General features: G+C 40.1%; 2 protein-coding genes across 2 annotated transcripts in view; both read right to left on the bottom strand.

Moving 5' to 3' along the window:
• Positions 1 to 40,820: 40,820 nt before the first annotated feature.
• YEATS4 (YEATS domain containing 4) lies at positions 40,821 to 62,209 on the bottom strand. Its single transcript, XM_068560709.1, has 7 exons — positions 61,953 to 62,209; positions 58,610 to 58,729; positions 55,152 to 55,218; positions 54,951 to 55,045; positions 50,736 to 50,828; positions 50,560 to 50,647; positions 40,821 to 41,480 (listed from the first exon to the last, which is right to left on the bottom strand). Exons 1-7 carry the CDS (start codon positions 62,001 to 62,003, stop codon positions 41,311 to 41,313), a joined length of 684 nt encoding a protein of 227 aa, XP_068416810.1. The 5' UTR covers positions 62,004 to 62,209; the 3' UTR covers positions 40,821 to 41,310.
• Positions 62,210 to 71,048: 8,839 nt separating this feature from the next.
• Positions 71,049 to 72,089, bottom strand: part of LYZ (lysozyme) — a 5,540-nt gene continuing 4,499 nt past the window's right edge. Inside the window, exon 4 of the mRNA XM_068560264.1 lies at positions 71,049 to 71,330. Coding sequence (XP_068416365.1) covers positions 71,264 to 71,330 — 67 coding nt within the window. The 3' untranslated portion in view covers positions 71,049 to 71,263. The remainder of the gene's footprint in view (positions 71,331 to 72,089) is intronic.

Raw genomic sequence — 72,089 nt, 5'->3', positions numbered from 1 at the left:
CTAAGGTTCCTGTGGGCACACATGGGGAAAAGCTCATGAATAATAATAACTCATGATGGTAGAGAACATAAGGGAGGTTCAGAAAAGGGCATCCAACAGGGGTGGATTGAAAGACAGCACAAATGTAGGGAAGAATAGGGAGAGAAGGGTAAAAAGGAAGGTTGAAACTGTATATCGAAGAATTTGAAAGGGATGCTAAGGAGTTTTAACTTCAATTAACAGGTTTTGACATGGGAATAATTTGGTCAAAAATGTTATGGAGAAATAAACTGGCAGTAATAATGCAGATTAGCTTGGAAAAGGGTGTCTGAAAGCAAATATGTTTATCAAGAAAAAGAGATTATGTTAACTACTTCATGGGAATTCCCTGGTGGTCCATTGGTTAAGAATCCTCCTGCCAATGAAGGGGATACTGGTTCGACCCCTGGTCCAGGAAGATCCCACATGCTGCAGAGCAACTAAGCCTGTGCGCCACAACTACTGAGCCAGTGATCTAGAGCCCACGAACTGCAACAACTGAGCCCACGTGCCACAACTACTGAAGCCCATGCGCCTAGAGCCCCTGCTCCGCAACAAGAGAAGCCACTGCAGTGAGAAGCCTGAGCACCTCAACGAAGAGTAGTCCCCACTCACAGCAACTAGAGAAAGCCCGCGTGCAGCAACGAAGACCCAACGCAGCCAAAAAAAAATAAATAATTTTAAAAAAACAAGGTAATTTTTATTATAGTTATTATTATATAAAAGTAAGTGTGATTAAAATACACTGTGTCTCAGCAGTGAACAATATTTACATGAACATAACAATGTAAACATGAACATTGAAATAATCAAAACTCCTATATTGGGAGGATGGAAGTACAGAGAAAGATGACTTCTCTTTTATGCTGGTTGAGTTTAAGTTATACCTGATGGGACTCCAGGTGGAAATGTCAAAAACCTATAGGATGTCAAGCTAGAGGTACACATTTTTTTAGCAATCTGCTTGAGCTGTGAACGTGGGTAAGATTACTAACGTGGACAGTGGAGAGACCAAGTTGAAGACAAAGAGCAGAACTATGACCCTCTTTACAGTCCAATGAAAGCATTCAATAAAGATGTAAATAAGCAGTTAGAGGGAGAGGTACTTGAAATAGGAAACTTTATGGAAGAAAGGGGAAAAGACATTCTTAAAAAAGGTGTAATAATATAAAATATTTCAGAAAGCTCAAGGAAGATGAACAGAGTCTCTTGGTTTTGTTTTTTATTCTTTAGCTTTTAAATATGGGTGAAAAGATATATTTAGAATTAGCCATCTGGACTCAGTTTAGATGATCCCAATTTTGTTGGCACTATTCAAGGCACCACAGTCAGGAGCCAGTGGAACATATGCCTTCTTCTTTCCTTTAGGCCTGATGAGAGTGTTGACCTTGGCCACATCAGTGTCAAAGAGCTTCTTCACAGCCTGTTTGATCTGGTGCTTGTTGACCTTGACATCCACAATGAACACAAGTGTGTGTTATCTTCTATCTTCTTTATGGCTGACTCAGTGGTCAGGGTGACCTTGATGATGGCGTAATGGTCAAGCTTGTTTCTCCTGGGCGTGCTCATCTGAGGATATTTGGGCTGCTTTCTGAGCTGCAGTGTCTTAGGCTGTTGGAAGTTGGATGGCATTCCTTTCTTCTCTTTTATTGTGGCTGTGGATGCCTTTCATCACTGCCTTCCTCGCCTTCAAAGCCTTTGGCTTTAGGAGGGTAAAGAGCAGGGACTTGCTTCTTTGCTTTCGGCACCACCTTCATGAAAAGCCAAAGGCTCTTGGTTTTCGTGGTAAGGAAGTCACTAGTGACCTCCTACAGAAGAGTTTCGTTCGGTGGCGGGGGGAAGAAGAATTAGGGAATAGGGTAAAAGGCAGCAATATGAGAGTCTTAAAAACTTCTTGGCATTACATGGGGCCAAAGTATCACTCCAAGCATTGGTTATTTACTGATTGCAATGGAAAAAAAGTGTATCATAACTTAACAGTGGGAAGATCTGGCTGTTGCCTCCTTAACTCAGTAATTAACGTTAGCATCACTAAAAGTGAGACAGTTAGAAGTGATGTGCATAAAATGTGATGCAATAGAAAGCACACAGCACCAACTACGAATATTCCCAACAAAAATATTTAACTTGAAATCAGCCTTTATATCTCACCTGCATTTTACAGAAAATACGGGGTAGATGAACCTCTAATGACACCAAAAAATAAACAGTCAGACAAATCCAGAAAGTGGGACATTAAATAGGGACAATGGGCCCAGTCTCTTCAACAACTCAATGACATAAGAGGGTGGGGGGGTCTTCCCTGGTGGCACAGTGGTTGAGAATCTGCCTGCCAATGCAGGGGACACGGGTTCGAGCCCTGGTCTGGGAGGATCCCACATGCCGCGGAGCAACTGGGCCCGTGAGCCACAGCTACTGAGCCTGCGCATCTGGAGCCTGTGCTCCGCAACAAGAGAGGCCGCGATAGTGAGAGGCCTGCGCCCGGCGATGGAGAGTGGCCCCTGCTTGCCACAACTAGAGAAAGCCCTCGCACAGAAACGAAGACCCAACACAGCCAAAAATTAAATAAATAAATAAATAAATAATAAAATTTAAAAAAAAAAAGAGGGTGGGAAGCACTGTTGAAATCAAAAGAGAATTAAGCCATCCTAAGCAATGCATGGTCTTTAATTGAATTTTACTTGAAAAAGAGAACTGTAAAACACATTTTTTGAGATCACTGGGAAAATTTAAATATGATGTGTTATATAAAATGAAGGCTTTATTATTAGTTTTGCTAATTGTGATGATGATATTTTTAAGAGATGCATTCTAAAGTTTTTAGGGGTAAAATGTCAAGATGTCTATCATTTGATTTAATATTTCAGGAGAAGAAAGATGAAGCAAATATGGTCAATTGTTAAATCTGGGTGCAAGAATATAGGTATCTATTATGGTATTCTACTTTTCTGTATGTTTGAAAATTAAAATAAACTTAGTGGTAAGAAGAAAGTGATGAAGTAGTAGCTTGAGGAAATAATTGAATCCAGGTTGCTTTTACTGTGGACATGTTTGCAAGCTAAAGGGGAGGAGGCAATACAGAGAGAGAGAGAGGAACAGATGGAGCAAAGCCAAAGAAGAAGTGGGATAGGATGGAATATAAGGACATGTGAAGAGTTTAGACCCAGAAAGGAAGATCAACACCTATTCCTCGGAGACAAGAGGGAGAAAAAAATAATGAGTGAAGAGATGAAAACATTCTCAAGTGGAGATAGCCAAAGTGGGGAATGGCCTTCCATTGGAGGAAAGCTAAAGGTAGACTAAGAATAGTGAAGGTAGATTTGGGAACTTGAGGAGAATGAGAAAGTTCTGGAAATGCTGCTGGGTAAATTCTGTAGGGATGCACTTCTGAGGAGAGGTGTTACCCAGATGAAGTTAGATAGCATCTATTTATAGTGCACCCAATCAGCATGATTTTATAATTTCCTTCAGGCATGCTCATCAACCTGCAAATGGAAGAAAAACCAGAGAATGCTAGATCTTTCCTAAAGTGGAGGAAGGGAAGGTGACAATCCCACAATCAAATAGGTGAGTGTAGGTGTTCCTAGGTTTTTAATAAGCCTGTACATAACTAGCCGCTCATAGGAAACACCCTGTGTGGGGCTTTGAGTAAGACAGGAAGGATATTAATAGACTAGCACAAGAAGGGATGAAAAGGCTAGGAAGTCATGTCTGCTGTGAGTGGAGTTGTGGGACAAGTAGAGGGAATGACAAGTCATAGTCATGACAGAAAGCAGAGAGGGTGAACGTTTGAAGAACAAAATTCCAAGTGGTGTTGAGGTCCCAGGTATGGCCATACCAATTCATGACTGAAGTAGAAACAAGTCAGCCAAGGGACTTCCCTGGTGGTCCAGTGGTTAAGAATCCGTCTTGCAGTGCAGAGGACGCTGGTTTGATCCCTGGTCAGGGAACTAAGATCCCACGTGCCGCGGGGCAACTGCACACCACAACTACTGAGCTCGCTTGCTCTGGAGCCCATGTGCCACAACTAGAGAGAAGACTGCGCACTGCAACAAAGAGCCCGTGCGCCGCAACAGAAAGATCCCACATGCTGCAACTAACACCCAACGCAGCCAAAATAAATAAATAAATAAATAAATATTAAAAAAAAAACAAAACTGGTCAGCCAAGTTATTAGAGGAAAATGCACTTGGATGTAGTAGGCAGCCTCTAAGATCGCCCCCAAAGATCCTCCTGCTACTTGCACCCTTGTGTAATCCCTCCCCTTGAGCGTAGATAGGATTTAGTGACTTACGTCTAACAAATAAAATAAGGCAAAAATAATGGACTGTCACTCCTGAGATGACAGAAAGACTCTGGCTTCCATCTTGCCTCCCCTTTCTTACTTTTTCACTTGTTCGCTCTATGAAGCCATATTGTGAGCTGCCCAATGGAGAGACCAACCAGGCAAGTAACAGCCCGTGAAGACACGAGGCCCACCGTAAGTCACACGAGTGAGCTTGGAGCGGCTCCTCCCCAGCCCAGCCTTAGATGACTACAGCGCCAGCTGACACCTCAATTGCAGCCTTATGAGAGACCCTGAGCTACAAGATCCAGATAAGTCTTACCCAGATTCCTGATGCACAGAAACTGTGAGATAGTAAATGTCTGTTATTTTAAGCCAGTAAGTTGGGATGATTTTATATGCAGTCATAGATAACTAATACAACGGGTACTGATATCTTAAGGGTAACAGCAGACCAGATAGAAAGGAAAACCGTGAGCCACGAGCAGCGGTCATCATAAAGATGTAAAGCATAGCTTCTCCAACTCTAATGTGTACACAGATCACTTGTGAGTCTTGTTAGTCTATAGTTCTAACAGGTTCACAGGTGATGTTAATGCTGTTAGTCCTTTGAGAAGTAGGGATCTAAAGGATCAGCACAGGAGAGCAGTATGGGTAAAAGGTGAGTCAGGAGAGTCCAAATCAATATGCTTGTGGAGAGGGTCAAATTGTTCAATAAAACAAGGAAGCAGGCTAAAGCATACATAAGCCAGGGCCTAAGATGAGGCCAGAGAATAACAGAAGGATCAAATGAGTAGATCAGTCTGTGAGAAAACGTAAAGCATTAAGTATTGCATAAGACTGGCCTGTTATGGGTTCCCCATGGTATAATGTTTGGATAGGTCTCTCCCCATTAGGGAATAGGATTCATTCTTCTCTCTCTCTCTCTCTCTCACACACACACACACACACACACACACACACACACGCACACACACACACACACAGAGATATACAATTGCTCTTAATGTCTATCTACATCCATTTAATAAAACCTGATATAGAAGGTCATTAGGGTAGATGGAGAAAGAACTTGATTCATTCACTCATTCCTTCATTCATTTAGCAACTCTGCACTGAGTACTTATGTGCTAGGCATTGAGGAAACAAAAGTGGACAGGGACCCTCTCCCTGTCCCAACTATCTAAACAGCAGGGGAGACAGGTACCTCAAGAACTACTAGAATACGAGTGATTGGTGCTATAATAGGTATAAAAGTTATGCTAAGCTGGCTGGGTGAGTGATTAATTTTTCCCGAGGGCCCAGGGGTAGAAGAAGTTTCACAGAATAGGTAAGGTTGTGAACTGGACCTTTAGAGGAATAGACACTGTTAAAGGGAATCAGGGAATTCTAGGCAGATCAATTTATAAATAAATCTCTCTGAGACCCCCTTCCTCCTACCAATAATTTACACAGCAACAGACTTCTAGTCTTTGGTTTCCTTGGTGAGAAGAGAACTCACAAACTGGTCAACATAAATATCACCCCACTTGGCCTCTACATTTCTCATTGTAAATGATTAAACTGATTTTCTGATACAAATCAGATTCACATGAATTTGGGATGCATGAGCCAGTTTTTCTTAGGTCCTGACCAATCCAGGGTAAGCCAAGATTGAGGATCCAGATTTACAAAGACAGAAAACCCAGAGAATCTAGAAGGGCAACATCTTTGACCATCAACCCACTCCTCATCTGTACACAGTGAAACGATAAACCTAAAGAAGATTCAATTAGTGATAACATTGTTTAATGAAAGATACAAACGGCACATACTGTAAGATTTAGAGTCAGGGGAAGAGTCCTGAAAGAGAACTAGGAGGAGACCTAATGAACACATTTTAATAGATACTAAAGTTTGGGTACTTCAGCCATTTGGGTGCATTAATAGTGGGCCTTCAGCACCATGCTTTTATGCCTTTGACGGTGACAAATACCAATAAAGAGAAGAGAACTCGGTGAACTGTTCCTGGACGATCTTTGAAACAGTACATAAGGTCAGTTTGACATCACACACTAATGTTCTGCTTGATCAAGTCTGAGCAGTTTCTCTCAGTTAATAGGGCAGTTCTTTTCCTGCTCTGTGACTTCTCAGTGGTTTTGAGCTGCTGCTCAGCAGTCCCTGATGTGACCACAGGCCAAGCGTGCATGTGCATCTACGAGCACACTAAGTACAGTCACAGGCCGTGGGCCGCCTGCCCCATCCCCATCCTGATTTGAATTGATGCAAACACTGACATCCCAACATAAAAAAAATCTGTCACCGTGTCCTTAGCCCCAACCTGTTGTACTGGGGCCTTAAGTTTTTAAGTTCCGCTTCTAGTTTTCTCTTCATTATATAAAATCCCATGTGAGTGCCCCCAGAAGAAAATTCCAAGGGCATTATTTTCCCTGTTTAAATTTTTATGTCACACTTAAACAGAAAATCTGATTCACATACAATACCAAACATTTTATTACTTTTTATTACTATCTAGTCTTTGTCAGTATGTACATGTGTATTTTTACAGAGGTGAAAGCAGGGTGTTCATTATCCTGTTTGTTAAGTTTATTTCACATTTCCCACCTTTAGACACATGCTCATGCCTCAACACAGACCAGATTCTTATCGTCTAAAGTAGGTACAGAGTATTCCAGTGTATCGATAGAGCAGGTCTTGCTTAGCCCTGCCCTTTATTGTTGGGTTTTGGTTTGTTTCCAGTTTTTTCATATTGTGGATAAAGCTACTACATACATCCTTGTACAAGTTGCCCTTTTCTTCCTTTTAGGTTATTAGCTTGTAACACATTTCCCCAAGGAAGGATTAATGAGCCAGTGGGTGGACAGTGAGGAAGCACTGAAGGATTATAAGCAGGGAAAGCGTACGATCAGGTTTTCATCTTTAAAATATCTGTCCAGTGAGGGTGATACCTACCACAGGGTTACTGTGAGCATTAAGATAAGGACAAGAAGGTGAAAGACCAGTAAAGAAACTCTGCAGATACACATTATTATACTCAGAATTTGGGCAGCAAGTCTATCTACCAAAGTCTAATCATAGTTAATTGAAAATTTTTGATTAAATTAATCCCACACTCAAAGTGTTTTTCTTGGGTTCTTATTTTATCTTTGCATGCTAAGGATAATGCCGTGCCATGAGAAGCAGTGAATCCCAACAAATAAATACTCAAAATAGACCTATTCTTTATCCTGTGGGCAAATACCTGCTTTAGGAACCCAGGCCTGCCTCAAAAGCATCGAGGTGGCCCACTCTGAAGCATGACAACTTCTGTGACCTGACAAAGAGAAAGGAGACATTATCTAGTCTAGACACCGGCTTAAGGGACAGCGCCTCACATTTCTCTTCTCTCTTTTCATTTTATCCATTGTAATCCTCTTATTATATTTAAGTCCTGTTATTGTGTCTCTCTCTTTTCTTAAATGCTCAAAATTTCCTGGCTTCACCATCTCTGGGCTCTATTTTCTCATCTGGAAAATAAGGAGGTGAACTTGAAGGATGTCGTCTGGCATTTGGAGCTCTGACCTCAGGGGCTCTACGGTTCTGTCCACTCTCTCTAGATGGCAAGGCCCAGTGTCTTGTTGCTGCAATTTCCCCACACCATGAACCACTGGCTCTTTAAGAAAATCTTTGTCAGACTGTGGCATCCAAATCACCTTAAAGCAGGCTAAAAATGCAGATTCCTGGGCTCCAGGCCTGCAGAATCAGAATCTTAGGGGTAAAGCCTGGGGAAGCTGCTTTTATTTTATAAAAGACAAACATGTATTCAATACAAATGGTCGCTGCCTTAGAGGAACACCTCCGCTGCAACTCCCTTCACCCTCTAGTCACTACCTCTTATTTTTCAAGGTTCTGCCCTCTAGAACAGGTCAAAACAGTCACATCAGAATCATGTCAAAGACAACAGGTTCAAACGATGGGATTGGCAGGCATTAGATGCATAAAGAAGGCCTTTTCAATCCCACTGATTCTCAGTCCTACCTCATCTGCAATTGCCTACCCTACTACCATTAAGGTTGACACTAAATGTGACATTTCAAGACTGTCATGGATTGAATTGTGTCCCCCTCAACCCTAAATTTATATGTTGAAGCCCTAACCCCCCAGTACCTCAAAATATTTATATGAACTTATTTAAAAACAAGGTCTTTACAGATGTGATTGGTTAAGAGGAGGTCATACTGGAGTAGGGTGGGCCTCCAACACTGTATGACTGGTGTCTTTATAAAAAGGGGAAATTTAGACCCAAACAGACAAAGCACACAGAGAAAACACTATGTGAACATGAAGGCAGAGATCAGGGTGATGCATCTACAAGTCAGGGAAAGCCAAAGATTGCCACCAGATGCTAGGAGAGAAGCATGGAACAGATTCTGTCTCCCTGCCAACATCTTAATCTCACTCTTCTAGCTTCCAGAACTGTAAGACAATAGATTGTTGTTAAGCCACTCAGTTTGTGGTACTTTATCATGGCAGCTCTAGCAAATGAATACCCAGACCTTGGTTATGTTCCTGGCTTAGTCACAGCAACTAGGCTATCACTTCAGCTACTCTGGGCTGGGCTGTGCCATCTCATCAGAAAGACAGAAAACAGGCTGTGTTCATTAGAAGATAAGTGTTGAATGAGATCTGTGTGAAAGCACCTGTGAAGTATTGACTGTTAGTGATGTTATTATTTACCAAGTGGCCAACTGGGAACTGCTTTGGGAAAATCATAAAGGAATTCCTTGGTAACCAAGACTTATTCTTCACTATGTATAAAGATAGGCACCAGATTGTAGGTGCCTTCAATTATCCAAAATGTGCTGTTAGCATAGATGAACTCCCTCTGCGCTTGTCCAAAGGCAATCCTTCTACTTGTACGTACCAGACTGCATCCCCTTTCACCTAGTCAAGGACATCAATCTAGCATTTTCCCCTTTCTCTTCTAAAATCTTCAATTTTCTCCTCCCATCAACATACAAACATGCTATTATTTCTCCCAGCTTAAAAAAACCCTTCTTTAACCCTCCTTCCTCTGTGAACTACCCCTCATATCTTTCCTCCCCTTTGCAGCAAAACTTCATGAAGGAGTTGCTATAACCCCTGTTTCCAGTTCCTCTCTTACCATTTTTAATTTTTAGGAAACTTTATTTTAGACATTCAGAAGTGTGCAGAAAATCCTAAGTGCTCAGTTAATTTTTGCCAAGTGAACAATCCTGGTAACCAGCACCCAGATCAAGAATTAGAAGATCATCAGCACACTTGAAACTCACCACCTGACCCCTCCCAGTCACTAACCCCAAGGTAACCAGCCTGCTTATTTCTAGCACCGTTGATTAGTTTTCCTGTTCTTGAACTTCCGACAAATAGAATCATACAGTGCATACTGCTTTATATCTGGCTTCTTTCCCTGAACATTGTATTTTGGAAATTAGTCCATGTTGTTATGAATAGCAATAATCCAGTCATTCTGATTGCTCTAGTCTAGAGATGGGCAAACTTTTTCTATAAAGGACCAGATGATAAATATTTGAGGCTTGTGGCCATAGGACGTTAGCACAGCTACTCAACTCTGCTGCTGTAGCCCACTAAAGCAGCCACGGATATTATGTAAACAAATGGTTGTGTCTATGTCCCAGTGCAACTTGATGAAAATAGGCCCTGTGCTGGATTTGACTCTCAGGCTGTAGCTTGCTGACCCCTGCTTAGTCTATAGTATTCCCTTGAATGAATATGCTATAATTTATCTACGCATTCGAATATTGATGGGTATTTGTGGTATTTCTAAGTTTTGGTTATCCTATTTCATACTTCCTCTCTTCTTGTGCTTTTAAGTTAACTTTATTGAGGTATAATTTATACATAATAAAATGCACCCATTCATTCATATATATATATATTCCAATCTGGATTTTCCCCATCTCTCCAGTAAAACGTTTGTTAACAAAATCACCAACGATCTCCATGTTGGTAAATCCAATGATCATTCTCAGTCCTCATCTTACTTGACTTTTCAACAGCATTTGACATAGTTGATACCCACCTCCTCCATGACATACTTTCTTCACTTGGTTTCCAGAATTTAGCATTTAGGTGGCCCTCCCACCTCTGGTTATTCCATCTTGGTCTCCTTTTTTGAATCCTCTTTTTCTCACAATCCCTTAATGTTGGAGTATTAAGCTTGAAGTCATACTACCTGGACCTCTCCTCTATACATACTCACTTCCTTCGTGGTCACAACCAGCCTTTGGGTTTAAATATCATCTGTATGCCAACAACTCCACATTTATCTCCATTTATCTCCAGACCAGACTTTTCCTCTGACCTCCAGACTTGTATATCCAACAACTTGCCCCACATGCAGTCTTCTCCATCTTGATGGTTATAGTCATCTGACTCATCTTTTTCTTTCTTTCTTTCTTACACACCACATCCAATCCACAGCAACTCCAACTGGCCCTACCCTCAAATTCTACCCAAAATATGACTACTTCTCACCACCTCCACTGTTACAGTCTGGTCTGTGCCAGCATCCTCTCTCTTCTTGATAACTGAAATTGCATTCTCTCTGGTTTTCTCATTTCCACTCTTGCAATCAACTTGCAACACAGCAGTCAAAGTGATCTGGTTATAACATAAGAGAGAACTTGTCACTCCTTTGCTCAAAACTCTTCTAATGGAATCCCATCTCATTCAGAGTAAAAGTCCTACAGTGTAAAAGTAGAAGCCCCGACAGTGGCCTACGAGCCCACACATGATCAGGTCCTTGCTACCTCTCCCGATCTTTCATGGTCCCCCGCCCCCCGCCATCCTTCACCCACTGCTTTGCCACCCTAGCTTCCTACTATTCCTCAAACATACCAGGCACACTCCCGCCTTGCTGTTTCCTTTGCCTGGTGTGCCCTTTCCCCAGATGTCCACTTGGCTGATCCTTTCAACTCCTTCAAGTCTTTGCTCAAATGTTACCTTCTCAATAACGTCTACCCTAACTATTCTACTTAAAATTGCAACCATCCCTAAACACTTTCAATCCCTCTTATTCTGCTCTACTTCTTTTTTTTTCCCATAACACTGAAAACCTCCTCATATACACCATATAATTTACTTATTTATTATGTCCATTGCTAATCATCTATCTCCCCACACTAGAGTACAAGTCCCACGTGGGCATGAATCTCTGTTTTCCTCACTGATGTATTTCAATCTCCAAGAACAGGGCCTATCACACAGTAGGCACTCAATAAATATTTGCTGAATGAATGAATGAATGAATGATTTAGAAAATGGGTATTTCTATTTCTCTTTAAAAAGCATTAGTCTTAAAAAAAAAAAAATTAGTCTTATTTTTTTCGTGCAAATTCTCATCCTGGATTGGAATCTAAAGGACTCATCTGTCAAGTTCCCAGTGAGTGGTTTGGCAATTATATCAACTACAAGCAGGTCCTCTTAGGTCGATAGACACCTGAGGCTATTTATTTTATTGGTGAAAGCTTGGTGTGAGAGCATTTTGGTCCAGTTCACGAAAGCAGCAGTGTTCTAACCAGCAGCTCCAATAAATCTTACACATTCTTGAGCCCATAAGTCCTGGCCTCTTGCCTCTCTACACATCCATTCATCCAACTAAGAAGAACCTCTTGTTGGAGCACACAGGGGCACTTGATTAGTATGAGCTATGGGAAGGAGTACAATCTTCTTTCCTTTCTGCCCTGGGGACAAGACTTCAGACAACCAACTCTTTGCTCAGGACACACGGACTCTGATGAGAAAGACTTTACATCTCTTTCCACATATACCAGATGGTTTGCCCACTGTCCAGAGACAGATAAAGTTAACACACAGAGCCCTTCACTGATATAATCTTGTTCCAAGGCAAGCTGTGTTTACTTCTGGGACTGGCAGTTACTACATGGCCATCAAAGTCTATAGAAATTAGTAGGCTGAGAGATGGTTCATTCAAAATAGCGTGTTTCCTATAATAATTTTCTGATTCCAATCTTCCTACCTATATCTCTTGCTCATCCACTACACTAGCAGTTTCTCATAGCTGGGACTATGGTTTATTAACTTGGCAGCAAAGTATAGTAGTTAAGGGCATGAACTCTGAAGCCAGATTGTGTGGGTCAAGTCCTTGCATTAACACTAGCTGTATGAGCCTGGGCAAGTTATTCAACCTCTTTGTGTCTTGATTTTCTGGAATGTTAAATGAGCATACTAATACTACCTGCCTCATGAAAGTGTTGAAAGGATAAAATGAATTGATATATATATATATAAATCACTTAGTACAATACCAGGCACACAGGAAGTATGAATAGATAGATAGATAGATAGATAGATAGATAGATAGATAGATAGATAGATAGATAGATATGTAGTATAAATATATATTCATATATGTGTATATATGTATATGTACATATACATATATGTGTTTGTATATCCTCATTTTTGTAATTTAGAAGCACTTTGTGACTTGGCAAGGTGACAGAAATTATCCAAGATTGTCTTTCAGTGTGACCCCTGCATTGGAATCAGAATGAACCAGCTGTTTGGTGAAAAGGTTCTAACAAAATGGTAAGGAGAAAAATCAATTTGACCCTGTGTATACACTCCCAGAACGCATTTTGCCTTCCAGCAGGGCTGGGCCAATCCCGTGAAATAAGCTCTCCAGCAGACATCCTGGAAGGGAGACCTCAGAGGGCTAGGGATTTTGTGTGACATCACCAGGGTGTGAAGGAGGGGAAGTAGTGGCAAAGTTTGGGATAAGTTTTTCATTTGCTTCCTCCCCATCCCCCAAAATGCATATTAAATCTTTGTGATCATCATATTCATACTTGAGTACTGTAAGCTTAGCCTATATTAGTTGGATCCCTTAAGGTTTGCTATTAAATAAATCATGTCCCACCCCCATCCATATGTTGAAGCCCTAAGCCCCCAGTGTGATTACAGTTGGAGACAGAGCTTTGGGGAGGTAATCAAGGTTAAATGAGGTCATAGGTTGGGGTCCTAATCTGATAGGATTGTGGTCTAATAAGAAGAGGGAGAGAAATGTCTCTCTTTGTGCACCCAACAAGGAAAGTCCTTGTGCGGACACAGCAAGAAAGTGGTCATCTGCAAGCCAGGACAAGAGCGCTCATTAGGCACTTAATTGTCCCACACCCTGGTCTTGGATTTCCCAGCCTCCAGAATTGTGAGAAATAAATTTTTGATGTTTAAGTCGCATGGTCTATAGTATTTTGTTGCAGCAGCCTGAGCAGACTAAGACAGGTTGAAGCAGAAAGCGTGCCCAGATGAACTCTGATAGCGCGGGTTTATTGCTGGGATTCATGGAGCAGCATGAAGTGCCCTCTGTTACCTGGGCAGCCATTCTTGGTCACAGAGCTTCCCAGACAGGGATGATCTATAGGCTCATGGAGAAATGAAACAAAGGCTCAGCATGGATTGGATTATTGCCTACTCATTGTTTATTTAGTATTTATATTTCCTGGCTGACTCCATTTGTCACTGTCCAATATACAGTGTCCTTATTAGGCAGTCTGACACCAAGCTCTTTTTGGCCTCCTTCTGACTAGCCCAGTACCATGGGACTCTGGCTCCAACCAAGTGTAGCTGGAGTAGTAGGGTTCGTTTCACATGGTAAGAAATAGAACAGCTTTATGCAGAACAGACCACAAGGGGCCTGTTTCTCAGAAGGGGGCTGTAGAGCTTCAAGGGTTTCTACTTAGTGTAGAGTCTGGCCCTTTCTATAACAGAGCTTGAAAACAGCAATTTTGAGGTAAGCTATCCTATAATACTTGTATGGTTTTCTAGGGCTGCTGTAATGAAGCACCACAAACTGAGTGGCTTAAAACAACATAAATTTATTCTCTCACCATTCTGGAGACCAGAAGTCTGAAATCAAGGTGTCAGCAGGGCCATGCGCCCTCTGAAGGATCTAAGGAAGAATCCTACTTCAAACTTCTGTTGGCCTCAAGCATTCCTTAGCCTGTGGCAGCATAACTCTAATTTCTGCCTATCTTCATCCTCAAATGGACTTCTTCTCTGTGTGTATTTCTTGTGTCCTCTTGCATTGTCATAAGAACATAAGTCATGGGATTAAAACCCACTGTAATCTAGTATAATAACCTCATCTTAACTAATTATATCTGCCAAGATCCTATCTCCAAATAGGAGATAAGTTCACATTCCGAAGTTCTGGGTAAATATGATTTTTATTGGAGAGGGGAACTATTCAATCCACTATATTGCTTTAGTTAAGATTCTTTAGTTGAAGATTACAGAAAAACACTTGAGCCATATTATGCAAAACAACAACAACAAACAAACAAAGAAAACAACAAAGGATTTTATTTATAGGACACAGGAGTGTTTTATGGAAACAGTAAAGTAGTCAGGCCTCAGGAGGAAGAACCCAGAACTGTGCAGCTATCAGAAGTATTAACCTCTCTCTCTTCCTCTCATCTCAAACTCTTCCTGCCTATCAGCTTCATTCCCTCTCTAGACTGGCTTTCTCTGCATCTCCATGCCCTCAGCAGGCAGCAGATGGCCAATCCATTGCTCCAGAGTTTACATTTCTGTTCAAGTGATCAGTTCAAGTTGGATAGTCTTGGTCCCAATTCTAAATTCTCAGAAGACAGAACCTGATTGGTCCATCTAGGATTAGGTGTTCAGTCCTGGTCCAATCAATTGTGGGTAGGTGAGTGGAGTGATGTAGTAAATCCAGCTGGGGGTGTGGAGTCATACTAGTGGATGGGAAGGCAACCCTCAGAGAAAGATGAGTCATTGTGAGCTGGGTAGAAAGCACAAAATAGTCTATACTTATCTTGTGTCTCATAGCATTTAACAGCATACAAAGTGTTTTCATGTACTCAAATCTGATTTGTGCAAATACATCTGGAATAGGCATAATTGGCATTCTGCCCATTTTACAAATGCAGAAACAGACGCAGAGAGATGAGATGACTAGCCCATAGAGATGGTCAGTGTCAGAGACCAGACACAACATTAAGCCTTCTGACTCTTGGCCTGACTCTTCCACCTCGCCACACAACACAGAAATGTAACTGACTCTGCAGTTTTTACTGCAACCAAATGTCACTTATGCAAAGTTATTACCAAGTTTACAAATGTTCTTTCAAAAACAAAAATTTAGTTGTCTGATGATCACAGCCCTTCTACTCTTGTCCAGCTCATCCGAAGTTTTTCCCACCTCTCATTTTCCTTCTTCTTTCCCAGTCCACAGTTTCTTCACAATTCTAACCTCCTCCACATCATTATTCTCCCAGAAAGTTTTCACTAGGATTTAGTATACTAAAAGAAAAAGGGAAATCATCTTCCTTTTAACATTTAAACTCAAATCCCTCCTCCTTTGCATTTTAGGGTTCCCTTCTTACTGACTCTGGCATCCAATCAATTCACAGTGTTTGGGGAAATGTGGCTGTTTTGGGGATACACCTTTGTAATCCTTTTATTCATCTTATATTTTCTCTGAGGCTTGTTTCCCACAGTCACTGGTTCAGGCGCCCTCTTCTCATTTTCTCACTCACTGGATTCCCTTGGCCTCTTCGCATTGGCCTCTTAGTGAATGATTTTGCCTACTGTTCACTGAAACTCCGTTAATTACTTTGGCCTTGTATAATTCCCTTGAACTTTCTGTCTCTATTTTATATTCATCTTCTTTCCATTACCTCAGGGAAAAATCATTCCTCTTCTCTTTAGAGATAAAAGTTTTCTCTCCTAAAGCTTCCTAAAGCCATTAACCTCACATAATTTCTTCTTTCTAACAATTAAACATTTCTTTCCCAACAACCTCCTTCTCTTTAGTTTTCATTTTTAGCTTCTCAGTTTCTTTCTAGGGAAAAGAAAAAAAAGATAAACCAACAACCCAAGACTTTGATAGGTCTTGCTGTCCCCTTCTGTCTTTGTAGTTCTACTTCTTCTTTTTTTTAATATTTATTTATTTATTTGGTTGCGCCAGGTCTTAGTTGCAGCAGGCAGGTTCCTTAGTTGTGGCATGCGAACTCTTAGTTGTGGCATGCATGTGGGATCTAGTTCCCTGATCAGGGATCAAACCCGGACCCCCTGCATTGGGAGCATGTAGTCTTATCCACTGCGCCACCAGAGAAATCCCTACTGAAGTCCTACTTCTGAAGTAATTGGTGTTTGCCCACTACCTTCATTTTGCCCTCCTCATCCCTTCCCTGTTTTCAGTCTTGTATCCCTCTCCACCGCTCTGTTGAAACTTCACTTTTTTTTTTAATGTCCTCCATTTCTCTCCTCATTGATCATGTTTTCATTTAAATAGTCAAACATAGTTATAATACTGCTTTAACATTCTTGTCTGCAAATTCTATGCATCTCTATCATTCCTGAGTCTGCTTCTTTTGAGTAATTTTTCTTCCGGTTATAGGCACATATTCCTGCTTCTTGGCATTTTTAGTAATTTTTTACTGGACATTTTGCATTTTACATTGTTGAGTGTCTAGATTTTGTTGCCTTTCTTTAAAGACTGTTGTGTTTTGTTGTGATGGGCAGTAAAAGGTACTTGATCCATTGGGGGCTTGTTTTTAAGCCTTTTTAGGGCAGACATAAAGTAGCCTTTATTCTAGGACTAGTTAAGTAACACTACTAAATCATGGCCTTTCTCGGTTCTCTACTGAATGTTCCTAGTGATCATTGAGGACACTCCTCCCTGGCTAGACAGAACTTGAGCAATCCTGCCCTGTGTAAGCTCAGGGACTGTTCAGCTCACAGCTCCCCAACCTCTTTACCCAAACTGTGGAGTTTCACTGTATTCAGCAAAGACTCAAAACGAGCCCATACAGATTTGTGGAACTCTCTTTCTAAGTAGCTTCCTCCTCCCTGCAACTCTGCCCTACAGCTTGCAGCAGCTTCAGGCGTCCTGAACTCTGATCTTTGTCTCCTCAATTCAATACAATCATTGGGGTTTACACGGGACCCACTTCCCTGCTCCATGGCCAGGCGTGCGTCTCAGGGCAGAAAGCCAGGGCCATCTTAGGGCCGCCTTTTCTCAGTGATCACGGTTCCATACTACCTGTTGTCCAAAGTCTGAAAACAGTTGTTTCATATATTTTGTCCGGTTTTCTAGTTGTTCAAGTTTAATCCTGGTTGCAATGACTTTATTCTGGCTACCAGCTGGAGTGTCTGAAACTGTTCTTTGAAGAACACCAGTGACTGCTTCTAAGTAATTCCAAAGGCTTTTCCTTACTCCTCTCGTTCTTGTGGCAATATTTGAGTCACTGTCTTCTTAAAATTCTCCTCCCGGGACTTCCCTGGTGGCGCAGTGGTTAAGAATCTGCCTCCCAATGCAGGAGACACGGGTTCGAGCCCTGGTCCAGGAAGATCCCATATGTGCGAGCAACTAAGCCCGGGAGCCACAACTACTGAGCCCACGTGCCACAACTACTGAAGTCCGCATGCCTAGAGCCCGTGCTCCGCAACAAGAGAAGCCACCACAATGAGAAGCCCGCGCACCACAATGAAGAGTAGCCCCTACTCGCCGCAACTAGAGAAAGTGCGTGTGCAGCAACAAAGACCCAACGCAGCCAAAAATTAATTAACTAATTAATTAAAAAAAGAAAAAGAAGGGAATACAATTCCAGAGCAGCATGAGTGAATAAAAAGGAAGTCAGTCAGGGATGGAGAAATAGTAAACGTAAAGTGATGCATTAGGGAATTGGCTCTGGTTTCATGAGAAAACAGTGAGTTGCTTGGTCAAGCCCTATGGAATCATGGTGCCCAGAGTGGTCCATCAAGGAGGAAGGGGAAAGGGAAAGAAGTGCTGGCTCCTGTCTTTCTTTGATGAAAATAGACCTCACAGACTTCAAAATGATTGCTGCAGCTCCAAACATTATATCTCCAAAGAGCAACATCCAGAAGCAGAGGAAGGAAAGGGACAATAGAAACTTTCTTCTCAAGCATTTCCTTCTTTTCAAAGAACTGCTTCCCAGAGGCTCCTTGTATACATCCTTTTATACCCTATTAACCTAAAGTGGGCTGCATGCCCCAACCCTAGATCAATCAGTGGGTGAAGAGACTGAGATTGCCATTATTAACTTCAATCAATCAAGATATAGCCTCCGTGGCTGAATATTTTTTGCACATAATTGCACATCGAAATTGGTCTCCTTCTTGACCTTCTTGCTTCTAGCCAGCATGCTCTTTCTAACAAACAAGCTGATGATGTCACTGTCATGCTTGACATCCTTCCAGGGCTTTTCCTCATCTATAGGGCAAGTCCAGGTTCCATGACCATTCATATTTCTTCATGTTAACTCATCACTTTCATCCCCTCCCACTCTGCAAAGGGCACTGTGTTTCAGATACGTGGAATTAGCTGAAATTCCCAGAGCACACCGTGCTTGTTGTTACCTCTAGTTTTTCTATATACTGTCTCTTCTGACTTTCCCCATTGTCTTCATAGCAACTACAACTTAACTTTCAAACATAGGCTTAAATGCCCCCTCCTCAGAAAGCCTTCCAGGATGTTTCTCCTGTTTTCTCAATAGCACCCTGATTATACCCCTTTTATGACATTTACAGCCTTGTGGTAATTACTTATTTCTTCATCTACCCCCTTAACATGATCGGAAATCCCAGGGCTTAGCTCACTGCCCAGAATGCAGAAGCCACTTAAAAAGTGCTGATTAAATGGAAAATCTCTGTAGATGTATGCCATCAATCTCAACCAGGTCTTTATTTGTTTAATTTTTCACTTGGTGAATCCTGACCCTGGGGACTGTTGCAAACACTCCTCGCCCTCCCAAGGCCCAAGTGCAGTCTTCACGTCCCTCATCCTCAGCAGGTAATCTCTACTTCTTAGAGTCCATTGATGACATTAAGTTCACAGTCTTTAAACTTCCCTCATCTACCTCAACCCCCATTCCCAACATTTAACATTTCTCTGTTTTTCACTCTCTTCATACCTCTCATCTGAAAGGAAAAGGTGTCTCTTCTCCCTAAGGATCTCATGCCTCTCACCTGCTCCTTGGACCTCTTACCCCAGAATCTTTCATCTTCCCTTTGACACCAGCTAGCACTCCAGTCTCTAAAACACCCATCAGACTGGTTACTCTTGCACTGCCTTATATACAAAAGATTCCTGTCCTGTCATCAATGCCTTCAAAACTAGCAGAGGTTGCTAGAACTGGTGGCTCAAAAACCAGATACAACTGATAGAAGAGTTTCACTTGACTCCCACAGAGTTTTTTCATTTGGGAAATTTCACTTAAAAATTAAGGATTTTGGTCTTCTCTGTAAAGATCAGACAGCTGGCTGCCCTGGGCCACCCTTTCCACGTGGCAACAGTGGTCTGGGTACAGCAGCTGTGGGTGGGGCCTGTGATCAGTAGGTCATCACAGTCTCCTCTGACCCTCTTTGCTCACTTCTATCACCTGTCAGGTCCTTATAAGCATTTGACTTTGCAATCCCTTGCTAGTGTTTGGTTTTGTCCCTATCTTTCACCTGCAAGTTTCTTCTTGAAAGTCCCTGGTGATTTTCCAGTTATGAGATACATGGGTGTGTGCTCCATCCTCAGTGTCCTTGAACTTTCTGCCTCTCTCTATCACCTCTGTAGAGACCACATCCAGCTTGGCTTCCTTAGCACCTATGCTCCTGGTACTATTAGATCCTTAATGCCAATTTTGCTGGCTGTTTTACTTCTGCTCCCTAAATGAAAGCTTTTCCTAAAATTCCTGGAATTTTCCTTCTAGTCCCCATTCACCTCCATGGGCTCACCAAGTCATGTGGCTTTTGCCATCCATCCCTTTATGTGAAGAGCTGCCAAATATCTCTCAGTCTCTAATGTCTCTTCCTCATGTTCTTTTCACATATCTCCAATGATCTGCTAGAAACATCCTCCTGGATGTATTTCCAGCACCTCAGATTTAATACATCTGAAACACAACTCATCATCTTGCCTTCCGCCCCCTCCCCCCTACCATCCAGGTGCCTGACTAGTTAACTGTTGATGGAGATTTCACAGCAACGCAGTTTGCAAATCACTTCACCCCTTTCCTTTGACATCCAAAGCATTTCTTCAGGTCCTCAAAACTCCTGGCCTCCCAACTGGCCTCCCTGCCTCCTGCGCATCATTCGTATCTCATTCCTTATACCTCAGAAAATCATTCTTCTAAAACACTGCTGTGATTATGCCCTTCTACTGCTGGACATTCGGTAGCTGAAAGAATGAAACATGCAGTTAGTCAAGGTTCCTATCCATGTTCTTCTCAGCAATCCAGTTATATTTAAACCTCAAAGCAATGACAGTTCATCCTCCCCACACTGTTCTTGGTAGATCAGAGGCTTTTCGTAGTTCTCCATTATTTGAAAAAGAAAATCCAAAACTTATGACTTTCAGCCATCCAGGCTCAATTAGGTTTCCAGCCTTATCTCCCACTGCTTTTGGACACCGACCTAATGTAACCTGGACAACTTGAAATTTCACCAGACAACGTGAAGATACCTCATGTTTTCTCCCTTTGCTCATGCAGGTCCATTGCTTGTAAGCTTCTTCCCACATCCTTCCAGGCCCATCTCAAATGTTTCACTGATAATGCCACCTGTCACACACATTCTTATATTGTATTTATGGCTAGGTCTTCTGTGATCCACTACATTCTATGCTCCTTGGGAGTAGAGACAGACTCCTTCTCCATCTTTCATCCCATTGGAGTGCCCAGCACGTGGCACCCTTTCGATCAACAAGCATTTAGACAAGCCTTCTATAATGGCAGACACGGAGCCAGGTGCTGGCATACAAAGGTGGACGAGGCACAGCCCTGGCTCTGATGGGGTTCTCATTTGAACCAGTGAGAATGACACATAAACACGTGACTATAAACTAGGATGAGCACAGTAGAGGTGTATGCTAAGTAAGGGAGGATCTATTTATGGAGGGATGATTGAGAACGGGAAAGTGAGGCCTCAGAGGATGTGACACTCGAATTGGGCCCCAAGGAAAGAATGGTTAGAGAGGTGGGCAGGAGAAATGTTTGCAGTGAAACTTAGGCCAACCATATTTACAACTTAATGGCAATATTGATGATGAGGAGGTAGCAAGGCTGAAGGATTAGCCCAAATATATTTAGATTATGTAGGTTATACTTTGATATGAAACAGATAAACAAGAGTTAAGTATCACACAAGGATGGATTCTACCAAGGGAAATACGTGGAGGAAAAACCAACTGAAGTCACTCTGATTCTTGGTTGTTTACTCCCTCCGACACATACATCACTTTGTTGACAGGTAAATGTTTTAGACCGGCATTTATTTATTATTGACGTCTTATTTTATTTTACTTTTTTGGCTGCACTGCGAGGCACGTGGGATCTTTGTTCCCTGACCAGGGATCGAACATGGGCTCTTGGCAGTGAGAGCTCGGAGTCCTAACGGCTGGACCGCCAGGGAATTTCCTATTATCGACCTTTGAAAAAGAGGGATAGTGAGTTGTCGATCAAGATTTGGGGCAGATCAGAAAACATGTTAAAAGTGCCTTATACAAATTGCAAGCAGAGTATCTGCAGTCCAAAATTGACTTAGATTTTGGAACTCTTCCAACCTCCGAACAGGACTAGAACAGCATTATCACCTGCCAAGGCTGAAGTCACTGCTAAAATGGCTTCCCTAAAACAAGACAATCACCAGAATCTTTGTCAGAACAATGACCTTTGATTTCTCTGCTAGAATACACAGCTTTATTTGACAAAGATAAACAAAAAAGCCAGAAACTTAAATATAACTGATTTTATTTGATCATCTTAACTGAAATCTCTTTCTATTTGAGAAAAGATACCCTATCAGCAGTTTTTTAAAGGGACATCTGGCTTCAAAAGCTTTGATTACTTTTTCTTCTACTGTAAAAATATTAAGTAAAGCATTTCTGGGGAGGCATGCAACAAAAGTGCCAACATCAAACTAAGCGCTACTGATTTCCACTGGGACTCTTCCCACAATGACAAGGGGTTGCTGTTATTTTTACAGAGACACCAATAAATAAACAGTCCTGGAAACACAGCACATGGATAGTGATTGATAAAATTAAATATTTCTCCACTTTAAAGCTAGTCCTAAAACATCACAGAATTCCTAGTGGAGAACACAGATAATTAGACTTGAAAAACAAAGGATTTAGTCACAGGAGTTTTAGCCTCCCACCCACGTAGCCCTTATGCATTAGCAGTTGGTCATCCTTTCTCATCTGCTCCAAAGCCTCAAAGGTATTCAGCCAAGATCTTATAATTCAGCCCTGACCAAACTGGGAACTAACCATCCATCTCCCACCGAGTGTATTCTTAACATCAAAATTAAGCATTGGAAGTCGGTCGCTACACATGGACCTGAGAGGGAAGTGGACTGTCCTAGGTACCTTGTAATATCAAATCCAGACCTTGGTGAAGCCAACCTAGGTCATCTGATGGTGGTGGGAGGGTTGCAGGGAGGTGGGCAGGGAACATGACCCACTGTGCGCATTGGACTGCCCTTTGAACCAGATCAATGGAGATCTTTCCTTACTTGTGATAAGTGCCTTCACATACCGATAAGCACCATTTGGAAATCTTCTCCATTCTGATAAACATCACAAGGCCACGGTGAGTATTACTGAGTTCTGGGTCTCTCCCTGCGACCAATCACTTTGCAATAAGCCTCTTGGGCAAACTCCAGTTCACTAGCTAGAGGACTGTAAATATAAAAATCTGGAGAATTTCTTTTTCTTTTTTATTGCTTGCTAGGTAACAAATTAAACACATCAGAGGACTGAAAAGCCTCGAAACTGTTTCTTGTTATGCTGTTTTACAGGCAGGAGAACAGCTCATTAACCAGGTTGAAGTCTTTGTCCCTGTTTGCTCTTTGAAGCATAGCGTACAGGTGAGGGTTAGTGGCGGCGTCCGTTAAGAGGGCATGGAGCTGGGTTCACTTTTCTTCCACTGAGGTGGGACTGAGGGCCTGGAAGGTGCCAGGCCTGGAGGATCCAGCTGCCTTTGGCTTCTAGGGCTGGTGTAATGGCTCTGTTTTCACAGAAGTGCTGACAGAAAATGACAAATAGAAAACAGATGTGAACTGACCTTCCACAAAAATGTATTTCAAGGTTTCTTAATCTTCATAGGAATCCTTCAGAGTGAGAGATGCCACCTTCGGGCAGTGACGCACATGACATTTAAAGAAAGGCTGCTGTTCCTGCCTGGAGCCCCCAGCCAGTCCCCCACTCCCTTCTCCTCCCACCCCTCCCTTCCTGCCTTGACTTTCAGACATCTTTCCCCTCCCAGTCCGTTTCACCTGTGGTCATGTCCCTGCACACACGCTTTTCCCCCACCTGTCCCCCCATACCTATGGCCTTGGTTTTTATAGATGTACCATCTTTCACCAAGCATTCAGGCCACTTCACTCCCAATTTTGCTTTGAAGCCGTCACTGTCACTGGGTCCATTACTAGCTCTAAATACTTTTGTGACACTAAATGTTGGTTTGGAACCACTGAGTACACTGGACTTTTGTCCACTTAATGACTTAAGTTAGAAATACTGGAATAGAGGGGTACAAAGGCCAACTGGGGAAACAAGTTCTCATGTTCCTCTCTTACTGCCTCCAGGGCCCCTGGCTCTGAGGGCAAAGTACTGCTCCTTGTGCACGTGATACGGGCTTGAACCATGCATGATTCTAGGTGTTTTGAATTGCTCTGCTTATGTTCTTCGTGGACACCTGTCTGCATCCTGCAGGAATTTGGGTGGGATTTCCCAAAGTTTTGCCCTTCCAATAGCTACAGTACTTTGTCAAAGACTTTCTTCCTTGCCAAGTTGTTGATATCTCACAAAACAATTTATGGCAACATTGTCCCTGAGAAAGAAAGTCACATAAACGCAAGGCAGTGCAAATTCATTCCCAATGCCGCTGATGAGCAATCAGCTACATCACCCCGGTTGATCCCAAGTCAGTTGGCTTCAAGGTCTGGTCACCTCTCAGTGGGCCAAGCTGGCTCTGACCCTGGAAGTCCAGGGGATTCTCTGTTTAAGAAGTCAGTGCATTCTCCTACTTCTAGACATCATATGCCAAGAAATTCCCATCTTATTTTGAGGTGAACTAAATAGAAAGTTCTGGGCAGAAGTGGATCGAGTTTGCGGATGTCAAATATTTGAATCTTTTTTCTATTCCAGTATCACTTAAGACTAAAACATTTGTCCAATTTGTAGGATAATCAAAAATGCACTCTTTATCAGATATGCCATTGTTGTTTAGATTTTTTTTTTTTTTTGACTTGTGAAGTGACTCCATTTGGGGGATAATCATGGGAAGGACTACATGCTCAGATGTGAACTGGATGGGGCATGAGCACTGCAGTTTAAATGAGATAGCATAGCAGGGATCACATCTGGATGCACTGTCATTTCTCTGTGGAGAAGGTATTAAAGAAACTGCACAGATAACTTGTTTACTAATGTGCAGGAATAGCTGGAAAAGAAGACTGATAATGGAAAACTTGATCTACCTAACTTTATAATGCGTCCCACCCTTAACAAACTGAATCAGCTTCAGTGTCATCTCCTCCGTCCCATATCATCCTATTACAACCCCCGTCACACCCGCCATCTCTAAGGAAGGCGCTCTGCAGCCCAACCCCCTGCACCTGAATTCTGACTTTGCCTGATTGTGCAAGTTTGGGCTATTCACTAACCCTCTCGATGTTTGACTTTCCTCACCTTTAAATGGGGACTATAGTGGTACCTGAGCTCTCGAGATAGGTCCATATTAACTGAGAAGATACCTGTCAAGCGCTTAGAGCTGACCTGACTTGCAGCAAGCCCTCTGTCCATGTTAACCATTACCATTAGCTGTTATAGTGATAGGGGAGGGAGTGTCACTAGGCTGGCCACCACAGCATCCTGGCACATAGCACAGTGCCTATGAATATTCACTGGGTAAAATGAAGCTCCAGTTGCACAAACATAGCTCATCCCCAGCTCCCAACCCTGATCATCATCATCTCTTGTCTGGATTCTGAAATAGGGTCCCAACCAACGTTCCTGCTTCTATCCTTCCTCCCCTCCAGTCCAGCCAGAGGGGTCTTTTCCAAACTTACGTCAGATCATGTTGCTCGTCTGGTCCCCATCTCCCTTGGAATAACAACTAAAGTCCTTGCAAGGTACACGAAGACCCTACATGGCTTGGCTTCCTATTATCCACCTAAGCTCATCTTCCGCTCCTCTACCCTTGCCCACTCGGCTCCAGCCACACTGTCCTCTGTGATACTCTTCAAACACAGCAGGAACGCTTTTTCTTTAGGGAGTTTACTATAGCTGTTCCTTCTACCACTGTTTCCACAGATAATTGCTAAGCCTATCCCCTCCTTCATGTCTTATTCTAATGCCACCTTCTCAGTAAGGCCTACATAGATCACCTATTTAAAATTGCAACCCCATCACAAGAAAGAAAGAAGAAAGAAAAGAAAAGAAAAAGAAAAGAGAAGAGAAGAAAAGAAAAGAAGAAAGAGAAGAGAAGAGAAAAGAAAAGAAAAGCAGGGACTTCCCTGGTGGTCCAGTGGTAAGGAATCTGCCCTCCAATGCAGGGGATGCAGGTTCGATCCCTGGTCAGGGAACTAAGATCCCACACACCCCGGGGCAACTAAGCCCTGGCGCCTCAACTAGAGAGCACGTGCTGCAAACTACAGAGCCCACGCACCACAACTAGAGAGAGAAAACCTGCACGCCACAACTAGAGAGAAGCCCGTGTGCTGCAACAAAATATCCCGTATGCCACAACGAAGATCCCGCGTACCACAACTAAGACCTGACACAGTCAAAAAATAATAAATAAAGAAAAGAAAAGAAAAAAGCATAGAGTGCAGGAAGAAACTTTTGGAGATGATAGATGTTTATGGTATCGAGATTGGTGATGGTTTCACTGATCTATACATATCTCCAAACTCATCAAGTTTTTTTTTGTTTTAAATATTTATTTGTTTTATTTTTGGCTGCGTCAGGTCTTAGTTGTGGCACACATATCTTTGTTGTGGTGCTCAGGTTTCTCTCTAGCTATGGCGTGTGGGCTCCAGAGCATGTGGGCTCTGTAGTTGTGGCCCACATGCTCAGTAGCTGCATCACGCAGGCTTAGTTGCTCCGTGGCATGTGGGTTCTTAGTTTCCAACCAGGGATCCAACCCGAGTCCCCTGCATTGGAAGGGGGATTCTTAACCACTGGACCACCAGGGAAGTCCCTCATCAAGTTTTATATTTAAATATGTACAGCTTTTTGTATGTCAATTATACCTCAATAGTTTTTTCTCAAAAGCAAAAAAATAAAATTGCAACCTCGTCTATGCTCACCCCCAGCAATCCCAACCCCCTTACCTTGCTCTGATTTTCTTTAACTTAACACCTTCTGACTTGAAGGTTTAGTTAACTTATTTATTATTATTATGTTTACTGTTTATTTTCTGACTTTCTCTTTTAGAATGCTAACGCCACAAGCACAGGGACCTTTGTTTATTCACTGATATATTCCCAAGTGCTTAGAACAGTACCACGTGGCACACACAATTAATAAATATTCCTGAATAAATGGTTCCATATGCATGCATATGTACAGCTATGCATAGTTTTAGTTTGTAGTTACTATGGGATGGTAAGGTTAACAGGAGACCAAGTCTTCCAGGTGAGAAAAGCAAAGACCTCTTCACTTGCAGTTTTGACATAATGCCCTAGCTAGATTTCATCTAAGTGGATCTTTTCAACAGAAGGGGCGTGATACAAAGCCCCATCTTTGTGCAGCCTTAACATTGTCTTTGGCAGTTTGGATGCTCTGCCGTGTAGGCGTGGCCCCGCACACGTGGGCTTGATGGAATGTCCCGATTAGTTATCAGATGTGCCTGAGCGGCTCTGGGGACGAGCTTGTCAGTTCAGGTCTCACCAAAGAAAAACAGTTTCTCACTAGCAGTTCGACTGAAATCCTCCTTGGACTGTCTCAATCCTTCTGCAGCTCAAAAAAGCACTCTCCCTCATAGTCTCTTTTGTCAAACTTTTCCCCTATTGATTGCTAAAAACAAACTTATAATTTCTTAATTTATGACTACAGTGCTAATTTTGACTGAATATTTCAGCCCTATCCCAACTATTCTGTGGTACATGTAATAATTTTTGTCTTACTTATATTGGAAATAAACTATATCAGGAATATGTTACTGTATAACATATTCAGTATGTTATATTCAGTTGTCATATTCAGTATGTTATATTCAGTATGTCATATTCAGTTTACAGGACAGATCTGGGTTCAATATAAGAAGATTTAATAAACAGATTATCAAGGTATAGAATGGGCTGACTCAATATAAAAAATTTCCTAATCATTGGAGATTATTTATATGAAATGTTCAGAAAGGCAAATCTATAGAGACAGAGAGGAAACTAGCAGTTGCCTGGGGCCAAAGGTGGGAATGGGGAGTGACTGCAAGTGGGGACAATGTTTCTTTGAGGAGTGATGAAAATAATATTATATCATACAACTCTGTTAATTTACTAAAAATCAATGAATTGTACACTAAAATGGGTGAATTTTATGCCATGTGCCTTAGTTTGCTAGGACAAAATACCACAGACTGGGTGGCTTAAACAGTAGACATTTATTTTCTGACAATTCTGGAAGCTGAAGTCTGTGATCAAGGTGTCAGCAGAATGGATTCCTTGTGAGGGCTATAAGGGAAGGAGCTGTTCCAGGCCTCTCTGCTTGACTTGCAGATGGCCATCTTCTTTTTTTTTCCTTTTTTCAAAAAATTAATTATTATTTTTGGCTGCATTGGGTCTTCGTTGCTGCACGCGGGCTTTCTCTAGTGCAGTGAGCGGGGGTTACTCTCTGTTGCGGTGTGCGGGCTTCTCATTGCGGTGGCTTCTCTTGTTGCAGAGCACAGGCTCTCGGCACGCGGGCTCAGTAGTTGTGGCTCACCGGCTTAGTTGCTCCGTGGCATGTGGCATCTTCCTGGACCAGGGCTTGAACCTGTGTCCCCTGCGTTGGCAGGCAGATTCTTAACCACTGCGCCACCAGGGAAGTCCCTTTACATCATCTTCCCTCTGTACATCTGTAGGCAAATGTCCCCTTCTTATAAGGACACCAGTCATATTGGTTAGGGTCTACGCTAATGACCTCATCTTAATCTAATTACATCTTTAAAGACCTTATCTGTGGACACAGTTCCATTCTGAGGTACTGAGGGTTAGGACTTTAACCTATGAATTTGCGGGGTGAAGTGGGGGACACAATTCAGCTCATAACAATATGTAAATTATACTTCAATAAAGCTGTTTTAAAAATATCATATCAATTGAGCACTTATTAGGTTCTAGGTGCTATGCTAAGTACTTTACATATATCATCTCATTTGATCCTCTCAATAACACTATGAGGTAAGTATAATTATGCCCACTTTACACATGAGTAAAGCAAGACACAGAGAAGTAAATAATTTGCCTGTGGTCACAAAACCAGTAAGCAATGGAGCCACGATTCAAAGATTCAAACCTTGTAGTCCAACTTCAGAGCCCGCGCTTTTAATCCTTATGATAACACCCACATGTGCTGGGCAGTCAGGCCCTTTAAATCATTCCCCTGAAATCGGTTTTATAATTTCAATTATGCAAGAGAATACTGAGGCTCAGAGAAATTAAGCACCTGTCCCAATTCACACAGTCCATAATTGGGCTTTCTCCAAAACCCAAGTCATTTCTAAATATTATGGTATTTCTAATTACGTGTAACTGTGGCTCTCACCATTTGGGATGGGAGAGCTCTAGGGCAAGAAAAAGCGTCTTAGCACACAATAGATGCTCAATAAATAGTTGTGGAATGAATGAGAATATATTGAAAGGGGCTGGTCTGTGGTTTTAATGTCAGTGATGGACAAAGGAATATGCTATGCTGGAGACCTGAGCTGCCTCCAGCCTGAAATTCTGGAGATGACTTGGGCTGCAGGTCAGGGAATCGTCTTGCATGTGAAATTCTTGATACAAACTCCAGAAGTCACCTCTCAGCTGAATTCCTTTGTATGGGGAAATGGGCACCCTCATAGTCTGCTGGTGCAAGTGCAAACTGGGAAGAAGTTTTCTTGAGCAACCTGGCAATGTGTATCAAAAGGCTTAAACACACACACACACACACGCACACACACACACACACACACACACACCGTTATGTCCCGATAATTCCTCATCTAAGAATATATAAGTGTTAAGAAAAAAACTGGAAACAATCTAAGTATCCAATAATAAAAGAATATGGTACAGTCATAGAATGGAATAATGTGCAGTCCTTACTTACGGTGTTGCTTTTTATTATTGTTCTAGATAAAGTTCATGCTATATAATATTAAGTGAAAAAAGAAATAAATAAGACCAGTTGCATGGCAGTTCACAAAAAAAGAAACTCAAATGGCCAATAAGTATATGAAAAGATATTCATTCTCACTCAGAATTGACAGAAATGCAATTCAAAACAATGAAATATTTTTCACCTAAGACTGGTGAAGAGTTGGCCAGAGAGTAGGGAAACACTTTAACGCACAGTTGTAGAAAGTATAAATTGGTACAAACTTTTGGGAGAAATTTGGCACTATCACTAAAATTTAAAAATACATATACCCAGGGTATTCCCTGGGGGCCCAGTGGTTAGGATTCCGCGCTTCCACTGCAGGGGTCATGGGTTCGATCCCTGGTTGGGGAACTTAGATCCCACATGCTGCGTGGTGTGGCCAAAAAATAAATAAAAATAAATTGCTTTAAAGTGATTTAAAAATAAAATACATACAACCTTTTTTGACCTAGCAATATTACTTCTAGCAATTTTACTTTGTCCTATAGAAATACATATATATGCAAAGATGTTCATTATAGCACTAACTGTAGTAGCAAAAAACTTGGAAACAAGTTAAATGTTCATCAATAGCCAAATGATTAAATATATGGTGGAACATTCAAAAAAGTGAAACATAGGCAGCTCTCAAAGTAAATGATGTAGATCTCTATGTGCTTATTTACAAAGACATTTACATTAGTTAAGGTACAGCCAGGAGCACAAAAGTCATGTTAGACAATGCAATAGAGGGAATTTAACATAGGAATTAATTGCAAAAGTTCAGAGGCTAATTATTTTATATCTAGAAGGTGGTGATCCAGGGACACAGGCAGCCCTGCTGGCAAGGCACAGGCAGATGGAGAATTGAGAGGGCAGAATCAAGATTACTCTATCTAAGGCCATTTCTTCTACTCTTTCTGCTTTTCCTTGTGTATCAACTTCAATTTCTCTCTGTACACAACTTTCAAATTCCTCTCCATGCACATAGCTGCACCAGTTCTAGTTCAAGCATCAGTGATGGTTGAAGATAATCCCAGGAGATAATCTGATTCAGACTGGGTTAAGCATCCACCCAAATCCAATCATCTCTAGCCAGGGGAAGGGCCACAGGACTCACCTCTGTGAGTAGCGACTGCAGTTCTCACCAGGGGAGCCTAGGTTGGGAAAAGCCTGTCTACCCTTGACAACATGGAAAACTGGATTGGTACTGATGCTATCTATCAAAGGAGGGAATTCATGATGGTGAGAGGATAGGGATGGAAGATGATAACTTAAGTTTTGGACATGTTCAACTGAGATGCCCACAGAACATCCAAATATATTGTTTAGGAAGTAAATGAATGTAAAGTCTGGAGTTCAGCATGGGAATTTGGACTAGAAATTCAGGCTTCAGACAGTCAGCATAAAAACTGTATTTGAAACCATGGGTACATGAGAAAAAAATTGCTGGTTCAAGATACAATTCTAGAGACTAAAAAATATAGAATAAACAGAGGAAGAGGAAACACTAAAAGAGACTAAGGAAAATTGACCAAAGCACTGGTATATAAAAAAAGAAACAACACAGAAAAAAAACATGGAAAGAGGAAAGAGAGAAGTTTCAAGGAAAAGAAAGTGGTGAATTCTATTAAATAAGATAAACCCTGAAAAACGCCCAGTTGGATATGGCCCCAAGGTCTCTAATGAGGGGCATCAAAGTGAAGGAAAACAAAATTGCAATGAGTTTAGGAGGTTAGGAAGTGAATTCCTCATGATTTAATGCTTTTGTAGCCACCCATGAGACAGCAAGGTGACAAGCCTTGGTGAAATTAAATGGAAGGAATAAGTCCGTGTGCTTTTGCTTCACAGTTCTTCAGCAAATCTGTTTTGTATAGAGTAACTTGGACTAACCTAGTCAACTGTGGACATTACAGGCCATTGGGACATTTAAGGCCCAGTCTCAGGTTTTTACTCCGAATTTGCAGAACAAATCCTAGAGCTCCCTCTTGGGGTTGGCAACTCTTGTATATTCCTAGTCTTAGAAATACTAAAAGGATCAGCAAACTGTGGCCCTGGGGCTGCATCTGGCCCTCTGCTTGTTTTTGTATGGCCTGTGAACTAAGGATGTTTTTCACATTTTTCAGTGATGAAAAACAATGAAGGAAGTATTCTGTGATGTAAAAATTATATGACATTCAAATTTCAGTGTCATTAAAGACATTTTCATTAGAAGACAGTGCTCATTTGTTTCGGTATGGCTACTTTCACGCTACGATAGCAGAGCTGAGTAGCAGCGACAGAGGATGTATAGCCTGCAAAGCCTAAAATATTTACCATCTAGTCCTCTTCTGAAAACATCTGTGGACCCCTACTCTAGAAGAGTGGCGAGGGTGGTCCTGGGACTTTAGGTTGCCTTTTAGAGATATAAAAATAGCTTAGTTCTGGTCACGAAACCTCAGTAAAAAACAAACTATAAATCTGTCTAATCTCTGAAAATCTTAAGTATAGGAACAACCCCAGCATAATTAGACCCACATAAATGCCTCCATTTTAGTCCAAATCCAAGCGTTTTTACCTGACTTATTTGTGCTTCTTTGTGATATCTGGAGACAGAGCTGGGCAAGACTCTGTGCCTAGCACTGGGACAGGCTAGAGTAGATGAAGGGAAAGCCAAGATCTGCAACTAGACTTGTGCCTTGGTGTGGAATAGATCCCGGTGCAGGTGCTGGAAGTTAAGCGGCAGAGAATAATAAAATGACAGCGACCATTTATTGAGCACTTCCTGTACGGTAGGCATGCCAAGTGCTTTACATTCTATTATCAAGACAAACAAAACTAACTCCCTGCTCTTTACCAAGAGTGAAAAGTCTGAAGGCTGGTAATACAAGTATAGGGTTAACATCAGTTTCCATATATTTATATATATATGTATAGTTTCCAAGCGGGAACCAGGAGTTCATCAATTCCAGTTTACCCTTTTGAGGTAAGTGAACTACAACACAAAAGAGAGGGAAGCAAGATGCCATGGTACTTCAGAGTAAGATGAACTTACTTGGGAGTGGGAAAGGGAAATTTAAGCCTGGAAGAAAGGAAATATTTTAACAAAGGAAGATGTAGGGTGTGAAACAGGAGAGTACAGGGTACATTTAAGGAACAGCATGGAGATTCTACTCGTTGAAAAAGAGGGTGTGTATAAACTAATCTTTTAACTTACAGATTTATTTTCACTTTGTCATAAAGGCCCTTCCAACCATGCCCATCACGGGCTGGGGCGGGGGCGGTCTTCTTAGGTTCAACTACACATTGACTCACAACTCGAGTATAGACCACACTTGGATACTCCAAAGGGTACAGAGCAGGAACCACAGATGTCTGCCAGGGCGTGGGTGAGCACCCCCGGGATTCCTGGCGGTAGACCCCTGAGCAGTGCAGCTTAGACTCAGGGAAGCAAGGCGCCCATCCTGCAAGCATGGAAGCTGCCTTGGTTTACAGGCATCACTCCCTACAGGAGCTGATATCTCTTGTAACAACTTCATAGGCATAGCTTCCAGGTTTCTAATTACTAGAGTCACAGCATTCAGGGAAATCCAAAGATAGGACTTCCTGCTAGGGATTGAGAAGTTCTCTCACTCCAGATGTATTTTACCAAACAGGGGTCATTTATCCTATGTGCAGTGTTGCCTAGCAGCATGGTTGACATATTATCCTTATCAAGTTGCCTGAGAAACAGAACTAGAAAGTTAACGAAGGGTCTAATTGTCAAGCAGGAAGGGGAAAGGTTTTGTTAACCTTTTACCCATCTTCCCCAACACCCAACCCAATTTCAGTTCTTTCCTCAAAAGTAACTCCTGTTAATAACCTTCCTAAAAATTTACATAAAATTGTGTACGTATCTGTAGGCATTTAGTTTACATCCAATTTTTCACTATCAAAAACAGTGAATATCCTTATGTACACATGAGAGTATTTCCTAGCAGTGAAATTATTTGATTAAATGATAAACGTAAAATTCTTATAGATTAAATTGCTGTTAATCTTACTGCACACCAACAATGTATGAGTACCGATTCCCCTTCACTCTCTGTGACACTGTGTATTAGAAATCTTTAAATTTTGTCATTATAATGAATGAGAAATGGTCTTGTATTAATCTGCATTTCTCTGAATACTGCTGAGTTCACACATCTTTTCAAATGTTTGACCACCATTTGATTTTTCCTTTTCTGAATTACTTGATCATATTTTTTGCCCATTTTTCTATTGCGTTGACTTAACCTTTTTTATTGATTTGTGGGTAATACATATATTATTATATAACCTATATTATATACTACTTGTATACTTCATATTATATAGTATATATAATAGTATACATATTACTGCATATATATACAATACTACATCTATATTACTACATATTTCCTATATATTACTATAGCATATATATTGAAGTAGTGTTTGTATATACACACATAAATATTTTATTTGAGTATTAACAGATATGTAATGGGAACTATTAAGAATTTTTGATCAGGGAAGCTTGGTGCTGGGAGTGATTAAATGTTGGGGCTTTGGAGTTAGACCTGAGTCTCAGCTCAAGTGCTTCCTTGTATATGTGACTATGGGCAAAGCATTTAATCTCCTTGAACCTAGGTTTTCTTATTTGTTAAGTAGGGATAATAACATGCACTCACTGGGTTACCTTTAGCTAAGTGTGGGGCCATTAAGTCTTCAGTAAATGGTAACACTTAGCATTATTATTTTTTAAATTGAGATATAATTCACATACCATAAAGCGTACAAGTTTTAGTATATTCACAAGGTTGTGCAACAATCACCACTATCTAACGCCAGAACACTTTCATCACCCCCAGAAGAAATCGTTTCCCCATCACTCCCCACCTCCCATACCCCCATCCCCTGGTAACCCCTAATCACTTTCTACCTCTGTGGATTTGCCTATTATGGACACTTCACATAAGTGGACAATACAATATGTGGCTTTTGTATCTGGCATCTTCCATCTAGCATAATGTTTACAAGATTCACCCATACTGTAGAAGATTTCAGCATTTCATTCATTTTTATTCTGAATAATAACCCATTGTATTGATACACCACATTTGATTTATCCATTCATCAGCTGATGAACATTTGTGTTGTTTCCACTTTTGGCTATTATGCATCATGCTGCTATAAATATTCAGGTTCAAGTTTTTGTGTGGACCTATGTTTACAATTCTTTTAGGTATATAGCTAGGAGTAGAACTGCTAGGTCATATAGTACTCTATGTTTAACTTTTCTGGAACTCCCAACTGTTTTCCTTAGCAGCTGTACCATTTTACATTCTCACCAGCAACGTATGAGAGTTTCAATTTCCTCACATCCTTGTAAACACTTGTTATTGTCTGAGTCTTTTATTACAGTGATCCTAGTGGGTTCTGATTTCCGTAGTGACAAATGATTTTGAGCACCTTTTCATGTGCTTATTGGCCATTTATATTTCTTCTTTGGAGAAATGTCTATTCAAATATTTTGCCCAATTTTTAATTGGTTGTTTTTTTAAGATATATAGTTTGCAAGTATTTTCTCTCATTCTGTGGGTTGTCTTTTTTTTTTTTATGTGGGATCTTCCCGGACCAGGGCTCGAACCCGTGTCCTCTGCATTAGCAGGTAGATTCTTAACCACTGCGCCACCAGGGAAGCCCTGTGGGTTGTCTTTTTACAATCTTGATAGTGTCCTTCGAAATATAAAAGTTTTTAATGATACAGTCCAATTTATCTATTTTTTTCTTTAGTTACTTGAGCTTTAGGTGTCATATTCCTAAGTATTTTATCCTTTTTGATGCTATTATAAATGGAATTGTTTTCTTAATTTTACTTCCAGTTCATTGCTAGTATATAGAAATATAGGAATTCCCTGGTGGTGCAGTGATTAAGAATCCACCTGCCAATGCAGGGGACACAGGTTGGAGCCCTGGTCCGGGAAGATCCCACATGCCGCAGAGCAACTAAGCCCATGCACCACAACTACTGAGCCTGCGCTCTACAGCCCACGAGCCACAACTACTGAGCCCGCATGCTGAAACTACTAAATCCTGTGTGCCTTGAGCCTGTGCTCCACAACAAGAGAAGCCACCGCAGTGAGAAGCCCGCTCACTGCAACAAAGAGTAGCCCCTGCTCGCCGCAACTAGAGAAAGCCCGCGCACAGCAACGAAGACCCAACACAGCCAAAAATAAATAATTTTTTTAAAAAAAGAAAGAAATATAACTGATTTTTGGGGGGGAAAGCAGGCGGGCACTGGGATGAACTGGGAGACTGGGTTTGACATATATACACTAATATGTATAAAATAGATAACTAATAAGAACCTGCTGTATAAAATAAAATAAAATTCAAGAAAAAGAAATATAACTGATTTTTGTATATTGATCTTGTATCCTGCAACCTTGCTAAACCCATTTATTAGCTCTAATTGTTTGTGTGTATGTGCGTGTGTGTATTTCTTAGGATTTTCTAGGTACAAGATCATGTCATCTGCAAATAGAGGTACTTTTACCTCTTTCTGATGTAGATGCTTTTTCTTCTTCTTGCCTAATTGCCTTGGCTAGAATCTCTAGTAACTCAATGAACAGATGTGGTGAAAGCAAACATACTTGTTTTGTTTCTGATCTTAGGGGGAAAGCATCCAGTCTTTCACAATCATGTATGATGTTAACTGTGGGTTTTTCATAAATGCCCTTTATCAGGTTGAGGAAGTTTCCTTATATCCCTAGTTTGTTGAAAGTTTTTATCCTAAGAAGGTATTGTATTTTGTCAAATGCTTTTTCTGCATCTATTGAGATGATCACATGTGGCTTTTGTCTTTTATTCTATTAATATGGTATACATATCAGTCTGCTAGGGCTACCATAACAAAGTACCATGGACTGCGTGGCTTAAACAACAGAAATTTTTCTCATAATTCTGGAGGCTAGAAGTCTGAGATCAAGGTGTTGGCAGGATTGGTTTCCTCTGAGGCCTCTCTCCTTGGTTTGCAGATGGCCATCTTTTCCCTGGGTCTTCACATGGTCTTCCTAATCTCTTTTACAAGAACCCAGTCATATTGGATTAGGACCCGTCCTAATGACCTCATTTTAATTTAATTACCCCCTTCAAAGGCCTTATCTCCAAATACAGTCACATTCTGAAGTACTGGGGGTTAGTTAGGACTTCAACATATGAACTTTGAGTGAACACCATTCAGCCCATAACTGTATTACACAGGTTTTTATATGTTGAGCTTACCTTGTATTTCTGGAATAAATCCCACTTGGTGATGAGATGACTTAATCCTTTCTATATGTGGCTGGATTCAGTTTGTTAGTATTTTGTGGAGGATTTTTATGAGCAGGTACTAGCATTATTATCTTCTTTATTCCCACCATTCAAAGTGCTTTTACATGTACTATTTCACTTACCTTAAACAGAATTGCATGAGGTGGGTAGTATACTCACGTTTACTGAAGCAAACTGAGGCTCAGGAAAGTAATGTGATTTTACCCTAATTATAAATTTGCAGTAATACATCATATAAATTGAAACCAAAACCACAGATGAGAAGAACATTAGGGAGATGAAAGAAAGCAGGATTTGGTGAGAACAAAGAGAAACTTTGTACAGCTAGAAGTTTACAGGGTCAATTTGAAAGGCATCTGTGATCTCAATGACATGAGAACTGAGGTCATCTGCTGATGGGCATAATAAGAGTAAATAGACTTGTGGTTTCAATTCATGCATGTAATGAAACCAAGTAGGAGGTGACAATTCTCATTAATTTTGAGATCATGATTTGACCAGATAAACTGGAAGGAGAATAAACCAAAATTTTGATGATAGAGATTTGACCGTATCAATAACAGCACACTGCAACTTACAGATTCCTTTTTCCTTGGAAAGCTTTTCCCCAAGTAACCTGCCAATTCACACACTCTTCTCTAAGCCTTGGTGGAGCCATACAATGATATACCATGACTGCTCGGTCAGAGAAAGCTGAGTTCAAATTCTACCTCTGGCCCCAAAGGACTGTGTGACTTTGCAAGTCATTGAATATCTGCAAGACTTTACTCCCTCATCAAATGAGGGAATTGAATTAGATGTTCTCTAAGCTGCCTTTCAGTTTTACGACTCTATTAATTTAGTGAATAAGGGGAGTGGTGATTCAGTGGACTGGGAATTTTCAAACAGCATTGATGAGGAATTCACTAAGGGTAGATAAGGAATTACTGAAGAGCAATGAAGCCTGGTAGGGGACAGAGAGCAGGTAAGCTAGGGTGGGTAGCCAGTGAAAGTGAGAAAGTAAGCAGATTGGGGTGGGGGCGGCTACCCAGAGTTGGGGATGTCATGGGGCATATTACACAGGCTACTGTAATCTAGTTGGTTAACTAATTATACATTGTTTTAATTAAAAATAACTAAAAGTAATTAAAAATCCAGATCAGAGAGTCCAGACTGGGACAGAAGTCAGATAATCCCCACACCTTTCACCACCTATTTTTACATGAGGATTATGATCCCAGTTCACTGGATGATGCACTGAAGAGCAAGGATCTTACCCATAAGTCCCTCCAATACAATTCCAGAAGAAGTCCTGGCCCATCAGCTTCTCACATCATTCACAGGTCACATTTCATTTCTCTGAACTGTCACACGACACTTCATAATGATCTGGTTCATCGGAGGCAATGTTCTGATAATCAAAAGACATCAGTTTTTCCTTTTAAGCTTTAAACTATTTAAAAATTCTCTTTAATGCAAATGAAATGCATTATTACTGTAAAAAATTCTAACATTCACACACATTATGTAGATACTGACAGTCCCTATAATTCCTTTTCCTATTGTTAAGATGGGTGAAAATTCCTCCAAGTCATGCTTTCTCTCTATACACTAATGTAATATTATTTACAAAAAAACAGAATCATGAACACTATTTTGCAAAGTGCCTTTTTCTTGCTCACCAACCAGTATAATCCAGGTATTTTTAAACGTCAGAGCATACAGATGTGCTTTATCCACGTTGACAACTACAGAGGAGTCCATCATATCACTATATCATAGCATAATTTATGCAGCTCCTATTGATGGGCATTTACCTTGTTTCCAATTTTTTGATATGTAAACAATAGTGCAGTGAACATCCTTGTATATATCTTGCATATTTGGGGTTTTTTTAAAAATAAATTTTTTTATTTATGGCTGCATCGGGTCTTCGTTGTTGCACGCAGGCTTTCTCTAGTTGCAGAGAGCGGGGGCTACTCTTCGTTGTGGTGCTCGGGCTTCTCATTGCGGTGGCTTCTCTTGTTGCGGAGCACGGGCTCTAGGTGCGCGGGCTTCAGTAGTTGTGGCACGCGGGCTCAGTAGTTGTGGCTCGTGGGCTCTGGAGCGCAGGCTCAGTAGTTGTGGCACACAGGCTTAGTTGCTCCGCAGCACGTGGGATCTTCCTGGACCAGGGCTCAAACCCGTGTCTCCTGCATTGCCAGGCGGATTCTTAACCACTGCACCGCCAGCGAAGTCCCCGCGTTTCTACCTTTCTTGAAATAATAAAGCAGAATATGCTGAAAATGTTGCTTTTTTTTCTTCCATCTTCAACATTAAAATGGCTACACAAAAATTCACCAAATTTGATGTCTTTTAAATGCATGCTGATATGACAGCTGTCACATACAATCTAACAAAATTGTTTCAAATGAAGTTAAAGACAAGTAAGTGCTACTAGAGCCATCTTATGGAAAAAAACAAATGAACCTTTTGGCGAACCCAATAGAATGGGACTTTTCCCCCATTCTTTTTTTCTGATCTATCCCCAAGCCCTACCCTATACTGTGGGCATTGGGATAAGAGGTAGGGGAGAGCTGAATGATGCCTAGCACAATTAGAAGTGCCATCTCCAACCCCCCAGAGAACCCCTGGCAGAAATCTCAGACCACAGCTTTGTCCAACCTCCATAATGCTTATAAATGTCACAACCTAGAAAGTAAAGCAACAAAGTAAAAATTAACCAATCCACCAGGGCAGATAGATTAAAAGTATCTTAAAGTACTAGAGTGGCTAGTTATCACTCTGTAGAAGGTATAGAATCTGCATTAGGCATATGCGTGGTTTCCATTTTTAGGAGCTTTGTAACATGTCAATATTACATGTTTTCCAAAATACTTTCCTATTTATTGTTGCTCCTAGGTTGCCAAGATGAGTCAGCCAACATGGCCTTAAAAATTAAGTACCACTAATGTTCAAATTAGATGAGTCAAAAATAGAGGACTCACCATGTGGATCTGAACAGGACAGCCTGGGAGAAGGTAGAGAAATTAGGGGTAGTATGTGAAATTGATGCACAGCTGCATCCTGTATGTCAGCAGTCCCCAACATTTTTGGCACCAGGGACCGGTTTCACGGAAGACAGTTTTTCCATGGACTGGGGATCGGGTGGGGATGGTTTGGGGATGATTCAAGCACATTACATTTATTGTGCACTTTATTTTTATTATTATTACATTGTAACATATATTGAAATAATTATACAACTCACCATTATGCAGAATCAGTGGGAGCCCTGAGCTTGTTTTCCTGCAACTAGATGGTCCCGTCTGGGGGTGATGGGGCTGCCTCAGCTCCACCTCAGATCATCAGGCATTAGATTCTCATAAGGAGCGCACAACCTAGATCCCTCGCATGTGCAGTTCACAGTAGGGTCCCCACTCCTATGAGAATCTAATGCCACCTCTGATCTGACAGGAGGTGGAGCTCAGTGGTAATGTGAGTGATGGGGAGCGGCTGTAAATACAGATGAAGCTTTGCTCGCTTGCCAGCCTGCCACTCATCTCCTGCTGTGTGGCCCTGTTCTTAATAGCCACAAACTGATACCGGTCTGTGGCCCCGGGGGGTTGGGGTCCCCTACTATATGTCTTTGGAACATGCATGAAGGACTGAAATATTGTTCTATGTGAAAACTAATGACACTGTGGGAGTTAGGCAGAACAATACTTAAGATATGATCTTGGCTGTCAGAGAGATTCTGTATGCTACAGTGACTGCAAATAAGAGATGCATGGTCACAATACTATGGAGATACATTAATTGTAATGAAAGAGATCGAATTGCTTCAAGGCGAAGAAACACATCAAGAGGTAGAAACAGCATCTGTAAACTGCATTTATTGAGTGCTTATTGGGCACTGGGCACATCAGATACAAAAGAGTTGGGATGGGGGCAGGTAAGAACTTAAGAAATTAAATACACACGTTAATTTTACCACGAATTCTAACTACTAGGCAAGTACAAAATTCGTACAAGTTATACTTTATAATGAAATTTTGATGTCTGTCAAAAGGATAAGCTATACACACAATGCAATAAAAATGTTTTAAAATTGTGCTTAATATCACAGAACTACCCCGAAATGGGTTGATAAAATGCCTATACAGCATTATACACATATATTTTACGTTAAAGATTGCTTGTAAAGTACAAATACTTTGCCCCCATTGCTGAGAAATCTATGGCTGACAACTATATGTGCAGTTCCTCTAAGAAACATTGCAGCATTTGTAGTCCATCTCTCCTTTAAACTCCACCTTATTTTTAGTTTCACTTACTATCGAGTTCTCTTCAGAACTGTTTATATTTCTTTTGTCTGATCATCTTCTTCGAGTTTCCTGATTTCATTTTTTAAACAATTTATAGTTTCACGACTTGCTTTTAATCTCTCTTTAAGCTCTGCAATTTCAAAGCTTGTTTTTTTTTTTGCAGCTTCTAATTTTTCTCTGGTTTTCACTTCAAGTTCTGCAACTAAAGAAAACATACACTTTTACTGATTCATTTCATTTTTTCTCACATGTACAAGATATGTCATAGAGTAATAAATGTGGCATTTCCTTAGGTCAATGTTTTCATGATGAAATGCGGACAACTTAAGATATGTAACTTTAGACACAGGGGGGTGGGTAAGAAAGTCTGAACTCTCCAGAGAGGCTCTAAGATGTTTTCTACCACTAAGAATGAAATTCTGACCACTAATATTTTAATTCACAGTTAACATTTTAAGACATAATGTCTTAAATTATGTCTAATTTCCTAATTATGTCTAATTTCCTAATGTGATTTGGAAATGAGGGAGTATACAGTCCAAGAGACATCCAGCTAATAAGAGTCTACTAAAAACAGTACTCTTAAATTTATGTACAAGTAAAACTTACATAATCACACTGGTAAAACAAACCTGTATCTTTTTTCAAAAAGATATCAATAAGTGTCTAGGTTTGAATTCCAGCTGTATCATTTACTAGATGTGCCACTCTGAATAAGCTACTTATTATCTCTATGCTCTATTCCTCATTGTTAAAATGAAGATTATAATAGCAAACACCTCATAATATTATTTGTTTAAAAGATTTAAAAAGAATACTGTCTGGCACATAAAAAGCCATATTAACTACTATTATTATTATTACTGAATATTTAAAACATTCTAGCTGGCTACATAACAAATTACAAAAGAAAAATATCATTACTGCAAAATAGATTATATCGATTTAACTATTCCACTTGGAGAGTGTAGCATCAAGTTTTACAGAGAAAAATGACTACGATCATCCAACATTTCCACCTTGTGGACATTTCAGGTAATTGCTGCTGATGACTGTTGAGGCACAGTTGTACTTTTGTTAACGTAAAAGGATCACTAATTGGAAGCAGTGTGGTTTGGTGAAGAAAAAAAACCAAAACCATTGAAATCAGAAAGACTTGAGTTCAAATACACCCTTGGCCCCTTAATAGCTGAATGCTGATATCTCTAAGTCTCCCTTCATCTCTTCTTTCTATATGATACAGTTAAAACTTCGTATTTCTCAGAGGATTTATGAGGATTAAGTAATATACCTAAAGCATCTAGCGCATTAAAAACACACAATGTGGGACTTCCCTGGTGGCGCAGTGGTTAAGAATCTGCCTGCCAAGGCAGGGAACATGGGTTTGAGCCCTGGTCCAGGAAGATCCCACATGCCGCGGAGCAACTAAGCCCCTGCACCTCAACTACTGAAGCCCGCGCACCTACAGCCCATGCTCCTCAACAAAAGAAGCCACCGCAATGAGAAGCCCGAGCACCGCAACGAAGAGTAGCCCCCGCTCGCCACAACTAGAGAAAGCCCGCACGTAGCATCGAAGACTCAATGCAGCCAAAGATAAATAAATAAAATAAATAAATTTATAAAAAAACAAAAACAAAACACGCAATGTGTCCTTATTTTCCTCACTGCTGGTGCTTTCTTTTTGTGATATATTTTGTAACACAGGTAAACTTTTATATTGCCAAAACAATCCATATTTTTCTTTGTAATTTTTCATTGCTTTTATTTTTTAAATTATTTTTGAAAACAGGTAGTACATACACGATACAAAATTAAAAGGCTGAAAAGTGTAGACAATGGAAAAAATGTCTCCTTTTAATATGTGTATGACTGATTTACTTTGCTGTACACCTGAAACTAACACAACATTGTAAGTCAACTATACTCCAATAAAAACAAAAACAAAAAAAGCCTCCTTTTACCCCTGCCCCCCACCAACCAGCGCTCTTCCCAGAGATAATCACTGTTAGGTTTCCTTGGTATCTTTCCAGAAATAATTGGTTCAGAGACGAGCATACACCTAAGTGTGACTTCTCCTCACCCCCAACACAAGTGGTGTCACACTATCCACACTGCTCAGCACCCTGCTCTTTCACTTAACATTACTACATCTGAAAGCTCATTCCATATCACAGGGCTGTCTCATTCTTTCAAAGGCTGCAGAGGACCTCATTGAATGGACATACATAATTCATTCATCTGTCCCCTCTGATGTACATTTGGAGTATTTCCAGTTTTCTCTATTACAAACAATGTTATAACATGTATGCTGCGCATAATCATTTCAGTATACTTGTGGGCTAAATTCCAGTAAACAGTAATTGAAGGACATTTGATCTTGTAAATCTGGAAGAATGCCAAGTGACTCTTAGAGGTCCTCTTAATTCATAATCTACTAGTATTGTACGTCTATTTCCCTACTGCATCAACTTTTTGGTCTTAGTTAATCTGAAAGATTAAAAATGGTATTTCAGAATAGTTTTAATTTACATTTCTATTACTTCTGAGGCAGACAATCTTTTAATATGTTTAGGGGACATTCCTCCCTTTCTTTTTATGGATTGTCTGCTTTTCCTTTGCTCATTTCTCTTTTAGGTTATCGACTCTCCCCACCACCCTTTTAAAAAATTGAGGTATAATTGACATATACTAGTTTCAGGTGTACAACATAATGATTCAATACTTGTATATACTGCAAAATGATCATCACAGTAAGTCTGAAGTTAACATCTGTCACCACATATAGTTACAGATTTTTTTCTTGTGATGAGAAATTTTAAGATCTACTCTCTTAGTAACTTTCAAATATGCAATACAGTATTATTAACTACAGTCACCATGCTATAAATTACATCCCCAGGACTTACTTTATAAGTAGAAGTTTGTACCTTTTTGCCCACCCCTCACCTCCCGCCTCTGGCAACCACCAATCTATTCTCTGTATGTGAGCTTTTTTTTTTTTAAGATTCTACATATAAGTGAGATCATACTGTATTTGTCTTTCTCTGATTTATTTCACTTAGCATAATGCCCTCAAGGTCCATCCATGTTCTTGCAAACAGCAAGATTTCTTCTTTTTTTATGGCTAAGTAATATTCCATCGTGTATATATGCATGTGTGCATGTGTACGCATCTGTGTGTGTGTGTGTGTGTGTGTGTGTGTGTATATATATATATAAAACACCTCTTCTTTATCCAGTCACCTGTTGATGGACACTTATGTTATTTGCCTGTCTTGGCTATTGTAAATAATGCTGCAATGAACATGGAGTTGCATATATCTTTTCAAGTTAGTGTTTTTGTTTTGTTCAGATACGTATCCAGAAGTGGAATTGCTGGATCATATGGTAGCTCTACTTTTATTCTTCTGAGGACCCTACATACTGTTTTCCATAGTGGCTGCACCAATCAACATTGCACAAGGGCTTCCTTTTCTCCACATCCTTGCCAACACTTGTTATTTCTTGTCTTTTTGATAGTAGCCATTCTAACAGACATGAAGTGATATCTCATTGTGGTTTTGATTTGCATTTCCCTGATGATTAGTGATATTGAACATCTTTTCGTATACCTGTTGGCCATCTGCATGTTTTCTTTGGAAAAATATCTACTCAGTTCTTCTGCCCAATTTTAATTAAATTGTATGCGTTTTTTGGCCATTGAGTTGTATGAGTTCTTTATATATTTTGGATATTAACCCCTTATCAGATACATGATTTGCAAATATTTTTTCCCATTCAGTAGGTTGCCTTTTCATTTTGTTGATGGTTTCCTTTGCTCTGCAGAAGCTGTTTAGTTACTGGTTATCAGCCTTTTTAAATGATGTGCAGGAGCTCTTTATACATTAAAGAAACTAGTCATTTGTGATATGAGTACAATATTTTTTCATGGCTTGTCTGTCTTTAGACTTTGTTGACAATGCTTTTTTACTATGCAGAAGTTTTTATCCCCTTGCTCTCCCCCTCTCTCTCCATATCAATTAAAAAACATATATGGAGTGAAAGGCACATTGTGAGATGGTGGGATACAGAAGTAGGAGATAGACAAGAAAGAAAAATGCATTACAGTGTCATGAAGTAATCATAGGGCGCTATGACATACCAAGGGGAAAGGGTGTGTGTGTGTATATCAAAGAAGGCTTCTTGGCAGTAGTAAAATCTGAATTGAGTTTTAAAGAATGAGAAAGGAATTAGGTTGATGAAGTGGACATAGTGGGCCTTGGAAAGAGTACAGAAAGATTTGGGAAACAACAAGGAGTCCTATATGACTGTAACAGGTAGTTTTAAATCTAGTCAGGAAGACCTGATTTAACTCATTTGTCAGAGGACAGCATGCACTGTAGATACAGATTTTTGTGGTCTGATTTAGTCACTATACTTTATTTTTGACAAATCATAAGACTGCAAAGCGTACCATATATTGAAAGAACTGGGTTAATTACCAATGAGATGATAGGGGAAAACATTTAAAAACTTCTTTTAGCCTGTTCTGGTTTTCTGCTTCCAATATATTAAATGCTTATACATACATTTAAGATATATATATGTGTGTGTGTGTGTGTGTGTGTGTGAGTGTGAATGTATGTATATATATATGTATATATAAATATAGATAAAATTTCTGTTTTAAATTTCCAAATAAAGCCTCAATTTAGAGTAAGTCAATCCAAAGAAGAATTAATATTTTTGCAAAGCCAATGTAACTTACCGGTTAGAAAAATGGGCTGTAAGGCTTTTTTTTTTTTTTTTTTAATATTTATTTATTTATTTGGTTGCACCGGGTCTTAGTTGTGGCAGGCTGGCTCCTCTGCTGTGGCATGCGAACTCTTAGTTGCAACATGCATGTGGGATCTAGTTCCCTGACCAGGGATTGAACCCAGGCCCCCTGCATAGGGAGCGCAGAGTCCTAACCACCGTGCCACCAGGGAAGTCCCTGTAAGGCTTTTTTACAAAGAGGTAGAACAGTTTATCGGTTAAGAGCACACACTCTATCTCGGTTTAAATCCTGGCTTTGCTGAGTGATTTGGGGCAAGATATCAAATCTTGCTATGCTCTAGGGTCTTACTTAGAAAATGGGGCTAACAGTAGTACCTTCCTCCTAGGGTTGTTAAGGGTATTCAATAAATTAAGAAATGCAAAGCACTTATCTAGTACATGTAAACTCTTTTTAAGCATTAACTATCATTTTAATTATTCCTTGTAGAAGCAATTTCTATTAAAAGCTAGATCATTAGTACTTAAGTAAATTTCCATGGGTTTACCAGTATAAACATCTTTATAAACTTTTAGTGTGTTTTAAATTTTATAATGAGCAACCTCTATCCTGGCTATTACTCTTTCTAAAAATATTACTATGTTTTTAGAGCCTAAGTTCTGAGGACTGCTTAGGATAAAGTCCTGGCTCTACCACTAACTCATGATAACTTGGGCAAGTTTCTTACTCTCCCTGTGCCTCAGTTTCCTTTTCTAAATGATTACCTAATAAAGTTATTGTAGATGTAAATGAGTTTATACACATACAGATTTACAAGAGTACAAACAGTAAGCACTCAGTAAAGCTAACTGATATTATTACCAAATATTGAGTATAATGCTCTCAAACTGGTAAAAGTATACCTATCTTTTTTAGACCTTTGATTAATATTCCCAAGTTGCTTTCCTAAAAGGCCTACTCACACAAACAATTCATAGAACACAGGGTTCACCACATCCTTAATAGGTACAACTATTATAAATTCCGTTTGCTTATTTGATACAAATATAACCACCCATTATTATTTGGTTTGCATTTTAAAAATTACTAGCAGGGTCAAATATTTTCCCTTTTTATTTACTAGTCATCTCCTCTTTCATCTGTCCATGTCTTTTGTCCATTTGTCAACTGAAGTTTAAAATTTTATTCTATTTTATTTATTTTAGGGTTTTAAAGATATTAACCCTTTCTCATATTTTCTACAAATTTATCTTTCTTTTTTGCCCTTTTGAAATGCAGAAGTTAAATATTTTTTTGCAAAATCAAGTTTGCCTTTGTTTCAATGTGATTTCTTCTAACACCTCAAATTTAGAAAGTCTTCACTAGCCAGGACAGACAGTCATTTCTCTAATTATTTAGACAGCTTAACTGATTTAAAAAAACAGTTAACTATCATTAATTAAACTGGAATTTGTTTTGATAAGTGCTATAAAGCAATGATCTAAATTAAGTTTTCTTCTCAAAAGTTATCAATTGTGTCAATACCATTTACAGAATTATCTTTTTCCTTATGGATTTGATACTGTTGAGAAAATAACCTGAAGATAATATAAAACATGCAATTTACTGATAAAAACTTCCCAAGGTTATAAAGCTCCACACATAAACTTTAACACGTTAAAAATTAATTTGTAGAAAAGTCTTTTCATGAAACACATTTGTCTCTACTATTATACATATATGAATTAATGATATTATTTTTGTTGAAAACACAGAAATGTGGGTACTTGAATTTAAAAAGAGAAGTTTCCTCTATGAATTGGGCACATTTCATAGTATGAGAGAAAGAAGATCTATAATGGAGAGAATATGACCAGTAACAAATTAAAATAGCATATGACTAGTGTTTTTTACCTTTTCAAAGTGATAATATACATATCTGTTTTATGTTCATAACAAAGCAGCCCAAGTATTTTTTCAGATGTAGAAAGTGAAACATAAAATTTTTTAATGAGTGTGATTTTCAATTTTAAATGACTACCAAGTAGCAATTATAATCAGTATTCAGATCTTTTAACTCTTGGTCAGGGTTTCACGAAAATACAAACAAAACACTACTATAACCAACAATGGTTAAACAGCAACCTCTTTCTCTCCTGCTTTCTCATCCCCCACCCCCCTTCTTTTACTGGATCGCTTCTTCCAGCCTATAACGATACTGGTCTATTTCCCCCGAAAACTCTGCTCTCTTGACCCCAAATCCTGCTTCTGCTACTGCTTCAAGGGCTACTTTCCCTTTACAGTCAAGCTCCAAGACAGAGTTGTCCACAGCACCTGTCTCCAATTTCTCATCTCACTCGCTCTCTCTTTTTTTTTGGCAGCACTGCACGGCTTGCAGGATCTTAGTTCTCTGACCAGGGATTGAACCCAGACCACGGCAGTGAAAGTGCCAAGTCCTAACCACTGGACCACCAGGGAACTCCCTCATCTCATTCTCTCTTGATCCACTTCAACTGATCTTCTGTCCTTACTATTCTCCTTCAACTGCTCCTGTTAAGGTCACCAAGGACCTCCACCTTGCTATAGCCTATTTCTTGGCTCTGATCTTACTTGACCTATCAGAGGTACTGAACGCAGCTAATGACTATTTCCTGATACACTTTCTTCACCTGGCTCTAGGATATTATGTGCACCTAGTTTTTCTCCCTCCACACTCACTGTTCTTTCCTAATTCCTTTGCTGGTCATCTCCTTAATCTCTAAATGTTGGAGTGCCCAGGGCTCAATCCTTGAACCTCTTTTCTATCTTCACTTACTCTTGTGATGATACCACTTGGCCTCACAATTTATAAATCCATGTGTATATTAATATACTTCCACATTTATATCTTCAGCCTAGACCTCTCCTTGAATACCAGACTTTGAGTACAATTCCCTTCTCAACATCTGCACTTAGATGTCTTACAGGCATCCCACATCCATCATGTCCAAAAGTGTACTCCTAACCTTTCCCCTCAAAGCTGCCCCTCCCAGACTTCCCATCTCTATGAAAAGCAACAACAATTTTTTTTTGTTTGTTTCCTCAGGCCCCAAACCTTAACAGTCATTCTTTGTTCATCTCCTTCTTTCACATCTTATTATCAAACCATCAGCAAATCCTACTGTACCTATCTTCAAAATAGAACCTGACCCCTTCTCACCACCTCCATTGCTATCACTCTGGTACTACACACAATTCTATATCTGGATTACTGGAATAGCCTCCTAACTATTCTGCTCCTACCCTTTCTGCTTTACAGTCTATTCTCAACACAGCAACCAGGGTGATTGATCTTTTTAAAATATTAGTCTTATACTGTCACTCTTCTGCTCAAAACCCACAAAAGACTTCCCATCTCCTTCAGTTTAATAACCTAAAGTCCCTATATAAGCTGGTCCCATAATAACTTCTTTGGCCTCATGTTCCACTCCTTGTCCCCTTGTTCACTCTGCTCCAGGCACACTGGCCTTCTTGCTGTTCCTCGGATATGCCAGGCAGGCTCTTACCTCAGGGTTCCTGCCCTTGCGGCCGCTCTACACGTAACATTCGTCTCTCATGTGGCTGCACGGCTCAGTTCCCCACTCCTTTTGGTATTTGCTCCAATGCCACCATTTCAGGAAGCATTCTCTGACCTGATATTTAAAACTCTTAACCATCTCCTCCCACCAAAAGCGCTCTCTCCCCGGCTTTAGTTTTCTTCATGCCATCCAATCACTACTTCACACTTCATTGGTCTGTTGATTTAATATTTGTCTTCTTTCCACTAGTATGTAAGCTCCATGAGGGCAGGGCTTTTGTCTGCTCTATCCTCTGAACAATGCCTGGTGTCTTACTGTTGCTCAATATATACTGTAAGCAAATAAATGAAAGATCAAAGGAAGAACCGAATAAATGGTGACATAAATGTCAACACAGGGTTGGTAAGTAGATTTCATCTTGAATGACAACTGCAAATGGTTGGCAACAGCTGCATGAAACGATGTGTAGGGGATTCTGAGGCCTCATAAGCTAAAGGGAAAAGATAGCATGACTGACTATCAATAAGGCATTCTGGTCTTCACCACCCCAGCGTTAATATAAAACTATGTCAGGTGACAGGTTAAAAAGAGAGAGAGAGAGAAACTAGTTCACAGTACACTCAAGTAAAATTATGTTCTGCAAGGTTCTTCACACCGATTTTGTTAGCAAAGACTAGTAAACAGAAAATGATTGAGGGACAGGTTAAGCAAGATTAATGAAAAGCTATGCTTAAATGTAATTAGTGAATAAAGACAAGCAGTATTTCAGAGTGTGTCAGAGGCTGTCTTTTACCTTTCTGAAAGTAGGTCTACTTTGAGAACTATTTACATCTTTCTTACCTGTTCTTTAGTAATACATATTTTGTTTAACTCCTAAAAATTTTACCTGTATCTACTAAGGAAAAATATTTAATAGTCGCTAATCATACATTCCTTTCACCATTACAGAATACATTATTTCTCAGGATTAATTATGAACTCATGGCACTTACATTCTGTTTCATGCTTATAGGCTCCTAAGGTAAGCTGACGAGATGTTGTTAATAATTGTTGCATCATTGCTGTTGGGTCTTGAAATATCTAATGGAAGAGAATGAACAAAAGCCCAATAACTGCAAAATCTACAATTTAAAATGCTTTAAAAACTCTCATTATAAAATCTTCTTACCATTTCATCATAGAACTCTGAAACCACTGTCTTTTTTCCCAGCATTGCATTGGTGTCTGATTGAAATAGCTTTAATAAGTGATACAGGGTTACCTGTGAAATAAAAACAGACATGACATCTGTGCAATGGTTTTTATCATCATCATGAGACATCATCATTTCTGTAACTGATTTAGAGACTGAATTAGTAAACATATCAAATTCAGGATCTTGTTTCAACTACAACTTACTCTGGCAGGTCACCCAAATTCTGCGTGTACTTTTATTTTCCTATTAGGTATTACCATTTATCCACATCTATTCAATATGTATGTTTTGAAGAGGGTAAGCAAACATTAGTTACAAAGCATCTCTAGAGAGTGACTATATATAAAAATAACACAAGATACAGCTATGGAAATTAAACTGGTAAGTCACTAAGATGAATTCTTTTACTTACACAGGTGAAATTTGATTAACTGTGACAGTTAAAGTTTACAAATTTACTATGGCGAAAAAAGATTTGATACTTTCAAAAGGAATGATCAATACTAAAATGCTCAGTGAGGACAAGTTAATTTCTTTAGTGTAATAATAAAATTAATACATAAGTAGCATAATAAACAAACACAAAGTTAGTCAGTGATAATTCACTTCGGCAAGAGCAATATGTCTTCAAAATATTTAAAAACAGATACAGTAAGACATCAAAGGAAAAGCTTTGCAGCACAATGTGTGATTATTTGAGCAAAACAAAACCTAGCTGTTAAAACATCAGAGTTCATGTTGAAGGTATAGAAACCAATTCAGAGGCCTCAAAGAATTTTCCAAAAACTTAGCTAAAATCATCATAAGGAGTATGGATCATATGCCATATTTAAAGCAGATAATCTGACAAATTTCTGGAACAGACAGAAAGCAGATGAGACTACACAGATAGATAAACCATAACAGGGAAATCCATAACCTAAAATCTTAAAGGAGAAAACTGCATCAGAGGTGGGAGCCACTGCCCCCAGTGGAGCCCCAGAGAGACTGTGAGCGCAAAGTTGGCAGGTATAGAAATCAAGAATGCTGTGGGGCGGCTAGGCTGGCCAACCTTCCCTCTTCTCCCCTCACTCACCGACGAGAAAGCACATCCTCCTGTGGAACCTAGAATTCTTCACCCAATCAAGTACGAGGTAAACAAAAATAAAGATATTTTCAGAGAGCACTGGCTCTGAAATTTTACTTCTCACGCATCCTTTCTGAAGAAATTCCTCCAGCAAAATGAAGAAAGAAACCAAGAAAGATGAAGAAAAAGGATCATCTGTCATCACTAAGAGCTGACAGGCACTATCTAAAATTGAAAAATCCAACCTTTGGGATTTAAATACATGAGATGAGTGGGAATAATTTCTAGAGGAACTGAAAACAGTAACTGTGGTTTTCCTGAGGAAGGGGTCAGAGATGGGGGAAAGAAGATGTTATGGGTTGAACTGTATCCCCCAAAAGATATGTTGAAGTACTAAACCTCAGAACATGTAAATGTAACCTTATTTGGAAATAAGAGCCTTTTGCAGATGTAATCAAGTTAAGATCAAGTCATTAGGCGGGGACCCTAATCCAATATGACTGGTGTCCTCATAAAAAGAGAAGTGACACAGAGACAGGGAGGGAGAGAAGGCCATGTGAAAATGGAGGCAGAGACTGGAGTTACGCTGCCACAAGCCAAGGAACGCCTGGGGCCACCAGGAACTAGAGGAGGCAAGAAAAGATTCTCGCCTAGAGGCTTTGGAGAGAGCATGGCCAACACCTTAATTTGGGACTTCTAGTCTCCAGAACCGGGAGAATAAATTTCTGTTGTTTTTAGCCACTCAGTTTGAGATACTTTCTTTGGCAGCCCTAGGAAACTAATACAGGAGACTTGTACTTTTTATTTTTTAAATCTTTTTAAAAAACTATATGCATGTCTTTTATAATTTAAGAAGTATTAAAAACTACATCATAAAGTCTTCCTTTCCCAAATTTATTATTCAGACCTGGAGAGGCATTCATGCAGATGAATAATAGGCAATGAATAATTTCAGGACAGATGTCCCTAATTTTCAGTGGTGTTTAAAGATTCTTAGAGCAATGAAAATGCCTATACTTGCCAGAGATATTTCTAGGAATAAAAACCCAATATTAGCATTTTGCTTTTAGAAACAACCATTCCTTTTACAGTGGTTTGATGTATAATAGGTTACTGGATAACAGAAGTAAATCACAAGTTACCCATATCTTTCTTTTATATTTTAAATAAACCTCATATGACTTACTTTCTGTAAGAGCCAACTATTCAAAAACTATAATGGCTTCATTATACAAAAAGAACACTACAATAATTTGGAGGGGATAAAACTCAGGCCTATGTAGATCTATATGGAAACCTATTCAATAAATGAATCACTCCAGAAAGGCAAAAGACCATATTACCCTACTTTCCCAAGAGTAGACTTTGAGAGCTGTCTCATAATGAGGTTACATTATATAATGATTTCTTTCAGAGATGTATTTTCCAATTGAGGGCAGGGTAGGGAGGAGAGAAGGGGGAGACAGATGAGGAGGCAGACAGGTAAGGCAGCACATTCTCAAAATAAAATGAATTCAAAGCAATCTTATAAAGTTAACAAGAACCTCTGCTCTAGTAACATGACCAACTTCTCCCTCTCTCTCAACATCTGCCATATTCTGTGCTCTATTCTCCCTAATAGACTACTTTGGTTAAGGATAGGTGTAGTGTCTCATCTTTGTATCCCACCCCTTGGGCAATATCTTCCAAATATGGATATTTAATAATTTCTTGTCAAACAGAATATAATGTCTGTGAGAGTATCCCAGAAGGACAAGAATGGTAGGAGACCTGGAAACCTTATCACATGGAAGATATTTAAATGAGCTATAGATGGTTCTTCAGGAGAAAAGAAAACTAAAGTATGAATAGTTATCAGTAAAAAGTTCAAGGAAGCTTAACATAAAGTAGAGCTTTCTTAAAACTAGAACTACTCCAAACCTGAATAGGATGTTTCACTTAATAACGGAAGTCAATATTCTCTTCTTGCTATACTGGACTGCCTAAAGGAACTTCTATGTAGGAAGAGTATGGTCTACCTCAATGGGTCCTAAATATTACTGCGCATCAAAATTACCTGGGGTGCTGACCCCTCTCCAAACCTGTGAATCACACTCCATGGAATGGGGCCTAGAAGTCTGAACTTTTAAAAAACACCTCAGGCATTTCTGATGCAACTAGTTAGGAACTAATTCTCTGTATCACTGGCCCAGGTGACATTCAAATCCTTTAAAAGCACATAGTTTTACAAATGTAATCTGATAATTAAAGTGTCAATGTTTGGTGCTAAAGGAGCGAGCTGAATCTATCAAGATGAAAATTAATGGTGATGAACATTAAAGCCCTGAAACTGGAGTTAAACACCAGCCACACAAATGTGCAATGAGACAGCCTGAGTTGTGACCCTTTAGGTTTAAAAATAAAACAGGCTTAGTGGTTTTAGTCAAAAGCAAGAGTAAAGGAAGGAGTGTGAGGTCTGAATGCAAATACCTGGATTCAAAAACTAGCTCCACCACAATTAACTGTGTTTTTGAGCACATGACTTCATCTCTGAGCCTTAATATGCTCATCTCTAAAATGAGGATCTCACCAACCTCACAAAGTTGCTGAGGGGTCAAAGTGAAAGCTTTGAGAGACTTTTTACATTATCAAGCAACAATCTGAAGAGATCAAATAATGAAAAAGTCAGTGGTTATAAATAAGGATTCAGGTATAAGATAAAGCTGCTAGTACTGATGACAGTTCGAAAATGTAAAAAGACTTTCTAGGGCTTTTAACTGTAAAAAACCTGACACTCCCATTTCAGAGAGCATATGGACTCCACTTGTTTGTTACTAAGAACCAAACGATACTAATGAATTTAAAATTTTTTTGCTGTAGTAATCATGTAATTTCCATGATTCCTTTCAAATAACTGTTCACATTCTATCCCTTCTTTTTATACTTGAAAAACAAAAGAGTTTTGAAAGGCACTTCACTTAAAAATGAAAAACCTTAACTCATAGCAAGATAAACCAAGCCATAAGCTTACATAAAGTATACCTGAATGAAAATGTCAACATATAACAAGCTATTGAATATTGTAAAATTTTCACAATTACTAAAAAATTCATTTTATATTTGCAGAGATTAACATTACTCACAGGTCTTTCATTAGGATCAATGAAAAATATTTTGATGATTATTTCGAATTCACCCCAACCTGTTTCAGTAATTTCATATGGAGGCTTAGTAACAACTAAAAGAAAGAAAAAAATAAAACAATTATTAATAGTAAATTACTGATACAGTTTCCTAGCTCTTTTAAAATTTATAATATTATGAATTTAAAAAAACTATTGTACCTCTTAAAGGATTGCCATAGCTTTCATGTAATTTAAATTGGATTTTCTTCACATATGCTGACATATCCTAAAATACAGAGGAATTAATTAATTAGTTCTGCCATCTACACATAACAATTAGGAAGGAAATGCACAGAGCACCTGTGTCAATTTTATAAAATACACTTCTCCTTAAATTTTATGGAAACCAATTTTCTAAGAAACATGAATTATACCCTGGAGGTTTGTTTTTTATCTTAAACAAAGGAAGCCTGTGCAGAATTCTTTCAAAATTCATAATATATAGAAATATATATGTCCTTAATTCATTGTTTTGCATTCCTATTTTTATATATCTCTGTAGACAATACTCAAAATCAATTTTGATTTTTCCATAAAACAACAGTACACTTCCAATATTTTCTACAGAAATAAACATATACACCAAAGCAAATCTAAGAATTAAGCAACTTCAAAAAACAAAATTATATTATACAAAGGTCAACTAAACTAAGCAACCTAAAACTGTTGTATATAAAACTCTTCCTTTCCTTAATTATATTTTGAAGCACAAAAGCATATTCATTAGTTCCGGCACACAAAAGGGATTCTGCTAGCGAAGGAGGCCTTTTCAAAAATAATTCATTTTAGAAAAATAGGAAAATGCAAAACAGAGTAAGTCGCACTCAACAGTAATGTTCATTAATCTTTTTATTTGCTTTCAGGAATTTTTATGTGCTTATTATCTACATATTTTTTTAACTGGGATCCTACTGTAATAATATATTACTATCTGCCTTCATCACTTAACATTATTTTGTGAACATTTTTTCTGAGGCAGATTTTCATAAGCATCTTTGAAGACTATTTTGGGAATACTTTCATTCATTTTTTCTACAAATATGAGTGACTACCAATATAGGCAGATGCTATAATGATAAATAACAGAATCTTGTCCTCAGGGTCTCACTGTAAAGTGGGGGGCAGACAAGAAAATCAGCATTTCAATGCTGTAATCTGTAATCTGTTGTGTGCATATTAGGTCATGTGTTATGAGGACATTAGGTACAAATCCATAGGAAAGGCAGCTATTTTAGTCTTTGGAGATCAAGAAAGTAGATCTAAAGAAAATACACTTGAACTAAGACCTAAGGGAACAGTAAGAATGGAGTGGGCGGGAAGACAGGAAGAGGTTTAAGAGTGTTCCTTTGGGAAACTGAGAGTAATTTAGTATTGGTAAAATGTAGGATATAAAGAAATGAGGCAAACACAGACAAGGGATAAGGCTGCAGAGATAGGACAGGGAAAGGTCATGGCAGGCCTTCTAAACATGATAGCTTTATGATGAGGGCAATAGGTAGTCACTGAAGGTGTTTTTTTTGTTTGTTTGTTTGTTTTTAACAGCTCTATTGAGATATTCACATACTATACAAATCACCCATTTAAAGTTCACCATTCAATGGTTTTTAATATATTCACAGAGTTGTACAACTATCACCACAATCAATTTGAGAACATTTTATCACACAAAAGGAAACATACCCATTCTTCCTCCCACCCACTGTCAACCACTAATCTAGGTTCTATGTCTGTGGATTTGCCTTTTATGGACATTTTATAAAAATGGAATTATACAGTATGTGGCTTTTGTGTCTGGCTTCTTTCACTTGCCATGTTTCCTAATTTTTTCCATGTGTTAGTAGCATGTATCAATACTCTATTTTATTCCTTAATAACATTCCACTATATGGATACACTACATTTTATTTATCTATTCATCAGTTTAGAGACATTTGGGCTATTATGAATAATGTCACTACAAACATTCATATACAAGTTTTTGTGTGGACTTTGAAGGTTTTTTATTTTCCTTCATCTTTTAACTTTACTTAATAGTATAAATGCTGAAGAAAAAACAACATTATCAAGCTTAATTGGTTTCAACATGTATTAACTCAGTCTTTTGGTGGAATATATGAAGAAAAGATAAATAGAACTCAAAAGTCAACTGCCTTGGGCTTCCCTGGTGGCGCAGTGGTTGAGAATCTGCCTGCCAATGCAGGGGACACGGGTTCGAGCCCTGGTCTGGGAGGATCCCACATGCCACGGAGCAACTAGGCCCGTGAGCCACAACTACTGAGCCTGCGCGTCTGGAGCCTGTGCTCCGCAACAAGAGAGGCCACGATAGTGAGAGGCCCGTGCACCGCGATGAAGAGTGGCCCCCACTTGCCGCAACTGGAGAAAGCCCTCGCACAGAAACGAAGACCCAACACAGCCATAAATAAATAAATAATTAAAAAAAAAAAAAAAAAAAGTCAACTGCCTTATTCTTTGTCCTTGAAATTAAGATAACTTTGCGTTGCATCACATGCGTTGCACGTCCTGTAGATGTTTGATTTCAGCTCAAGAGCTCTACATTCAAGTGGTCACCTTTAAATTGTGGCTACAGCTGCACTGAGTTCAGTTACCATAAACTGTCCTACATGGCAGTTTAATGTGTGGCATATTGGCCTTCTTTTGATTTACCTCTAAATTTATCATCTCTTAATTTATTAAATGTGACTGAACATACTGTGGGGTTACATGGGAAGAAAGAGTATTCAGCATTGGAAGTAATTTTGAATGATAAGTCAGCATTTCTACCCTTAAAATTGACACTATAAAGTTATTTTGAATAATTATTAAATTTAATTTTAAAATGTGACCCCTTGATAAAGTAAATGTATGTCCAAAATTCTAGTCTCTTACATGTGGCAAAATATAATTCAAAGTGTTTGAAGCAGACTACCTTTACCATCATCAAGCTGTGAATCTACCCTTGGGCTATTTGGCACCATTTTCATCTTTTCAGAAGTAACAACTCTTCGTGACATCTCTAAATGCTATTTCAGATGTTTCTAAAAGGTGACGAATGATTGCAATGATAACATAAATTCTCACCTGCCTTTTTGCTTCCACTATATTGGAACAATGATATTTGAAATACAGAATGAAGGGTTTTAAATAGAGGAATAGTTTATTCATTCAGTGAGTATCTGTTGAATACCCACTATGTACTTACTGCATTCCAGGCATTAGAGATTCAGTAGCAAAACCAAGTTACCAGCAGCTAGATTATGTAGCAGTTTGTCTTTCATCTTTTCTGATGGTCTGATTACCAAATTATCACTTAAATTTACTATTCCTGAAATACCTGATTATATACTAGGCTACCTTAAGGTGTGGTAATTGGAATACGTACTGTGCATATAGCATAATTCTTTTTACCGTAACTTAATTTTAATTAGAAAACATTTTTGGAAAGTTGATTCTACTAACAATTATAGAAAGATGACAGCTCTTACTTTATTCTTTCAACATTTTTGGTAACATTTCTACAATGGGCCAATTTTATTATCAGTTGCTATACAATATTACAATTTAACTCTGAGCAAAAAAACTATAGCTTCAAAAAAGTTTTAGGAAAAACAATTACCTACCTCATTTCTATACGGTTTTACATATACTGTCCACTGATGGGTGTGCCCATCCTCTTCTCTTTTCTTTCCAAAATATCGAGCAACATTACCATAAACTATTGGTTTAACGATAGTAACCCCCTGCAAGAAAACAATTTCAACACCAGTTAACATTGTATTGGGCTTCCCTGGTGGCTCAGTGGTTAAGAATCCGCCTGCCAATGCAGGGGACACGGGCTCGAGCCCTGGTCCGGGAAGATCCCACAGGCCGTGGAGCAACTAAGCCCGTGCGCCACAACTACTGAGCCTGCACTCTAGAGCCCACGAGGCACAACTACTGAAGCCCGCGCATCTAGAGCCCGTGCTCTGCAACAAGAGAAGCCACCGCAATGAGAAGCCTGCGCACCACAACGAAGAGTAGCCCCCGCTCGCCGCAACTAGAGAAAGCCCGCGTGCAGCAACGAAGACCCAACGCAGCCGAAAATAAATAAATAAATTTATTTTAAAAACCCCCAACACATTGTATTATTACCCAAATAAACAGAATTCGAACTCTGAAAGCTTGTTTTAAGAAATGGCAGGCAGTCTAACAACGTAGTTTGCTTATAACATGGATTTCCCTCCACAAATCATTTCCAGACAATTAGCCTCATTTCATAATACCACAAATAACTAAACACCACATTAATTACAATGTTCCCACTTTGAAAACGTGTATTTAAATCATGTGGAGTACTTTGAGAGTTCCCTTTTTCTTTCTCTCTTTTTTTTTTTTTTTAAAGAAACAGAAAAAGCTCTATTTACAAACTTTAAAGAGCAGCCTGGAATAACGCTCACCAACTTTACCATCACCTGATGGTTATGTCCTTATTTATCAGCTTACACCAGGGTTCTCCAAAGCACAGTACAAAAATTAAAGACAGTTTGGAAGGGGATTTTAGGTAGAATAAGGGCAAACATTTTCATTTTATTACTTGTGTTTAATCTGTATTAGAAAAACCATAACTATAACTAGCAATTCAAACCCACAATTTCAAACATAGTAATGCTTACGAAGGGACTTTAAAAAATTGATTTAAACAAAAACGCTAAACACTACATTTTGATTCAGATAATGGCAAAGAGGCACTTGGATGACTCAAGCGCGGTAAACCCTGCACTGATGGCATGTGTGCTATATTTGTGTTCAGTTCTGAGATGTACATACATGTTTCTCATCACATCCGGTTAAGTGTAAAGGCAGATTATGATGGAAAGGAGATAGAAAAAATTCCAAGTGAAGAAAATTGCTGAATGTTGCACATGAATTTGAGACCAATTTTTCAATAGTAAGACTGTATCTGAAGGTCAAAGAGCAAGATATATCACATGTGAAAAGTGCTGTGCCAATGTAATCAACAATTAATAAGAAATGAGGAAAAGCAGTGAACAAATGGAAAAACTTTTCATTGTGACTAGATAATTCACAAATAAAACCAATACCTATTAGCCTGAAGTTAGTTCAGAAGAAGGCAAGCAGTTTGTACACAAACTTAAAGAAAAAAAAATCACAGCAAGTGCCCTTTTGTGGCACCCAAAGATGGGGCCTCGCATTCAAGGCTCGAGTGAATAAGTACAAGGAGCACTGACATGGTGAGGGATAATAGATCCTGAACTGCTACAATGTTGCTAGGAACTTGCGGAGTTCCTCAATGATGAAAAGCGGGCCCATCTGCCAAAAGACTTTCTACCTGGATCAAATTTATCTAAATTGGGAAAAGATGCTTACAAGACCACATAATCAGCATGGAGAAGAAATAAGTCCCTAATTTTAAAGTTTTACATGACTAACTCGGACCCATTTTCGGTGGAAAAGCATTTGAGGACTACAGGCCTAATCTCCTCAAGTGATTTTGGACTTAAAAGACTTTTAGAACCTAACATGATTACAAGTAGAGAGAGTTCTGTAAGTTCTTCTCCAAACGCTAGTGTTCTAATCCTTTGTTCAGTAGCACTTTCTTATCATTCCAAAACCTCGCCCAAAAGTGGGGGAAAACGTATGTTTATGAACCTTACGGTACTATGAATTTTACCTGGCATCTGTTTCCCCTTCCATTAAATTTCAGTAGCTTTTGAAACTTTCAAAGCACTGTGTATGACAATTGTATATTCAGTATAAAATTATGTGAAAACAATATGACACAGAGAAAGACTCAAAAAAAAAAAAAAAAACCTAGATCAACTAGATTGGTGCAAAAGTGGGTGATTTCTTTTTAAAAAAAATTTTCCTGGGCTTCCCTGGTGGCGCGGTGGTTGAGAGTCTGCCTGCCAATGCAGCGGACACGGGTTCGAGCCCTGGTCCGGGAAGATCCCACATGCCGCGGAGCAACTGGGCCCGTGAGCCACAACTACTGAGCCTGCGCGTCTGGAGCCTGTGCTCCGCAACAAGAGAGGCCACGATAGTGAGAGGCCAGCGCACCGCGATGAACAGTGGCCCCCACTTGCCGCAACCAGAGAAAGCCTTCACACAGAAACGAAGACCCAACACAGCCAAATAAATAAATTAATTAATTAATGAAAAAAAAAATTCCTTTCTGCGGTAAATAAAAATCAGAAGGGGTAAAAATAGGTGTTACATCAGGAACCAGTTGGTCGTCTCATAAAAAATAAATGTGCCAGGGGATGTAGTAAAGTGGGAGGGAAATGTGTCACAGTGTCATACATTACGTTAGGCTCTATGATCACTTTAATTAAAAACTAAGAAGCTACCGTGTACTGAATGTTCCCTATGTGCCAGGCAGTGTTATATTCTTTGCATGCCTTGATTGGTATCTTGGCTGTAGCCTTGGGACTTTAGGAACACCATGAACTTGGGGAAGTCTTCTGAACTTTCCTAGTTGTAAATACTGGGGGTGATACTGCCTTTGTAGGGACTGAATCAGAGAATCGGGTAAAGCGTCCACCCACCGTGCTTACTTCGCACGGTATCTGCTACTGTTATTATCCTCACAATAGATGGGTACTTCCCTCCCCACCGCCTTTTTACAGGTGACCTGGGTTGGCAGAGGGTGAGCAGCAAGCCAGGATCTCCCAGCCCCGCAAGTGGCTTTTTCCTCGGCAACAACGTCCAGCTCTCCCCCAGGCACCACCGATTATGTTTGTTTTTTGTCTGGGATGGAAGGGAGGCGGTGACACATGAAGTTGGGGCCAAATGAAATCATGATTTTCCCTCTGGGGCTTTGACTCGCCGTCCGCCTGGAAACCGCGGCTCCAGCCCGAGGCGAGAAGGCGCGAGAGGAAACAGGCAGGCCCTCCCCAGGCCGCGCCAGGAGGAGCCGGGGCGAGAGAGCCACTCCCGGAGGGGAGGCGCGGGCCGGGCACTGACCTTCACTCTCCCGCCGGAGTCAGGCCCAAATTCGGCCATTCTCTTGAACATATTGTCCTACGGAAGAAGCCGCCGCCGCCAGGGAAAGAGACCGGGGCCGGCGGACTCGCCGCTCCGCTCAGAGGCCCCGCTCCTCCCGCGCGGGCCCAGGAGGAGGGTTTCTGGCCGAAGGAGGACGAGTCAGCTGAGCTCGAGGCGCTGAGGGATCGCCAACGCCTCACAGCGGAGGGCGTCGCGGAAGCCCACTCAGCCCCGCGCGATTGGAGAGCGGGACGGGAAAGGTGGCACCGGTGACGTTTTGTGCGCAGGCGCGACGAGCTCGCGCACACTGCGCACGCGCCGAGCCGCTGCTTTTAGGCGAACGGAAGCCCGGTCTTGGTTGCCAGTGCCTGTCGACAGGCCAGACCGCCTGGCTTCGTAATGACCGAGAAACTGGCTTTTGGAGGTAATACCTTGCCATCGCCAAAGCATGACAGTTCTGAAATTAAGTTCATGAAATCTCGCCCACCGACAGCTTTTCGTTGTGTTCATCCAGACGTTCTCAGACTTGAACCGCTAATTTCTTTTTTTTATTTACTCCCTTCTTCCTCTCCTTCCTTCGTTTCTACTCATTTTGGATTCTCAGGTCCATAACGTGACGCAAACCCTCCCTCCCTTGCCCTTCTGTGGCACTAACTACTTTGCAGGTTAGTGCAGTGCTAAATGAATGACCTCCAATTTAATTGAAATCTGAGGTGCTAGTCAGAGGTTCGCTCTCCTTTTTCTTCTGTTTTAAACTGGAAGCTATTCTATTTCCCTAGTCTCCTCAAACCTCCAACCTTGACACCAACCCTCTCATTCTGATCAGGTGACTTTGCATCGTATTTCAACAGAGATAACGGACCTCCATGCCACCAGACCTAAACGCAAGCTTTGGTTTGCCCAATATCCACCCTCCCTTCCTTTCTTCTCTTCTGTTCAAGAGAGAATCGTCTCCCAGTTTATTTATTTATTTATTTGGGTGAAGTAGAAAAGAATAGCTTTATTGCTTTGCTAGGCAAAGGGACACAGCGGGCTCGTGCCCTCAAAACTGTGTGTCTGTCTTCCAGTTTAAAATCAATCCTTCAGTGTTCTTGATCTCATTCTTTTTCACTTTCTTGAGGATTTTGCCCCATCAGTCGTCTCCATTCTGCCCTGTACCTCCAACTTTTCTTCTTAGGCTTTTTCCCTTAAGAAGAGTTAAACAAACTTTAATCTTTCCTGTTAGAAACCAACCAAACACATCTCTAATCCTGCAAAACTCTATCTCTGTATTATCTTTCAAAGTCAAATTTGAACCTGAATTTCACCCTCACAAAAACCTCTCTGACCAGTTACTGACTTTATCAGTAAATCCAACATCCACTTTTAACTCCCTTAGCTTCTTGGCAGGATTTGACACTGCTATCTACTGCCTCCTTTTATAAAATACATTCTCTTGGTTTTTCTCCTATCTCTCTGGCAGCTGATTTCCGGGTGGTTTATAGTCACACTGTCCTCTCTGTTTCCATGGTGCCTAAGGGATTGAAACACTTAACAAGTTTATATATGAGTTATTTGTGAACTCCACGAGGGCAGTAATCGTATCTTATACCCCTTAATGTTCTTAGGCCCTAGTAAACATTTCTAGTAATCAATGTTTGTTGACTAGTGAATAAATGAAAAATGGAGAAGTTAAGAAGACTTGAGGCTCTTTTTCCAAAGGTGGTTGAAATCAGTGAGATCTGTTAAAGTCCGCTCTCATACAACATCCTTCATACCACAATATAGGATTGTTTGTCCCCTGTGAAACAGGAGTGCAGGAGGCAGGGCACAACCTTTGAAAGAATGACATAGACCAAGAACATGACATAAACTGATTAGAACCAAATGGGTCCAAGATGGCAGACAAGTCGACTTCCACTAGACCTTGAGCCTCAGTATACACTCACTGTAACTCATCAGCAAGCTAAATGACACACCCACAGGCGCCATGACTGTTCCAGGGCTGACAATAAGGATCAAAAAGTGGGCGGTGGCCCAATTCCTGGAAATCCCTGCCCTTTCCCAAAAGAGCTGGAATATTTCTCCCACTCATTAGCCTATGAAATTACCCACCCCTGTAAAAACTGACAAGCCCATACCCTGGTGCCGCTCTTGCCTTCTGAGCTGGCTCACACTCTGTCTGTGGAGTGTGTATCTCTCTAAATAAATCCACTTCTTACTTTGTCTCTCACTGAATTCTTTCTGCCATGAGACCTCAAGAACCAGGTGTGTGATCTCAGTTGGAAGACCGTGGGTTTTGGCCGGGTTTGAGTCCTGGCTATGTGGGTTCAAGTCCTAATCTGGGTTTAGGCTGGGTTCAAGTCCCAATTTGAGGTGCAGTTTCACCTGTACCCTCTCCTCCATTTCACCTTTCAGAACATGATCTCTGGAGCACAAATTTGCCCTTTGTAATTATTTCTCCAGCTTTCGTATTTCTGCTTTCCCCGTTTCTCAACGAATTTTTTTATTCTTTGCTCAAAGTGTTACCCTAAGTATTTTTAAAGCAAGATAACATTTTAACATTTAATAAAATGAAATTAATACGTTAAAACACATTGGGAACTTTGAGGGAAAGATAGTGGATTGAATACACATCTGCTTCCTTTCAAAACTCCTTTGAAATAAGTAAAGAGATTTTCAAAAAGGCATAAACCTTTTAGAAAGGGTGGGGAGAATGGGAGAGAAGGCAGAAACAAAATCTTGAAACTTGGAATACAAAAGGCAAGTGGTATACAGCAGTCCTAAGAGCTGAGTAGTGAGAGACAATAAGCTATTCAATTCACACTGCAGAAACCCCCTGAATCTCAAGAATTTGTGGTTGTAGGGATCTCTGGAAATAAGGGAAGGGAGGAGGAGGAGAAGAGCTAGCAAAAAAAGACTGGTTGAGATTCTGTTTAAGAAATATTCAGGTCCTTACAGCCCAGCAATTACCCCTTACTTATCCCCAAGGGATAGAACAGTGGTAAAGCAGGGTCTCTGCATTGAGGATCACCAGACAGGATTGAGGGAGGAATACCCTACAGAAATAGGTAGATTAGCCAAACACATGCTGGGTACTAAGACCTTCATCGCATCAACTATACCTCAACTATACCTCAATAAAGAAGAAAAAGACCTAGAGTTTGGGAATTGAACTAATGATAGATACAAAGAAAGCTAAGCCAATTTAAAAATCATGCAGGTATTAGCTCTAGGGAAAATAAACTCTTGCATAGAGAAGAAAGTAATTGGATTTATGGCTATGTAAATACTGAGTACTGATCTAAAAACATATGTAATTACACTGGAAGGATGGGTTTTAGGGAAAGGTGCCATGTGTGATGGAGATGGAGGAGGAGAAAATAGAACTTAATCCTTAACTTGCATAGTGGGAATCAATATCTTAAAATGGAAAAATCCAGAAGGAGCAATACAAGCCTAATACTTAAAAGCATGGGAGTAAATATAAAATTCTTTTTATTTTTGGTCGTGCCACACAGCTTGTGGGATCTCAGTTCTCCGATCAGGGATTGAACCCCGGGCCACAGCAGTGAAAGTGCCAAATCCTAACCACTAGGCCACCAGGGAACTCCCTAAAATTCTTAACATTAAGCTAAAAGAGTAGAAAATTGTGCATGTGAAGGGGGAGAAATGGGGAGTTACATCTTTCAAAACAAACCTTGTAGAAATATCTGACTCTGTAAACATTGAGAATTTATAACCTTGTTAAAATTTAAAATGATTCAAAATATAATTTGCATAAAAGACATGCATTTAATTGAAAAACACTATGAATGACATTAGTCACTCATGATTGTAACTTTTAGTAATTCCCTTTAGCAACTTCTAAGAAAATATTTTTTAAATAAGTCCGCTAAATACAAGTGCAAGAAATGTGCTCAGGGCTTAGTTACAATTAGTTCTACATGAAGAGCCCCGTTATCATCTGGACTATCACTCTGCATTTCAAATAATATCCTGAGGTGAAACTAAGCAACATAGGAATTGAATTTCTTTTAAAAATGATCAAACTTTGATATTGATTTTTACTTCATTATCAGAATAAGGGTCGGAATTTGGTTTGGGAACTTGATTGTATTAATGTAACAGGTATAAGTGAGACATTTATCAAAAACACTAAGCAAAATCTCCAAAAAATATTGCTTTCCCTCTTTTTTTTTTTTTTTTTAATAGGGAGCATTTTCTTTTTTCAAATTTTATTTATTTATTTTATTTATGGCTGTGTTGGGTCTTCGTTTCTGTGCGAAGGCTTTCTCTAGTTGTGGCAAGTGGGGGCCACTCTTCATCGCGGTGCGCAGGCCTCTCACTATCGCGGCCTCTCTTGTTGCGGAGCACAGGCTCCAGACGTGCAGGCTCAGTAACTGGCTCACGGGCCCAGTTGCTCCGTGGCATGTGGGATCTTCCCAGACCAGGACTCGAACCCGTGTGCCCTGCATTGGCAGGCAGATTCTCAACCACTGCGCCACCAGGGAAGCCCATTGCTTTCCCTCTTAAGCCAATTTTTGCTAATCTCTGATTGTTTCTTCAGTCAGCCATTGTTATGGGTCTGTCCTGGTGCTTCTTGGATATATCCTATCTCTGCATCTGAGCTGTCATCTGAGCTGTCACTCTTCAAGCCTCTCTCCCCTACCTTGACTCATTCTTCATACACCTCTGGATATCCTGATATGAATAAACCCATATTCTTTTTTGTTTATTCATATCAAAATGGTCCCAGAATCTTTTTTTTTTTTTCAAAGTTGGGTTTTTCATTCTTTTTTTTTTTTTTTTTAAACTTCGGGTTTATTTATTTATTTATTTATTTATTTATTTATTTATTTATTTATCTATGGCTGTGTTGGGTCTTCGTTTCTGCACGAGGGCTTTTCTATAGTTACGGCAAGTGGGGGCCACTCTTCATCGCGGTGCGCGGGCCTCTCATTATCGTGGCCTCTCTTGTTGTGGAGCACAGGCTCCAGACGCGCAGGCTCAGTAATTGTGGCTCACGGGCCTAGTTGCTCCGCGGCATGTGGGATCTTCCCAGACCAGGGCTCGAACCCGTGGCCCCTGCATTGGCGGCAGATTCTCAACCACTGCACCACCAGGGAAGCCCGGTCCCAGAATCTTGAAGCCTGAGGCTGCACCTGTATTGGGGCCCTCTGCTGTCCTCCCATGGCTGGTCACATAGATTTGAGACCTGACCCCTGGAACCCCAGAAGCTGCTGTACTGGAATCATGTGGGATCAGAGAGTAAGAAAAATCTCAGAGGGACTTCCCTGGTGGCGCAGTGGTTAAGAATCCGCCTGCCAATGCAGGGGACACGGGTTCGAGCCCTGGTCCGGGAAGATCCCACAGGCCACGGAGCAAACAAGCCCGTGTGCCACAACTACTGAGCCTGCGCTCTAGAGCCCACGTGCCACAACTACTGAGCCCGTCCACCACAACTACTGAAGCCCACACGCCTAGAGTCTGTGCTCCACAACAAGAGAAGCCAGCATAATGAGAAGCCCGTGGTCCTCAATGAAGAGTAGCCCCCGCTTGCCACAACTAGAGAAAGCCCGCGCGCAGCAACCCAACATAGCCAAAAATAAATAAAATAAAATTAATTAATTTAAAAAAAAGAAAAGAAAAATCTCAGAATGCCCAGCATGGGGGAATATACTAAATAATCGGAGAGATTCAATCAGTGGATATTTATTGAGCATGTATCATGTTATAGGCACTGTTCTAGGTGTTTGGAATATGGGTGTAAACAAGAGTAAAACATTTCTGCCCTTCTTCCTGTAAGGACAGTGGCCCAGCATGGTGTGTCAGAGTAACACATGTAACACAGTAAAGAAGGTGTCCAGATGTGGAAGTAGGGGTGGCCCAATGAGGGGTATCAAAGCCTGAGTGCCGAGCATCTATTCCATGGTGTGGCAGTGTTTGGAGATTGGTTACATACAGGCAAATTGATCAAATATATGCATGTGCTAAGGATATGTTTTCAGGATATGAAGGACAATGGGTGCCAGGTTTCTCACTGTCATAGAAGGGAGTTACCAACATGAAAAAGGAAAAAACTAGAATTAACCTTGTGGTGTGGGATTGGAATTGGATGTATTATACGAATTCAATTTAAATAGATAAATATTATGTCAATACACATATCCTCTAGCCCTGGCCATTGATGGGGCCTGGGAACAATGACACTCTAGTGACCAGAGCTTGTTTTTTAAATACCGTTATCCACTATGAGGAATAAGGGCTCTTTGGAGAAATGGCTGATTCCAGGCTGAAGCAGGAAAAGAACAAGGTGAGCCTTAGAATATCTTATGCCAGAAAACAAAAAAGTGCACAAAGAATGATGGGGACATGTCAAAATGACACAGAAACTAGCTTGCAGAGGCTCTAGTGGCCAAATCAGGGACAATGTGAACATCAAAATAAATGATAGTAATGGATTATGACTCATTATAATTTGAATAAAGTAGGAAGCCAGGGGTCCATACTGATATAATAAGTAAATGCATACATTGACATTTTGATGAGGAACAAAATTTCTCAAAGTACCTTACCCTCTCCCAAATACTTCACAGTGGAGGTGACTTGCAGACATCACCTTATTCAAATGATGAATGTGAACACCATCAGTAACAGAATATTTAAAAACTGCATGTCACCTGAAAGGATCCAACGAGAAGAGCACAATCACTTCTGCAGTATCCCTGCCAGAGATGCATAACCTAATCTAATCAAGAGAATATCAGAAAAATCTTAGGTCATTTTACAACATAGCTGGTTTGTGGTCTTCAAAAGGGTTAAAGTCAGCAAAGTCAAGAAAAAAAGTGAAGAAGTGATCTAGATTGAAGGAAACTGAAAAACATTAACAACCAAATATAACACATGATTCTGAATTATACCTTTTAATTAAGAAGGACCTATGGGGACAGTTGATGAAATTGAATAGGATCTGATGATTAGGTGGTCCTAATTAGTCAGTGTTAACCTCCTGATTTGGATGATGTTTTGAGGGTATGTAGGAATTACACACAGAAGGATTCAGAGCCACTGGGCACCATGTTGGCAGTGTATTCTCAAACTGTTCAGAAAACATAAAAGGCTGTACTTTACTTGCAAATTTTGGGAAAGATTGAGATTATGTCAATGTCTTTAAAAAGTGGGAAAAACTCTTATTCTTTTGAAAGGTATAATTCAGCAAGAAGAGACAAATAAATGAGTAAGTAAAACATGTCTATCAAATGGTTATAGGCTTGAGCCCGGGGCACTCCCACAGTTAAAAATCAAACAGCAGAGAAACAGCCAGCCAAGAAGGACTGAGAAGGAGGCATCAATGAGGCAGGATGTAAATGAGAAGAAGCTGAGGAAGAAACCAGAAGTATGACAAATGCTGCTGAGAGATCAAGTAAGATGAACAGAAAACAAGTGATCACTAGAACTGGCCCCAAGGCATCATGGAAGGAGTCATGTTGGAGCAGTTTTCAGCTAAGTGAGGATAGCAGTCAGATGAAGAAGAGTTGAAAAGAGAAAGGGAGGTGAGGACGTGGAGTTGGTAAATATAGATATTTCATCCCACAAGTGCTGCTGTAAAAGGAAGCAGAGAATGATGTTGTAGTTGGAGGGTTATGTAGAGAATACAGAGAGTTCTTTGTAAGATGGAAGGTTACCAGGGCAGTTTGTACAGTGACGGGGGTGATCCAGCAAAGAGGGAGAAACTCAGGATGCAGGAAACAGCCTAAATTGGAGTAGTGAGAGGGCTTCGATGATGATTGCATGTGGAGACACTGCCATTGGCAGGAGCAGAGGCCCTTCATCCTAGTAAAAAAGGGGAAGGGAGAGACGATGGGCCCAGGGAAAGATGTGACCTCTGTTAATGGTGGTGAGGAGGGGGAGAATTTTGTCTAAGGTTGTGTCTATTCTCAGTGTAATATGAGGCCAGGTCCTCTACTGACAACAGAGAGTGTGGAAGGCCAGTGGTTGGGCATGTGTGCTGGGACTTTGAAATGAGAGAAGTAAATAGTGATAGTCATTTTGGAGAGTGGGGACACCGACACAGAAGGATTGCAGAGAAGTGACTAAGATGACCAGGCAGACTTGAAGGCCATTTGAGATTTGTGGTTATGAGTTTAAAGTGAGGGGAATTCCCTGACGGTCCAGTGGTTAAGACTCCGCACTTTCACTGCCGAGCGCGCGGGTTCAATCCCTGGTCGGGGAACTAAGATCCCACAAGCCGTGTGGCACGGTCAAAAAAATAAAAAATAAAAAAAATAAAGTGACATCTGTTAGCATGTTTTTGGATTTTTCCAGCAATATGCAGCTGTTTCGGTACAGGTGAGGATGTAGGAAATACTAAGTGTCAGATCATTTTTTTCCAAATATATACATATGTATTTCTTCAGAGATACTAAACGGCTCTAAACAAAGAGCCAGGTATGAATTGTAAAGCTTTTAATGAAAATGTTTGTATTTTTTACAGCACGCCGAATTTCACACCTGTGGTTAATTAGCAATTATTTCAATACTTGAAAACTCATCTGCCTCTGAATTTGTCATAATGCATGAATCTAACTTAATAAAATTAAGGAAAAGCAACAGGTCATCTAATCCCTCTTTATAGTCCGTCATGATCAGCAAGATGCATAAATGAGTTCTTTAAAAGGGATAAGATAGATTGATATATAAATTGTGAGTTTATTTTTAAAGCTGTGTAAATGCAACATTTCTAAGAAAACATTTAAATCAAAGGTCACACTTTATGGAAACAAAATTCTTAATTCAGGCTGTTTTTATTTTAGCCACTTGGCATTCTGCTCTTTTTAAAATTTTATATTGCCCAACAAAGAGTGGTTATCTTTTACTGTTTTTGGAGATGACAGAACAGATGAAGGTGTCACATGCCTACACAAGTGGGATTTTGCCTAAGATCAATTTGTTTAAACACATTCTTTGGTTATATTTTTATTGCATATTGGGGAGTACTTACATCATTCAAGATTAAGTCTGGGTTATTTGATTAAGAACTGAATGTACTGGACATATATTTGATAATTAAGATTTTAGACAAATATTCACCAGCATTAGTTCTATTAGCAAACCGAAAAATATTGTAGGCCTAGTATCAAACAGTAAACACATGAGGTAAACATTAAGCCTCTTAGAAGAAAGACCATATGCTCCTGCTTCTGTAAAAACATTATTTGTTTGAAAGAATGGTAGTATGACCTTTCGCTCAACTATTACTTCCTTAATGTGAAAAAGAGACAATGAGCTGAAGAAAGAAAACTCCACAGTTACACTCTGCAACCCTGAACATAACTCCTGAGATCTTGGTTTTGACAATGATTTCTCCATGCCACCCTGCAGAGAAAGATGAAACAAATGGTAATAAGTTTAAAACATACCTTTGTTGTAATACACATACTTCAAATCCTTTGGGGGAACAAAATAGTTTATCAATACTGAAATACAGGCTACAGATCAATCCAAGTATTAAATGGAGATATGTATACCAAGTACTTCCTGTCTCCCCCCAAGCCTTCACTAGAGCACAGAATGCTGAAGAAGAATGTTGAGTCCCGTGTAGTCCACAACTGCAAAGTACATTCCACATTTACTTAATTACAAAAATAATTTCAAGATATGCCAAGGAGTTCGTAGAGTGCGGAAAATCTTTAAAGCTGTAGAAATTGGGACTTCCCTAGTGGTACAGTGGTTGAGAATCCGCCTTCTAATGCACGGGACGCGGGTTAGAACCCCGGTCAGGGAAGTAAGATCCCGCATGCCGCGGGGCAACTAAGGCCGCGTGGCACAACTACTGAGCCCGAGCGCCACAGCTAGAGAGCCCGTGTGCTCTGAAGCCGGTGCGCCAAAGCTAGAGGGAAGTCCGCGCACGGCAACGAAGAGCCCGCGAGCTGCCACGAGGACCCGACGCAGCCAAAAATAATAAATAAATAAATAAATATTTTTAAAAAGAAAAAAACTCTAGAAATCCCCTAAAAAAAATTGAGGAGTAAAAGAATAAGATTCTGGGGCTTCCCTGGTGGCGCAGTCGTTGAGAGTCTGCCTGCCGGTGCAGGGGACGCGGGTTCGAGCCCTGGTCTGGGAGGATCCCGCGTG

The sequence above is a fragment of the Eschrichtius robustus genome, chromosome 13, assembly GCF_028021215.1.
Source record: "Eschrichtius robustus isolate mEscRob2 chromosome 13, mEscRob2.pri, whole genome shotgun sequence".
NCBI lineage: Eukaryota > Metazoa > Chordata > Mammalia > Artiodactyla > Eschrichtiidae > Eschrichtius > Eschrichtius robustus.
Note: the sequence above shows the minus strand (reverse complement) of the source record. Positions and strands in the feature narration are given on the sequence as shown.

Coding starts and splice junctions, on each gene's coding strand:
- YEATS4 (XM_068560709.1), bottom strand. CDS start 62,003: ATGTTCAAGAGAATGGCCGAATTTGGGCCTGACTCCGGCGGGAGAGTG. Junction 55,046..55,151: donor CTATGGCAATCCTTTAAGAG/GTACAATAGTTT, acceptor TCTTTCTTTTAG/TTGTTACTAAGCCTCCATAT. Junction 41,481..50,559: donor CTATAAGCATGAAACAGAAT/GTAAGTGCCATG, acceptor TGTTTTCTTTAG/TTGCAGAACTTGAAGTGAAA.